Raw genomic sequence first — 72,089 nt, 5'->3', positions numbered from 1 at the left:
TTTACAAAGAAATCATTAAATTCATTTACAATGTCTTTAGTTTTATTAAGCACAATATCTTTATCTTTTTTAAAATAGTCTGGATAGTTCTTATTTTTTGAGCCCTTTTTGATTATACTATTTAATATCCTCCATGTTTCTTGTGTGTTACTTCTATTTTGCTCCAATAATGTTTGGTAATATTCTTTCTTACTTGTTCTTATAATATTTACTAATCTATTTTTATATAACTTGTACTTTATTTCAGCATCTTTTGTCCTCAGTTTTATGAATCTCTTATATAGATTATTTTTCATTTTACATGCATCTTCTATCCCCTTTGTGATCCATGGCTTATTTGATCTGTGATGGTTTCTAGTGATTTTCATTAAAGGACAATGTTTTTCATATAGTGAAATTACAGTTGATAGGAATGCATCATATGCACTACTTGAATCTTCATTTGCAAAAACCTCATTCCAATTGTGTTCCTTTAAGTCCACCTGGAGGGCAGCAATGGCTCTTGTTGTTCTATGTCGTATCATATCAAATGTTTGATTCTTTTTTTTAGTTTTAATCCCAAAATAATTTTGAAAAATTGCAAAAACAGGAAGATGATCGCTAATATCAGTTATAAGAAGTCCACCTACTATTTCATGGTCAATTTTATTTGTGAATATATTATCTATCAATGTAGCTGTATCAATCTTATCTTATATTTTGCTGAAATCCTTTAAAGCTTCTGTGACAGTCTTTGTACCTCAGACTTAGCAAAAATGCAGACACACATATTCTCAGGTTACCCGAATAGTTTGCCAAGCAAAAAGTGCACCATACATTCAGGGCTCTCTGTATGCAAACCTACATAAAGCATCCAGTCGCTCTGTAGCTCAGGTGTAGGTTAGTTCAGTATGCGGCAGTGTTCATGCAGTGCTTCCGTGTTGATCCACAATAAGTTAATTTGGGCTCATTTGCTGCTCAGTGTGGTAGCTAGCATTTACGAGTGGTGCTGCCTCTAATACGTCCTGCTGGTCATTAACGCAGACCTTCTACCATAAGTGTCTCATATGAACAGTGAGCCATAAAACCCCAGGCTCTGTCACTCAGTGTCATTTAAACCAGGGCTGATTGGAACTATCTCTGGCCTTTGCGTTCTCATCCTCCTCCCCGCTTGTGTTCTTTCCTGGTTGGTTCATGAATAATGAATGAGGATATATGCAGGCTGGAGCTCAGATATTAATGGAGCTAAAAAAACAGAAGGAGAACCATCCTTTGTGCTGCCAGCCCTTCCTTCTCTGAGCTGCAGCGAGCTGCCCCTGCCCGGTTGCCCCTTCTCCTTACCTTGCCTTTTCCTTCCTTATTTTTTCTTTCCTTCTGCTGCCGGTGGGCCGAGATGAGACATCACTCAGCCTCTGTTTCTCTCTTGAACAGAGTTATTCCCGTCTTTTTTAGCTGTCACTGTGGGGGCAAAAGGTGGACAGTGACTATGAAATGAGACAGGATAACTTTCAAAATGTAAAAAAAAAAGTAGACAAAACTGTGGGAGATAAATGAAAAGTTGACTTGGCTGGAAAGTGCAAGGTGGCTATTGTCTGTTAGACCATCTCTCATTTGTTCAAGGGCACAGCACTGAGCTTCCTCCTTTGTTTGCCCTCATCCTGTCTTTATTCCAGCCTTTCCATGATCTGTTGACTCTGGCCAGAGAGGCCCCTGGCCAAACTGTGGCATGCAAGGGCTCGAGGTTCAGTGCTGTCATGTGGAGGTCAACTGAGTGAACGCTGGTCTCACTGTTATCACCCTACTTCAAAATTTTACACCTTTTCTTTAAATAGATTGATCGAAATAAAATGTGATGTATTTTCCAACAAATCTAAATTGGTTTGTAAAAAGCAAAAAAGCAAATTTAAAAAAGAACCAGCTTGCTGAAGCAGTCCATGTGGCATGAGTAGGCTGGCAGTCAGCAAAGTCTGGCCCCAGGCTGGCAGAGTCGCTGCCCATCCTTGGATGACTTGCCCAATAAGGCCAGAGGGCACAGATAATGGGCAGAGTCTTCTAACCCTTTATTTGTGCCAGAATGTCTCCACGTTCAACAATGTCAAATCCACACCTTATAAGGTCACACAGAGTCACAATTCTGTGGTCCAGAAAGCTGTGAATTGGCTGTGGATGGAGGGGTGTGGTAGGCAGGCCAGAGCGAGTGTCCTTGACCTCTGCATCGCAGTCAGAACCTGGTTTATTTTAAAAAAATGAACTTTTGGCATCTAAGAGAAACAATCAGACACTTTAAACATGAATGCAGCTCGTTTGGCAGAATCAAAACAGCTTTAAAAGCACAACTTTTTGCACTGGGTGGGATCAGACCTTTAAAAACAGCGGTCAGTGGATTCAATCACTCATCAGTATAATCGCGTTTTCTCACAGCCACTACTTTTTTGCACAGTTTTAACTTTGCACAACTTGTTAATAGGACTTGCAAGTTGGCAGCACTGTTTTTCTGTCCACATACTCCAAAGACTCATATAAAATATATTTCTACCACGCAGCAAGGGTTTGATCTCGGAAGGGAAGCAGAGTGTCAGTGAAATACCGCTAAAAAGAAGTACAGTTCAAAAAGTTTAAAATTTAACTTTCTGTGCTCGCTCGGGTGAGCGTTTCAGCTAATTACGCACAAATCCCTCACGCTCACAGCTCCAATCCACCGGCACCGCTGTCTCGGCAGAGGACAAAGAAAACAAAGGAGACTGACAAACAAACAGTGAGTGAAAAAAATATAAAAGAGAGGAAGCTTTCTTTCCATATAGCAGCTGAGCTGAGGCGACAGTGGCGTTTAATCAGTTGGTATTTGCAGCGCCGTCAGCGCGAGCAGCCTCGGCGGTGCAGCCCTCTGATCAGTGCTGGGAGAGGAGCTCCCCACCGAGCCGCCGCCGCCCCTGAACCACAGGTCAGTCCTTGGTGAGTAGGTTTCATTCGGCTGTCGCCTTCACAGTACCGTCTCCTTCTCTCATTAAGATACAGTGCGTGTCTGTGTGTACATGTGCACATGCATGTATTTATGGGCTGGTGTTTGTTTCTGTGTGGAGTGAATGCACCCCAGGACTAGCCTAAAGGGGATGTGAATTCCTGGCCTCCGCTGAGATACGGCAGCACAACTAGGATTTCTACCAGTGGGGGGGTTGTGTGGGTGTGTGTGTGCGTGCGCGAGTGTAAATGTGTGTTAGAGAGAGATGCAAGACGCATCAAGTGACTCGGTGCCTCGGGGTCAGACACACATACATGCAGAGAAGGAGCTGGTGCTGCGGCGGGGTAAACAAGAGCAGGCTGTTAGATCTCATCAGCCTCATCACACACTTTATTATGCTGATTTGGGAGCATACTGTAAGCTAATCAGGAATCCGGGAGTCACGGGGACGCTCAGCTTAAAGGTTAGGCATATATGGAGAGAGGAAAACTAAACTCCACCTTTATCTGCTTATTTACACCTTTCTTTTTCTTTTTTTTTGAAACTGCAAAACTCGACTTCCGCGGCACAAAAAAAAGTTGGAGCCGAAAGGTTGCAACCTTTCACCCGGGTTTAAAGGTGCGCTTCATGTTTCACAGGTGTGGGCTGATTGGCACCAGAGAGTTGATGTGGACCGGGGATTTCGAATTGAAGTCAGGACTCTGCCTGCCTGTCGCTATATGCTAATATTGGCCTTTAGACAAATTCACAAAACAGCCTTCCAGGCTCATGTTTGTTCACTTGCATAAATGCATATGATTCTTATTCTGCACCGATTTACACCCCAACACGACAGTGCAATGTTACAAAGTTCACACGTCTATTAATTCTGACGCATCTGAAAATATTTCCGCATTTATTAGATTTTAAAAAATTAAAAAAGTGACCTCTGGCTTTGAGGATGTGACTTTTTAATTATTTTCTTTAATGAATTTCTTTGACAAGACATCACTCATTTTAACCTTTTCCAAAAGGTGGATGTGAAAGAAAATACCATTTTAATTTGGCTCTCTCTGGGTGACAGCCCATTAAACAAGCATGGAAGAGGAACACACGCTCACACGGAAATGTGGCAGATTAGCAAGTTAGAAAACAAGCAGCAAATGAGCAGGAATGCTGGTGAGAAGTGGGAGAGCTTCTTCCTCTGGTGACACGTCAGAAACAAGAGTATTAATTAAGAGTTAAATGCAAAGATGGACTGGAACAGGCAAACAGCCCCAGGCAGGCCTGTCACCACCGTCACCCAGTGTGTGCGTTAATATAGGAACATTAAATAATAGAAAAATAGGAAGTGAGAGAGGCACGAGTATTGGATACATCGACATTAAAAAAAGTCTAACTGAACATCAGACATGTAAACAATCACACATCACTGCTGCACAGTGAGGCAGGAACAGTCTCTGCTGCTGAGGGAGAAAATTCATCAGCCCTGAAACTCAAACAGCTACATTCACACTAAATAAAATACATGCTGCATTTTTTCATTACCGTGTCACCCTCTGCCAATTATAAATCCACTGACCTTCAAAAACCTTTTCCCACTGGATCGGAGCTGCTTCACCAAAAAAGGTTCCACTTATATCTGGTTACTGTGCATCCAGGAAGTATCCAGTATTTCATCATACAGCCTTGTTCTTAAATGCTGCATACAATATCCCATAATAACAAATTTAGTAATAAATATACCACGTGCAAAAGTGGCCAGGAGGCCAGTACATGGGAGTGGACCCAAAGCAGACTTGAGGGGCAGGAAGTTGATGATTTTAACAAAGCTTTATTGAACACAGTGATATGAGATGGGAGACATGGAGAACGACGCGAGAGTCTCTGACGTGGAGACACTGAAACAGACGGAGAGGGTGGATAAATCCAGAGCTGAGTAGAGGTTGGCTGAAGGTGAGAATGAGTTCAATAGTCAAGGGATTACTTTTTTTAAGGAGGGTAGCTGAGCGAGGGTCTGGCTGAAGGTGGGGAGGAAAGGTGGGAGTGGTGAGTAGTTACGCTTCCAAGGAATGAGTTTGCAGGCTGACTCTGAGTTTTAACAGGAGCGAGCAGCATCCAGTTCATTGCACTGCAGGTGAGTTGAAGCCGAGTCTTAGCAAGAAAAATGGAGGCACAAAGAGACGAAGGTAAGTAGAAGGAAAAAACACAGAGGGCCCGAGCAGAAAAACACCAGACACCCAATAGGATAATGACAAGTATCCATAGCCTACGCCATGATACTGATGAGCGCACGCCCAACCTGTTTCCACTGATCATGTGTCAGATGTTTCTACAACTTGATTGGAGTCTACCTGTGGTAAGTTCAGTTGATTGGACATGATTTGGAAACGCATACACCTGTCTGACACCTGTCTATATCCACAGCTGACAGTGCATGTCAGAGCACAAACCAAACCATGTCCAAGGAATTGTGTGTAGACCTCTGAGACTGGATTGTGTTGAGGCACAGATCGTGGGAAGGTTACAGACAGATTCCTGGACCACTGAACATGCCAATGACCAATGAGCACAGTGGCCTCCATCATCTACTCTTTGTAGAGCTGGCCGCCTGGCCAGTCTGAGCAATAGGAGTAGAAGGGACTCTGACAGAGCTCCAGCGCTGTTCTTTGAAGAGAGTAAAAGGCAGACGACACCCTGGCTGGAATTTACCAAAGGCACTTAAAGGACTCTCAGACCCTGAAAAACCAAATTCTAGGGTCTAATAAAACAAAAATTTAACTCTTTAAGCTGAATCCAAGTGTCACATCTGGAGGACACCAGGCATCATGTGACGAATACCACCCCTACAGTGAAGCATGCTGGTAGTATCACACTGTGGGAATATTTTTTCTTCAGCAGAGTTTTTGCAGTTTAATTATAACTCAGAAAAAAAAAGACCTGCATCATTACATGTTGAATCAGAATTTTTGGGGGGGAATATTTTATATTTTAGGTAAATCTCTGATTTCCCTCCAGGTGGGCTTCATCCCTGCCTCTGATTCTGCATTTGGTTCCAGGTTAGACAATGATAACAGTTCACACCTGCACACGTTAAGACTTCAGATGCAAAGACCCTCTGACACGCTTTGCTTTAAATAAGCTTTATTATCAAGCTCTAATGTTCAGGTTCAGTAAGTTCATTGAAATGCAGTGAGAAGGTCATTAGTCACTGAATGAAATCTCATATTATAAAAAGGGTAACTTCAGTAAATTAATTGTTTTTTAACAAATTTGATTGCCTCCTGTAGAAAAACTCAACTCAAAAGAACATTTTGAGTTTTCTTTTGTTTTTTTGCAGAAACCTGTAAATCCACCACTTTGGATCAGACGTAGTGAAGCCTGTTATTGTTGCATTAATGCTCAGGTAACTGAATGGAGCCAGCTCTGAACATCTGAAAGGATGAGTGATAAAATCGTATCAGCTGAGTCATCAGCTGTGTAATTAGCCCCCTCAAAACAATGTCACACGATACTTGAATAAGAGAAGTTCATGTTCAGCTCATGGTGTGATAGGTAAGGACATTAAGTTACATTAGCTGTTGCCTTGCTCAGTTTATGATGAATGTGTGTATTTGCTATAATGCTGCAAACAGATGCAATGATTACATATAATTTGATCTGATTTAATATGTACAACAACCTTATGATGATGAGATTATTGCATAAATATTTCTTTCTTTAGAAGTTATTAACCTAACTAAGTAAGTAACATAAATGTTACTGGGAATAAAAAAGGTATGAAAGAAGAAACAGCTGTCCTGTGCGTCCGTTCATATTATCCATGTTCAAGTTTGGGCAGGATCTGAATCGGTCATGTTAAACTTGAGAGTAACAAAGTCACTAAAGCAGCAAGTGGAAACATTACAAATATTAAAAGCACGATTCAAAATGAAACACTGAACAAACTGATTACGAACAACAACCCAACAAACGTCAGGACGCTTTACTGATTCAAACCACAGAACAACAATCAGACATTAAACAACAGCCAGACCACACACTGTGCTCCAAAAAGTATACATATATAAATATGGAATAATATTCAAAACAATTAAACAAAACACTATTAACTAAATAACTAATAAATAACAAAACAATATAAATAAAAACACAAAATCAGTAGGGGGCATCAAAACACAACAGGAACACAATGACAAAAAGAAAATGCAAAAGAAGAAAACAGGACAGCAAAAACCTGAATGTAGGTAATGAAACGACAGGACAGGATAAGAAAGAAAGAGTAGAAACAACACAGAAGAAAATATAAGAAGGTCGTAGAGGAAATAAGATGAAAACTAAAATTAGGACAAAAAAAAGAAAGTGACAAAGAGGAAGAACCAAAAACAGGGAAGACGACTTGTTAGGATAACAAAAATATCTTTGATACAGAAGAAATTCATGAAATACAAAAGACATTACTTAAAGGGCCTTAACACATGTATAAATAAGGGAAAAGATTAAGACAAGCTGAGGAGGAAGAGACGGGATCAGAGAGAGATGGGAGAGAGCAATCATGATGATGGGAAACGACCAGAAAGGAAAAACTGAATTATAACGAAGAAGACAAAAGAGCAACAAAGAGAGGACAAAACAGGTGAAATCCAAAGAGGATTATGGAGACAGACAGCAAAGCAAACCCCAACAGTTAAACACTTTTAATGCAGTGGCCAGAAACTCGTGTGATGACCTGCCAGCTGACAGTGTGACCTCGCTGTGGAGCCTCTCTGCCAATCCTATAAAAGGTACTTTTTTATTTTTGTTCGTGTGCTCATGTATGCGCACAAAACACAAAAGAGAAAGCATTTTGGAAAGCTTGCGCACACACACACACACACACACACACACACACACACACACACACACACACACACACACTGCTCACCTGGAGGTGGTGGGTGGGAGTGGGAGGATGGGGTCTGTGTTTAGCTGTGGGCCCTGCAGACAGGCCGATCAAAGGCTCCTCAGTCTTTGTCTGCTAACGTTGAATAGACAATAGTAAAGAGGGCTCACTTTGATTTCAGCTCACTTTTATTGATCACAGAAGAGCAGGGATTGAAATATGAGAGACAACCCTGAACTGGATTCTTCTTTAGCTATTGATTATATCCAGAACAGACGGCATTTCACGGTGATCCAAGTTTTTATTTTATCCTCTTTTTCTTTCTTTTTTTTGAACTATGAAAACGTGTGTCTGGCTCCTTGCCTGTCTTTCAGGTGCAGCTTGTGATACATTATTTTACCAGACAATGCCTTGTCTTAAGTCTTATTTTCTAACTACTTCTTAAAGTTGACATTCAAAACTTAACTAGGATGTGCTGACAGAGCCTCAGACTCCCTGCGTCCTCTCCCATCCATCCTAACTGCCTTCTTAGCAACCTTTAACCTGCAGTTTTAGGCAGAAGCTTTGTTTCCATAACTTCAGAGGCGGTACAGTCGGTGTACACAGGAGGCAGGGAACCAAGCACAGGGGGTGGAAGAGCTGGCTGCAGCACAGAAAGGACCGTGGGAACATGGAAACACAGCATGGCCAGGTACATCAGCCCCTCCCTTTTACCTTTTAACAGCACACAGTCATGTGGAGCTCTTGTACCTTGCTTATAGGACCTAAACACATCTTAGCTTTGTCAAAAACACTCCTGAGAAGCAGACGGTATGCCCTAAATTTAAGACAACCAATCATTTTACTGTCCCAGCCGTTACTGTTATGAGGCGAGGTACAGAGCTGTCTGTAAGCTCAAGTCCTGTTCAGTTTTACTTTGTTAGTAATAAACAGTAATGAGAGGGGAAGTGCAGTATAATAAAATGTTGCATGACTTATAGGTCTGAACAGTTATAATGTGACAGATGAGTTTACACAGAGCACCTCAAATTTTATGTTCTGTTGAGAAACAGATTTAAGCAACCACCTGTTTTTAAGTAAAGTTCTTAAAGGTCTTATGATAAGATAAGATATTAGTCCTTTATTATTAAGCAGCAAAAGTTTGCTTTTTCAAACGGACTCTTTAACTTTGCACTTTTGCTGTAACAAAACAAATTTCCCACCTGTGGGACTAATAAAGGCCATCTTATCTTATCTTATCTTATCTTATCTTTCAGGGCTGTTTAAGTTGAGCTGACAGATTATTTGGGGACAGCTAATTTTTTGGCTAGAGTAGTTATTTTATCGGGGCTGAGCACATGTGCATGTAGCCACTATTTGGAAGAATGGCATACAATTAAATATTGGAGACAGGAAAACATAAAGCCAGTGAGCTGATCACTGCAGGCCCCGACATGATTCAGACCTACTGGCTAAAGAAGTGAACTGTGACAGTCCCAAGAGGCCAAAGGCCTGTACCAACACTGGACCAAGTGCGACGGTTGAGTTAGCTTCACACAAGCTTTCTTTATTTTTGCACCAAAACATATGAGATAGACGTGAGATTTGTGTTTAAGGAATCTAGCGTGGAGGTCTAAGGCAAGCACAAGGCGAGGCTGGTGACCAGCTCCTCCACATGACATCAAATTGTATTCAAGAAGTGAACTAGACACCGATTCACTGATCCACACCACCAGGACAGCAATGACACTGGACTGTCATTTGGACTGCAGAAGTGTAGTCAGATGGCAAATAAGAGAAGAAACTTAGGCATAACTCAGATCATCACACTGCCAGAGACCAACATTGGAGTCACTGAGGACAGCTACAAGTACCTGGGAATCCCACAGGCAAAAGCAGCAACCACCAAATACCTACAGAGAGTTAGGCAAGTCCAGAGGAGTCACCAAGGGTCTATCAGACCAGACCAGACCCCAGGTGCAGGCTGTGTAAAGATGCCCCTGAGACAATCCAGCACATAACAGCAGGGTGCAAGATGCTAGCAGGCAGGGCATACATGGAATGCCATAACCAAGTAACTGGCATAGTGTACAGAAACATCTGTGCTGAGTATAACCTGGAAGTCCTGAGGTCAAAGTGGGAGACGCCCCCAAGGGTGGTGGAGAGTGACCAAGCTAAGATCCCGTGGGACTCCCAGATTCCAGAAAATGGTGGTGGCTAACCAACTGGACATAGTGGTGGTAGACAAACAGGAGAAGACGGCCGTAGTGATCGATGTAGCGGTTCCGAATGACAGCAACATCAGGAAGAAGGAACACGAGAAGCTGGAGAAATACCAAGGGCTCAGAGAAGAGCTCGAGAGGATGTGGAGGGTGAAGGTAACGGTGGTCCCCGTGGTAATCGGAGCACTAGGTGCGGTGACTCCCAAGCTAGGCGAGTGGCTCCAGCAGATCCCGGGAACAACATCGGAGATCTCTGTCCAGAAGAGCGCAGTCCTGGGAACAGCTAAGATACTGCGCAGGACCCTCAAGCTCCCAGGCCTCTGGTAGAGGACCCGAGCTGGAAGAATGAAGACCGTCTGCAGGGGCGAGAGGGGATTAAAAATAAGGATATCTACTTTAAAAAAATATTTGACATATTCTTGATTTCTCTCATGTTTACATTTGCTATGAGTGTTTAGTGTCTTAGGTCTCATTCTTAGTTCACAGTTGGTTTTGTTTTATTGATCCCTCATTGTTTCTTCCTCCTCCATCAAATTCTCTGCATTTAGTTCATTCGTGTGTTTGTACTATTCCTGTTTAGTTTTTGCACTTCCTGCTTAATTTGTTTGTTTGTTTGTTGTTTGCTTTTAGCTTTGCTTCATCATCTTCACGTCTCCCCTTGTCATTTGTCAGAGTAGCAGTTCATCATCACCATGTGTTGCCCAGCTCCAGTGTGCCCTAGTGTGTGTCTGTCCCCCATGTACATATCAGGCTACATTAGCAGTTCTGTATTTCCTGATTAGGTTCCCTCCTCCACACAAACATACAGAGTGTGATTTCTACTTCCTATTTGACATCAATAAGTAACCATAAAGGAAGTAAGTCTTTAAAAATCAATAGCTTACGTGCGTGTGTGTTAGTGCGCACACACGTGAGTTTGTGTGCATTTTCTACATCTTACACACCCCTTACCACCTATAAATTGTCCCTCTAGTTTCTTTTGACCATGTTGCGACTTTCATCCATAAATAAAGCCGCGGCCGGCTGAGTTGGTTGTGTCCCTGTGACGCGCCTCCAATAATCCATAATGAGTCGTACTTGTAGTTTGCGTATTTATTTTAAGAACAAAACAAAAACAAACGTTTGCGCTTTCAATCAATTTATAACTTGCGCATGGAATAACTGGTGTACCAAAAAATGACGGTCAACAGAAAAGTTTGCCCACAAACCACTCACCCAACACCTGCTGCGAACACCAACATCAGGTAAATAGCCAGTGACCACACCCACATGTCATCAGCTGAGAGGCAGGTAAAACTATACACCTGTGCCACCATAACAAATAAGCAAAATATAAACATTGAGTTTGGCTCTTACAGACCATGTTTAAAATTTTTGAGTCTAAGTTAAGTTAAGCTTCTGAGTTTTGCTCGGTGGTATTTTATAAACCTCCTGTAGAGCAGCTGGATGGGTGATAGAGATGCAATGGATGCCTTTTAGGACCCCCTGTTGAGTTTAGTGGGTCACTTGGCTTATTATTTTGGCTCAGCTAACTCCAGGCTGCCTGGGCCTCCTCTGTGCTGGCTTGATGGATGCATATTTACAGACGTGCACAATGTGTTCTAAATATGAATGAAACCTGTTTAAAGTTACTGAAGTTATCTTTAAAATGAGGAACAGGTCTGTGCTGCTGTTGCTGCCTGTGAGACCATCTTGTGATTTTTCTCTCCTTAAAATCGCCAAACATGCACAAAAAATATTGATAATCCAGACTTTAAAAAACTGTTTGGGCTGAGTTCAGGTGGATCCAAATCAATGTCCCCCAAACAGCAACATATTTCTGTAATCAGGGCTCACCTGCAAACAATGTAAGATTATTATATTTTTTTTTTATCACAGCTTTCTATAATAAACATGATGCATACAAAACTGAATATAAAATAGTCAAAGGAGTTTGCAAAGAAAAGCGTCTGGACTTCTTTAAGTTGCTTGAAGACGTTTCACCTCTCATCCGAGAAGCTTCTTCAGTTCTAAGGTCAAATGGCTGAGAGTCCCAGATTTAAACCCAGTGGGAGTATCCCCCCAAGGAGGGACAAAGGACCCCCTGGTGATCCTCTAATCACATGAGCCAAGGTGTGAAAGTGGGTGTGGGACCTAATCAGCCAGGGTTTCGGGTGAGCTCATTGTGAAACCTGGCCCCACCTTGTCACCTTGTCTACGATGACCTGGATGACTGAGAACCTTCACAGACATACTGAATATAAAATACTGTGAAAACGTGATGTGTTTTATGTTTTAGTTAATGTGAGTAATCCTTCCTGTTTTTCTGAATCTTATAATAAACACGGTTATAATCTGCACGTTCACAGGAACCAAAGCCTTTTAAAGCAGGTCTGACAGCAGTACTTCCTCTATCATCTCTGCAGTAATATTTAATTATAGAAATTCTGAAAAAACAAGTCGTCAGATGAATGTGAAAATGTAAAGGTTTGAATTTTTTTTAAGTGTTTTACTAATTAATGTTTAATAATCTAAAGGTAGATTAAATACATTTCCTGCAGGTGTTATCATTGTGTGCGTTTTCTTGCAGGACTCTTTGATGACTCGTTGGTTTCTCTAAGGCCTTTTGGTCTTTTAGGCCCACTCATATGTTTCTACATGAGTCACTAGTTGAAGTGTAGTAAGAACTTTTCACCACAAGATGGACTTAAGGATGCATGGATTTGGGATGTATGGCAAACAGCTAGGAAACAAACCTGCATTCTTGAATACTTTTCCAGTCACTACACCTGAAATGCAGAGCCACTTTCTATCAATCCATATATTTTGAAGCAAAAGTCTCTTTGAGGCTGGAATCACAGGTGAAAAAGAAATGACCAAATAACTTGCATATTAATTCCATATATTTACTTTTGTGTGTTTTCACTGTGTTCAGGGCTCCATGGGAGAAATCTCTGGAGTTTATTACACAGAGAACACCAGTGCCCATCCCCAGTGCTCCCTGGCTAGTTTTGTACACCCTTCTATCCCACCCACCCAGTTTGATGGGTGGAATAGAGGGAAGGGGTAGCTCAGTAGGTAGAGTGGTCGCCCCATGATCGGAAGGTCGGGGATTAGAATCCACTGAACAGCTAGCCTGAGGTACCCTTGAGCAAGGTACCGTCCCTACACACTGCTCCCCGGGTGCCTGGTTAGTGGCTGCCCACTGCTTCACTGAGTGAATGGGTCAAATGCAGAGAAAAACAAGTAATTTCCCCACGGGGATCAATAAAGTATACATTACTATTATTATCATTATTATTAACCTATGAGGGAGTGGTGGGAGGTAGAAATGGGATGCAAGGAGGAAAGAGACCATAAACACTCTGCTAAGCTAATAAACTCAAACACAGCAAACAGTGGCAGAAAAGAAGAAAGTGGCCTCTGGAACAAGTGACAGAATATTTTACCTGTGAGAAAAAAAGAGAATGTGTAATTTGTAAATGGCGACCAGGCCGTGCTTTGGGAGTTTTTTAAAGCTAAAGTTCGGTGCAAAATATCATGAAATGACACAAAACCTTTGTTAAATGCTACTACTTACTGGCATTTGTTTCAAAGCCAAATATGGCAAAATAGTGGTTTTGTTTTTTCACCCTCCATAGAAAGAGGAAATAAAGCATCTTTGTGGTGTGTGAATAACTTTCAGTGGTTTCCACACATTTGTGCATCAACTGCTGAACATGACAGACCTCTGCAGCCTCAGGACCCTGCTGCTCTGGGCTGGGATCATTGCTTTGGCCAGCTGTAAGTAAATTTTTATTATTTCAAAATCAGACCTGATGCAGACTGTTGTAGAGGAAGAAAAGAGATGCTTTTCATAATGTTTTAACAGTTAAATGTTTAGTAGTTGCCTTGTTCTTCATTCGTCAACATCTGCCATCCTTCCCATTTGCATAGTTTAACTAAAAAAACATTTTACAGTGTAATATGGCTAAACACACACACACAATTATATATAACTCTAATCATCTGCAAGCCTTGGAGAAAACATGAATATCTAAATATTTTATATTTCCAGATTGCACTGGGGTAGAAGAAGAATTATAGAAGCAGCAATTCATCAGAGAACTGTAGATTTTAACAGTTTATCAAATAGTCTGAAACTTGAGAAAGCTTACCTCAGTGAGGGTGGTTTGTGAATGCTGGAGAAAAAGTAACATGTTATCTGCATAAATGGGAAATGGCCTGTATTTGTAAAGCACTTCACATTACATTCAGTCATTCACACACTGGTGATGGTAAGCTACATTGTAGCCACAGCCACCCTGGGGCGCACTGACAGAGGCGAGGCTGCCGGACACTGGCGCCACCGGGCCCTCTGACCATCACCAGTAGGCAACAGGTGAAGCGTCTTGCCCAAGGACACAACGACCGAGACTGTCAGAGCCGGGGCTCGAACCGGCAACCTTTTGATTACAAGACGAACTCCCAACTCTTGAGCCACGATCGTCCCATGAAGACTGATTTCATGTTCCACATTGTTCCATTTTGATCTGGAGAAATTTTCTCAGGGTGGCATGAGGGTGGCAAAGAAATCGAATGGGGTGGCAAAATCAAAGCGTTTTTTTCCAAACACATATAAGATAAGATAAGATAACCTTTATTAGTCCCACACGTGGGAAATTTGTTTTGTCACAGCACGAAGTGGACAGTGCCAAAGTTATGAAGCAAAAATTAGAATAAAATAAAATAAGAATAAATACAGTACACAACTGTACAGAATAGAATAAAATAAAATACTATATACAGTAGAATAAAATAGAATAAAATATACAATAAGATAAAAATAGAATACAAATGCTATACACAACTGAGTAAAAATACAACGATGCCAGAAAAGATTATTGCACATTAGGCTTATTGCACATGTGTGGATGTGTGTGTTTGATCAGCTGCAAAAGTCTTTATTGTGGAGTCTGACAGCAGTGGGGAGGAAAGACCTGCGAAATCTCTCCGTCCCACACCGTGGGTGCCGCAGTCTCCCACTGAAGGAGCTGCTCAGTGCTGTCACAGTCTCATGCATGGGGTGGGAGATGTTGTCCAACAGGGATGCAGGTGGTTACAAATGGTTAACATGATTCAAATGCAGTAAGTATACACGTTTTTCATATAAATATAGTCTATAACTTAATTATTTTCTGTAGCCCACATAGTTAAACACTTTACTTACATAAAACAGTTTTGATCTTATGTACTGTATAGCCTGTATAATAAATAAATATGTAGCCCAATAAGTATAAAATCCAGAAAGCTACACAACATGGGGCGGTTCATTTACAAACACAAGTCTAATTTTAGTTTCACACTTTTTGTTAGAAAATAATCAAATTGTTACAGCTTAAATTACACAAAATATTCAGAAATCTGCACTGTCATGATCAAAAATTTAAACCTAATTTTTGTGACTTGTTGGATTAACCCACAGAGGTCTGAAATATAATTGGCCGTTTTTGACTCCTTTTGATTTTACGTTTGTATTTCACCTTCAAATTGTTTCATTTTATTTTTTTCCGCCTTGCTTGGTATCATTCTTTTCAGCTCAACCTCACGTGTCTGAATTCAGCTGATTTTTCATTGACATACTGTATTAATATTACTGATCTGAACTCACACAAAAAACTTACAATCCTAGTATTTTTTTTTTACTGTAAAAAAAACAGACATGTTGAGTAAATTTTTTTAATAACATGAAATGCAAATGTAATTGTACATTTTGAAAACTTATGCGCACATTTTGTAAACATATACAACTATTTATCTAAAAATGCAGCCAATACACCTGCTGTTTTTTTTAATTTTGTACAACCATTTAAAAATATTATTAAAACTAAAATGAGAGAACAATCAGGTCTCGCAATTAGATGCCCCACAAATTATGTGTGCCAGTAAAAAAAAAAAAGTTTGTTCACCACAACACAGAGGAGAACAGCACAGGGATAAACCTGCAGGCCTGACAACAGGAGGTGTATCACTCTGCTAGTTTTCTACCTGGTGACACTGTTTACACTGCAATGTGCCTCTGTGACATTCATTAGTGCCCTCACTGACACAAAAAACAAAAATCAACAACTACATGACAGACTAACTGTACACTCCACGCTAAACGTCACAAATCTCCCACATCTAAAAACTCGCTCGCTCGCTCTGTCTCGCTGCCGTTACCGTCACTCCCAAAACTTTCCCCTCTTCCTAAACCACCAAATCCCACGTGTTGACTTTTTTTTTTTAATTGGTCGACATGGTACAATATTTAGTAAAAAGCGTGGCTTATATATATTTTTTAATCATAACTCTGGATTTACTGGCCTGTAATTAAAATTTAAAAACTTTGAACTCCGAACTTTCAATATGGGCTGAAATAGAGACTCAGCGTGGCTGCAGCTTGTTGCTGTGTCAGCTTAAATCAGTCATGTGATTTGGAGGTGCAGCGTGTCCGTGGACCCCAGAGGATTAATAACACTCACCTTCATTCCATTTCCAGAGTGCAACAACCAACCACCTGTATGAAATCTGAAATTCCCATGGTGTTGTTCAAAATGTGGTCTGGCACAATCCCCCCCTGCGCCCTTAATCACTATAGCCTGTCTAATTGCCTTCCATGGATGGTCAGGAGCTTCCTTGTCTTGATGTCAGTGGCTTGTATCTCCTACTTTGGACAACTTAATATCCCAGCAGGGTATCTGATAACCAGCAGCAGGTACGTGTTGACTCCTCAGGACTTGCCTTACCCTCTGCAGGTGATTGGTGGTTGCGACTTTCCTAGCGGCCTCTTCGTGATTCCTATTTGCCTGTGGGGTTCCCAGGTACTAGTAGCAGTCCGCAATGCCTACAATGTTGCCTTCTGGTAGCGCAGTCCCCTCAGTTCTGGCTACCTTCCCTCTCTTAATATCTCTATCGCCCCCTGGTGTCTGGCTACAGTAAAGATCATAAACCCCACCTCTTCCTATGTAGGGGCTAGGACTGGGATCAAACTAGTTCTCATCACAGTGATTTGTGTTCACTGGGTCTCCTTTCTTATAAGTTTGATTCTAATTACTACCATAACGCTGTTAAATTGGGGCGTTTCTCCGTGACCGGCAGCTGCAGTCATGGAGACACTTGCGTATGTCTGTTCGGGAATGGCAGAGCGAGTACGCTGACAGGAGCTCCAGCATTTACTTTCCAAATCCACGACTATTTCAAACAGACAGCGTGAGCTGTTTCAGAGTAAAGTGAATGAACTAACAGAAGGACCTGAGGCCCCGCTATACTATTTAGGTAAGGTAAATATTTTGTAAGGTAACCAGAAATTAACGTTCTTAGCTAGCTAGCTAAGACGAGCAGTTGGATGTCAGGAAAAGCCATGTTCGCTAGCTACTCTATGCACATTGATGAATTTACCCAGACTAAAGAAATCACCCTGAGCTTGAATGTAGATTAAAGTCAGTGCTGTAGTTCAGACATTAGCTCTCCTGCTCTGACTGAACTAAACTGAAGAATATTCACACCTTCAACTGAAGATGAGGAACTGAAACGACTTGTAGGAGAAACAGAAAAGTCACCGGGCTGCTCAGTCACTTACTGATGTTACAGTTACTTTTATTTTGAATTTTAAACCGTAAGAGCGACAGGCTGGACTCTCCTTCAGGTCCTGTGCACAACTGATTATGAAATATATGCAAACAGTAGTATGTTTTAATCTTCACATCTGACAGTGGACAGTAACACCAATTTTTTTTAAAAAAAAAAGTTGCATTTCAATATCTCCCCATGACAGATTTAAGCTGATTCACTGAGGATTAAAAATAACTCTCACAGTACTCTTGCTTATGCAGTCACTTTGTTTCTAGCTGATATCTCAGTTTGTTACTAACACAGTTGTCTACAAAATAAAAGAAACAGGGTTAAATTTGCAAAGACTAATATTTATGTACTGGAACCAAGTCAAAATTTATGTTTAATCTTTCTCTGATGTTTATGTATATGCGTTTAATTATTTATTTTTTATTCAATTTAAAAAGCACCAACGACTCAAAGGTAAATATTATACTGGATATTCTGTTAATATATAAGGCTTTGTGTTTTTAAAAAAAAAATAAACAGCTCATTTGTCAGCAGAACTGTAGAACTAAAAAAATGTAAGAGCAAAACTTAAGATCCTGAAGTGTTTAAGGAAAGAAAAAGTTCAGCTTTATTAGAGATTTAAGGGGAAAAGGTCACGCTTCATGGTTTGAGATGATTCTTTTCTCTTTGTGATTACAGGAGCTACCCTCAGATTCAGACGTTAGCACCACTCAGTGACAACAGATAAATCTATCTACTCCTATATGCTCAGTATTTGTAATAACTTCAAAATTGACTGATGAAAAAAGTGAATTGGCTAAAGGACCATATGATGTTCTGTCAGTGAAAGCTGCAGCTGCAGATAAAGTTAAAGACAAAAAGTCAAAGAGATTAGGGATTCATATAACACTACACAAACAGCTTTAGTCAAGGTTACAAATGATCTTCTTATGGCCTCTGACAGTGGACTCATCTCTGCACTTGTCCTCCTAGAAAACAGGGCAGCGTTCGGTACTGTTGACCATAATATTTTATTGGAGCAATAAGAGCATACTATAGGTATCAAAGGTATTAAAGGTACTGCACTGCAGGGTTTTGAAGAATATCTATCTAATAGACTCCAGTTTGTTCATGTAAATGGAGAATCCTCTTCACACACTGAGGTTAATTATGGAGTTCCACAAGGTTCAGTGCTAGGACCAATTCTGTTTACATTATACATGCATACTTGGCCCTATAAAATCTTAGAACTAGGGTGTCTGCTATTCATCAGTGATTGGAGAAGATAAGAACAAGCTGAAGTTTCTCTTCAGCACTGTAGCCAGGCTGACATGGAGTCAGAGCTCTGTTGATCCAAGCATTTCTTTGAACATAACTAGTAATTACTTTTTCTTTTTGTATTTTATAGCATATAACTTCTTTGAAAATATACAACACTATAAATTCTGTAATTAATCCGGAAGGCTATATTTTTTTGCACTCTTCTGCGGTTATGTGCAATAAGTTTCTTAATTATTTTGTGGACAAGGTTGCTAGTTTGAGACCTCCGACTCTACCTATTGCTGACCCAGCCATGCATGGTTCTTGCTCAAGTCTGTTCTCTGCTTTTCTACCAATTGTTTTATCTGACTTAGGGAAACTTGTGTTGAAAGCTAAACCGTGTGGCTCTCCTAATGACGTTGTTCCTCCCCGTTTTCTTAAAAAGGTATTTCCTATCATTGGACCACACATTCTGAACATTATTAATACTAGTCTTTTGTCTGGTCAAGTACATAGGGAATTGAAGCATGCAGTCATACATCCTTTACTTAAGAAACCGGGCTTAGACAGTTCAGTCATATCAAATTTTAGACCCATCTCTAAGCTTCCCTTTCTTAGTAAGATTCTGGAAAGGATTGTTTATACTCAGTTGGACTACTTGAATGAGTCTAAATTGTCAGAAATCTTTCAGTCCAGCTTTAAGCCATTCCACAGTACGGAGACAGCCCTCGTAAAAGTTATGAATGACATCCTGATAGCCACAGACCGTAGTAAATATGCAGTGCTGGTCTTGTTGGACATGACCGCTGCATTTGACACAGTGGATCACGATTTGTTGATCTCCCGCTTACAGCACTGTGTGGGAATTTCTGGTTTGGCTCTTTTGTGGTTAAAGTCCTGTCTCTTAAATAGGACCTTTTGTGTTAAGTTGGGGTCGGCTTCATCCTCTGTGGCCCCTCTGCTTTGGGGTGTGCCACAGGGATCTATTCTTGGGCCGTTGTTTTCACTGTACCTTTTGCCTCTTGGCGCGATTTTCCGGAAACAAAGTGCCATTCCATCTATACGCAGATGACTGCCAGCTCTACTTACCCTTTAGTCTTTCTGATAGTCTCCCAACTCGACCTCTGCTTGACTGCCTTACTGATGTCAAAGCATGGATGGCAAAAAACTTTTTAAATTTTAATGATCAGAAGACAGAAGCAATTTTATTTGGCCCAAATCTCGATCTTGCAGCTTTAACTTCCCAACTAAAGAGTTCGATCACAAATCTCGGAGTTAAAATTGATTCTGCACTTACCTTTGATGACCATGTAAACCGGGGCGGTAAAATCAGCATTTTATCACCTCAGACGTTTATCAAAGGTTAAGCCCTTTCTTTCCAAGCGTGACTTGGAAAGTGTTATTCATGCCTTTATTATCTCACGTTTAGATTATTGTAATTCTCTTTTAATAGGGGTTGGGCAGGGCACTTTGTCACGCTTGCAATTAGTGCAAAATGCTGCGGCACGATTTTTAACTGGCAGAAGAAAATTTGATCACATCACTCTATTGGCCTCTCTACACTGGCTTCCAATTGAATTTAGGATCCGTTTTAAAGTCCTTTTATTGGTTTTTAAATCTCTAAATGGTCTGGCACCTGTTTATTTGGCTGACTTGTTGAAGCCCCACGTCCCCACTTGTTCCCTTCGGTCAGCTGAGCAGTTGCTGCTTTCTGTCCCAAAGTCACGGCTGTTAAGGTTGGCTGTGTGGCAGGCAGGCAAGGAGGAGTGGTGGACCCAAAATGCAGGACTCAGACTCAAGGGATGAACTCAAAATACTCAGCTTTATTTGCTGGCACGGGAAAACGAGCATGCAAAGCAAAGCAAAGCAAACTAAACTAAACTAAACTAAACTAAACTAAACTAAACTAAACTAAACTAAACTAAACTAAACTAAACTAAACTAAACTAAACTAAACTAAACTAAACTAGGAAACAACATAAACTCACGGGAAACACAGGAAGATCCACACAGCATGAGGGACGACGTGACACTGGCTCAAAGAAACACAGGGTTTAAGTACACTGGGAAGTAACGAGGGGAATGAGACACAGAAGGAGGGCACAGCTGGGAGAAATCAGGACTAACGAGACAAGGAAGCAAAGCCAGACACATTAACATAAGACCCAGACCTTCAAAGTAAAACAGGAAACATAACACAGACTGAACTTAAAGACACAGACTCACAGGCAGGCACTGCAACAGAGGGAACAGAGACGTGGGACCAGGGCAGACACAGACACTGACTGGACACGGGGATATAGCAGACAGCAACTAAGGATTACACAGACACATAAACCGTAAGACAGAACTCCAACTAAGAAACCAAAGACTAGAAATGATAAATAACATAACAAACTCAAAGCCCTGGGTCAACGACCCAGGCATCCTAACAACGGCGGAAACTTAGAGGAGACCGAGCGTTCTCTGTTGCAGCGCCGATGCTTTGGAATAACCTTCCTCTCCATATTAGACAGGCTACATCAGTGCCAGTTTTTAAGTCTTTACTAAAAACCTATTTTTATTACTTGGCTTTTAACTCTGTGGATAACTGATTTTTTATTTTTATTTTTATTTTTTATTCTTTTATTTTATTTTTTTATTACAATGTGCATATTAGTATTGTACAGCACTTTGGTCTACCAGGTGTGTTTTTAAAGTGCTATATAAATAAATGATGATGATGATGCTGCAGTAGACATTAATAAACTCCAAAAAAACAGGACTCAATATATGAATATTATCTGTGCAACAACTGACTTTAGTCAGGTGACAAAAATTGCAGTTTTGGAATCTGTGAGATGTCAGCTTTTAGAAAATGTATTGCGTCCAGTTACATGCTGTCGACTGAACAGGAGATTTCATTGTCGCTGTTTTACGGATAAAATTAAAGAAAAAAAGTCAAAGAAATTAACAATTTATGTAACTGGTGTCACTATATATAAGCATAAATAGAAGTCAGTTTAGTGTTTAAGAAAGCTGCTGATCTCAGACCTCTGTTTCAAAGACTGGAATTTTAAAGGTCATAAAATCCCTTAAAATTCAGTTTTTAAAACAGAAGCTGCATGACGAGGGCGTGACATTTTCTAGACCAGTGTTTCTCAAACTGTGGTACACGTACCAGTAGTGGTACTTGGACTCTATCTGCTCGTATGCGAGAAATCGGCAATTTTAAAAAAACATTAAATAATATAGCATTGTGGATGTCACAATGTCACAATGGGTCTGGCAGCAGCAGTGAAACAGTTCAGGTGAGTAGTGCCTTAGCAGCTCCGGTGGGCAACAGTGCAGTATGGCACACGATCCATGATGTGCTGGCCGTGGCCGTGCTGGACATGGACATGGTGGCCGTGCTGGACGGGGTGACCGTGCTGGTCCCTCCGGCTCGCTGACCTCCTGCTTGGGCAGCGTGGGCCTCTCCAGCTGCGCCACAACTGCAGACGGTTGAGCCGGTGGTGACAATGGAGTGGCAGCTGCAGGCGGTGGAGGTGATGATGGTGTGGCAGCTACGTCCGGTAGATTGGGCAGTGATGCAGCAGCAATAGGCAGGTGAAATGACGGTGGTGTGGTTACTGCAGACCCGCTTAGCTACAGGCTGGGCTACAGCAGGCTGTGCTACGGCTACAGGTTGGACCGTTTCCAGGGGCCCAGAGGTGGCGACAGTCACAAGCTCAGCCTCTGGGGAAGCCCTAGGGAGAATCCCAGCCTCCTGACTGCCTGTTGCGGCTGAGTATTGGTCTAACACCAGGTCCTTAAACAAATCAGCAGCCACAAAAACAGGTTCTAAAACTAAGACTCCACACTCAGATGGGGAGCAAGGAAAACGGTCTTCAATACTCCCTACACCAATAAGTGACCCAGAATTAGCTGTTCCCGCAATTGGGCCCGTTGCGGGCCCAGTTTTATTATTAACTGACTGGGCACTGTCCCTAGGTTTAGACGAAGCTGTCTCTATTTTCATAACAAAAACATTTTTGCCAACAACAGAGTCTGTTTCACTCACTGTGGCATCTTGCGCAGCTGGCCGAGAGTAAGCTGGTTCCTCAAAAGCCACAGGAGTGAGTGATGAAAAATTGTCCTTTCTACTCACCACAGCCAGCTGTTGAGAAGTCTGGGATTCCGCCGATGTCGCGAGCGTCTCTTCCTTAATGACGCCGGGGCCGACGTGCCAGGCGGTGAATCCACCAGCGGGCCGGGCCAGTGGGTAGCCTGAGTAGGAGAGTGAAGCTGGAGGGTGGAAAACAGGAAATCCATGACGAGTGGGTTGAGAGAGTCCACTAGCCAGGGAAATTTAAAAAGCGTTTCCTGTGGCCGCCTCTCCACGGTGCGATGCAACCCTTCCCCGGGTTTCTCCCACCACAAATCACATAGTTTGTAAACTTTGTCCATTACCTCCCTCCTCAGTAGTGCTGGGTATCGTCACTGATTTCTACAGGGAGTGCAGAATTATTAGGCAAGTTGTATTTTTGAGGAATAATTTTATTATTGAACAACAACCATGTTCTCAATGAACCCAAAAAACTCATTAATATCAAAGCTGAATGTTTTTGGAAGTAGTTTTTAGTTTGTTTTTAGTTTTAGCTATTTTAGGGGGATATCTGTGTGTGCAGGTGACTATTACTGTGCATAATTATTAGGCAACTTAACAAAAAACAAATATATACCCATTTCAATTTTTTATTTTTACCAGTGAAACCAATATAACATCTCCACATTCACAAATATACATTTCTGACATTCAAAAACAAAACAAAAACAAATCAGCGACCAATATAGCCACCTTTCTTTGCAAGGACACTCAAAAGCCTGCCATCCATGGATTCTGTCAGTGTTTTGATCTGTTCACCATCAACATTGCGTGCAGCAGCAACCACAGCCTCCCAGACACTGTTCAGAGAGGTGTACTGTTTTCCCTCCTTGTAAATCTCACATTTGATGATGGACCACAGGTTCTCAATGGGGTTCAGATCAGGTGAACAAGGAGGCCATGTCATTAGTTTTTCTTCTTTTATACCCTTTCTTGCCAGTCACGCTGTGGAGTACTTGGACGCGTGTGATGGAGCATTGTCCTGCATGAAAATCATGTTTTTCTTGAAGGATGCAGACTTCTTCCTGTACCACTGCTTGAAGAAGGTGTCTTCCAGAAACTGGCAGTAGGACTGGGAGTTGAGCTTGACTCCATCCTCAACCCGAAAAGGCCCCACAAGCTCATCTTTGATGATACCAGCCCAAACCAGTACTCCACCTCCACCTTGCTGGCGTCTGAGGCGGACTGGAGCTCTCTGCCCTTTACCAATCCAGCCACGGGCCCATCCATCTGGCCCATCAAGACTCACTCTCATTTCATCAGTCCATAAAACCTTAGAAAAATCAGTCTTGAGATATTTCTTGGCCCAGTCTTGACGTTTCAGCTTGTGTGTCTTGTTCAGTGGTGGTCTTCTTTCAGCCTTTCTTACCTTGGCCATGTCTCTGAGTATTGCACACCTTGTGCTTTTGGGCACTCCAGTGATGTTGCAGCTCTGAAATATGGCCAAACTGGTGGCAAGTGGCATCTTGGCAGCTGCACGCTTGACTTTTCTCAGTTCATGGGCAGTTATTTTGCGCCTTGGTTTTTCCACACGCTTCTTGCGACCCTGTTGACTATTTTGAATGAAACGCTTGATTGTTCGATGATCACGCTTCAGAAGCTTTGCAATTTTAAGACTGCTGCATCCCTCTGCAAGATATCTCACTATTTTTGACTTTTCTGAGCCTGTCAAGTCCTTCTTTTGACCCATTTTGCCAAAGGAAAGGAAGTTGCCTAATAATTATGCACACCTGATATAGGGTGTTGATGTCATTAGACCACACCCCTTCTCATTACAGAGATGCACATCACCTAATATGCTTAATTGGTAGTAGGCTTTCGAGCCTATACAGCTTGGAGTAAGACAACATGCATGAAGAGGATGATGTGGACAAAATACTCATTTGCCTAATAATTCTGCACTCCCTGTAGAATCGATTCGATTCTGATTCATAAGGTCCGAAATCGATTCGATCCACGATTCGATTCGATTCGATACGAATTGGGGAAATTTTGTCTCAGACAGTCAGAAATATTATAATTCTGATCACGTATCAGTACATTTCCATATTTTTATATCTCATATAAAAAGATGGCTTACACTTGGAAGACTTGAACTGCTGTTTTGTGAGCGCTTGTTCTGCGCTCACAGACGGGACTGACAGCGCGGAGCAACGCGCCTAATGATGTTTAAAAGATTCCAAAGGGCAAGTGCATCTTTTCAGACGAGCTACAAAAGAAATTTCCCTCCTACCAACCATAGCTGGACTGGCCATTGGGCATACCGGGCATTTGCCCAGTGGGCTGATGGTGATTTTTCGTTTTTATGGGGTGTTGTTGTTGTTGTTGTTGTTTTTGTAACACTATAAACAATGAAAGGTGGTGGATTGTCCAGATGCTGGCCGATGTGTAAAAATAACTCAGTTGTTTGGTGGTGGCTGTGGCGGAGCTTCCACAGAGGCCAGCAGGTGGATGAGGGAAAGGGGAGGCAGGAGGAGCAGAGACTCAAGATGGCCGCCGGTCCGCGTGTCAGGTGAACTGAACTTCAGGTAAGAAGTTATGACCTGCAGTTTATCTGGGTCAGATATAAACCAAGTTTAGGTGGCGTTTATGTTCGTTGTGCTGACTTTTTACAGTCAGTTACAATAACTCGTACTGCATGCTAGCTAGCATGACGGAGTTTCTATACAGCTGGGCGGGTGCTGTGATGTTACTGATTGTGATATGACATCAGTTTGGATATGTGGTGAGAGGGAAACATGAAGATTAAACCAGGAGATGTCCTTACTGAATCATCAGAGCTGAACAGCTGATGGAGAAACAGGTTTACCTTTTAGGTCACATGAATGAGTTGAAGGGAAGTTATGAACTGTTTCTGAGAGACAAATAACACCAGGATCTGTTTCTAAGTAGTTGACAGCTGGTAACTGTGCAGGGGCGGGTCTAGCAAAGTTTTGCCAGGGGGCCAGGTAGGGCATTAACAGGGAAAGGGGGGCACAAAGAAATACTTTTCTTTCTTATTCTCATTTAAAATGTCTCACTTTTAATAAATAATTATCCGAATCTTACAACCAAAGTGGTCATCTGATGTAAAATGTATAGAAATCATAACCAACAAGACAGTGTACATCACTGTCACAACAGCTTTTGTTTTCATTCAAAGGCTTTATGGCTTTTCCTATAATACCTGGGGGGCCGGTCTCTAGTCAAAATGCCCGGGCCAATCCTTTGTCCCAGTCAAGCCTTCATACCGTCCCAGTACTGGTAATTTTTCTTATGCAGATGAGGCATTATTTCTGTACCATCATTTAATTCCAGAAGTTTTTAGGGTTTTTTTTTTGCACTTGTTGACTTGTAAAAGCCTATATGACATATTTTATTTCACAATTCATTAACTGCACAGAGAAGGCATCGTTTAAATATGTTAAATATGTTTCTTTAAGCAAGTTCTTCATGACTGAGCTAAGTGTCCTCTTTTTTGGAAATCAAAATATGGTCACCCTACATTAATCAATATATAAACATTACCTGATGCTGCTGAAGTGAGGTTTTATTAGAGACACGGCTAAGCGTTTTACAATTTTGCATAATTTTAAAAAAGTTTACATTTATTCAGTATTGAACATCAGACATGAGGCTTTCTTGTCTGAAGTAAGTAAAAAAAATAAAAAATAAAAAAACAGCGCTGTATGCAAAAGTAAAATGATGGATAATATTGCAGAAAACAGAGATTTTTAGATGGGAAACTTTTCCGAGGAGAGAGAGAGCTGTGCATGAAGTTTGATTTTATCGTGGTGGAAACAAAACAGCAAAAGTAAGAATTTGAAGCATAGTCTGGATCTTTTTTTGCTGCTGGTTCAGTCAGTATTGTTTGGAGAGCGACAAAACTGCAGCTTCAGAATCTAGTGCAAAGGAGACATAAACACAAAGTACGGACCCGCTGGCTTTCAGCCCCGACCGTGTCCGTGCCGTCGGGTGAGAAAGGCGACATCTCACTGATTCTGATGCGTCGGCGGGTCCACACTTGCGTTTATGTCTTTGTGCAGAATCCGTGTATCTGCTCTCATTTACTGTTTTAGCTGTTTGGTGGTTGTCGAAATTTTGTGAGGTTTAACCTGAGATTCTGGCGTTTCTGGCAAAATAAATTTATATTTAAAAATTGATTCAGGATTTTAATGAATCGATATCATGTTATCCAAACTAGAATCGATTTTAATCAATAAATCGATCATCAAAACCCACCCCTACTCCTGAGCCTCTCCCCAGAGTCCGCTGGGCCCATGTTTAGCTGGACCATTCTGTCACGATTAGCGCTGGCCAACTGTGGGGATGTGGGGAAAGGAGGACCCAAATACTGGACTCTTTGATGCAACAGTGCGTTTATTTACAGTGCAAGGAAAATAACAATAAATCCGCAGTGCGTTCCCGACTCCCATGACATGTCCTTTCCCCAGTGTTAGTGTTCTTTGTCTCCGCTCCTCAATGTCTGAGCACCCCGCGCTCGCTGCCCTCTCGTCTCCACACTCCTCCTGGGGAATAACAAAGAGGCAAATGTCAGAAACACCACAATGCAGCAGACTAACCTTACCAACTTGCCAAGAGACTAACGTGAAGTCACACAATGATCCAGCGTTGGAGAGAGCTCCACCTCACTCTTAAGTAGCTCCTCCTACGAGGCTTGATCAGCTGCAGATGTGTGATGGTCTTCACGTGTGGCCAACCACCTGGCAGGGCCGCACCCACCAGGCCTGAAGGTGCCCCAGATACACCTGCATCCACACGCGCGCACACACACACACACACACACACACACACACACACACACATACCTGCAAGCAGGGAGAACGAGGGACAGCAACACCAAAAATAAACATTTCCATAATTGCTCAGGGACCCTGGGTTGCTCAGACCAGGGACCCTGACAGTGGAGGTATGCAAAGACAACACGAGAGTTCCCGAGACTCTTCTGGGAGCCGGAGTCACCCAGAAAACGTCTCCTCGAGCGTGAGTCCTCTGTGAAAAGCAGCCTTTCCTTGTCGCCAGCAGTCGCGGTGGCTACAGAGCGCTGGCGGGCTCATTTCCCTGGGCCTTAAAAACTGCAAAGGCGGCACGGCGTTGTCACGCTGATGGTAAAAGCACAGCCCTCTTCCACAGTGCCGCAATCCCAGCCACCATGGATAAATCAGAGGCCCCCGGGAGAATCGGTGGGGGCACGGGAGATGCCGTCGGTGAGTCAGGAACTATCGCCTGGATGCTGAAGCTCCTGGTAGCCAGCAGAATGCGATCGATTTGTATTTGCATCTTTTTGTGGAATCAGTTTACCAGCTCTTTAATCATTTGCTGTTTGGTTTTGGTTGAATCGGGGAAATCGATTTCGATTTTTTAAACCCACCCTAGTAATGTCAGTCTCTCACTGGATGTGCTCCTGTGATGGCCAGCACATGATGGCGTGAGTAGGAGCTATCTTCCAGCATCATCCTTGTCCATTGTCTTTGACATCTGCCTATCCAACCCCACCTTAAGGGACTTCAGCTCCATTCCCACAGCGTTATTGACCTTGTGGATCAGTTTATTGAGTCTGTTGGCATCTGCGACCCTGATCCTCATAGAGTGCAGTGGTGTTTTTAACCCAGTCCAGTTCATTATCAATGTGTACTCTGTGGTATTTTTAGTCCTCCACCATGTCCACATAGACCCCCTGGATTCAAACAGGGGTCTCTGGTTTCCTGGTCCTCCTAAAGTCTGCAATCAATTCTTTGATCTTTGTCACACTGACAAAGGAGTCGACCACAGCCCGGTACTCATCACCCTCAGTGATGCATCCAACCACCGCAGAGTCATCAGAAAACTTCTGAACATGGCAGGTCTCTGTGCAGTGGCTGAAGTCTGTGGTGTAGAGGGTGAAGAGGAAGGGGGAGAGGATGGTCCCTTGTGGTGCACCTGTGTTGCTGATCACCTTGTCAGACACACAATGTTGAAGGCACACGTATTGTGATCTTCCTGTCAAGAATCATCAAATCAACAATCCAGTATACGAGAGACGCCTGCATCGCTGTCAGCTTATCACCCAGGAGGGTCGGCCTTAAGGTTTTAAATGTACTGGGAAAACAAAGTCTAAAAACATGACCCTCACCCGGTCTGGTCCAGGAGATTTACCTGAGTGGAGTCTTATCATTTGTCTTTTAACCTGCTCATGAGTGAAAGTGATTGTGGGGGGGGGGTTGTCATGACTTTTACAGGAAGCTAAGGTGCAATGTGGAGAGGGAGGGAGAGAGACATCAATGACGTCGTACCTGTCCCAAAGAAAACTAATGTCAGCTGCCTAAATGACTATCGCCCAGCAGCACTCACCTCCATTGCCATGAAGTGCTTTGAGCGCATAGTCAAAGCTCACATCACATCTTCACTCTCTGCTTCACTTGATCTGCTCCAGTTTGCCTACAGGCAAAACAGATCTACAGACGATGAAATAGCAGTTGCACTTCACACTGCCCTCTCTCACCTGGACCAGAAAAACACATATGTGCGGATGCTGTTCATAGACTACAGCTCCGCCTTCAACACCATCATACCATCCAGACTTGTCATGAAACTCTGTGACCTGAACATCAGCTCCTCCCTGTGCAGCTGGATCCTGGACTTCCTGACAGACAGACCTCAGGTGGTTCGGATTGGCAGCATCACCTCATCAACACTCACACTCACCACAGGTGCCCCCCATGGATGTGTGCTCAGCCCCCTGCTGTACACCCTGTTCACCCACGACTGTACAGCAACACACAGCTCCAACACCATCATCAAATTTGCAGACGACACCACCATCATCGGCTGCAATTATGATTGAGATGAGACGGCGTACAGGGCAGAGGTGAGAGCCCTGACATCATGGTCAGATTTCAAATTTGCTCTTGGTGAAGGCGGTCGCACTTTTTTTTCCTCCTCCTCTCCTCTCCTTTAGCTTCCCTGCTTAGCCTCTTATATCCTTGTCTAGTCTCGTGTTTTTTGTATTACTTTCCCTGGAACACTCTCTCACAGTCTGTTCTCTAAAACCTAAAAGAGGAATTATGGATTTGATCAACTGGTCTCTGAATGCGATTGACACCCCTTTCTCAACGAGAAGTCTGGGCTCGGGTGAGCCTGAGTGGTGAAGATATCTACCTATTCGGAACCATGGTAACAGGGTTCTGGCTGATCGGAGCTGGCTTGGCCCTGACTTATCGAAGAATTAAGGAAGCGGAACCGGCTGTTCAAACCCCCACAAGGCTGCCCGCTGGGATTGGAACGATGGGACAAGGCGTGAGTTTCTCGAAATGGGCTCATTGAGTGCAGCACGGATGAGATCTTGGAGAACCGCACGGCTGCCGTGAATACTCAGAACAAGACCTCTGAGTGCAAACTGATTACATCTGGAGGGGCTCGCTTGGAATAACACCTCTGGGCGCAAATTGATCACATCTTGGGAAGCGCACCGGGGTCGTGAGTTCTCAGAATCGGCTCTTTGAGCACAAGAATGACAACACCACGGAACGTAAGTTTGGATAACATCACAGAAAGCTCACGGCTCTCCAACGGGAGATTGAGAGACCAGTGTCGGAGTGTTAAAGAACAGCTTGAAATTCTCATGAGTTGTTTGCAAAAAGAAAAATCACCATCATAATGCGGATACCCCTTCGGCGCCAGCTGCGGTCTCAAGGCTGGAGCTGAACAACAACACCCTGATAACGACTGTGTTTAGACTGTTCTTCCCTTTCTATGCAAGGCCACCTGGGTTGGCTGGAAGACTGTTTACTTAGCCTGGCAGGGCGAAGGACACTGTCTCAGCTGAACTCTGGACACACACACACGCGCGCGCACAGACATATATACGCATGCAGATATACACTCATCACCCCTCCAAACGCCTTCGACGCTTATTCCCTTCCGATGCTGACGGTGGATCATGGAGACCAGCGCATTGGCTGCAGGCCCAGATGTACTGTCTACATCGGCTGTCTCTCACCCTTCACCCACCCCTGTTGCTTGTCATGTGTTTCTTTAGTGTATTAAGAGTTTTTTTCATGTGCTATGTGCAGAGGTGTTTTTTTCTGTTCTCAAACTGATCTCCCTGTTGGAGCTCAGTCTGGGGGGAGTTATTTTTTTCTCCTTATCTTTCCTCATGTTGTGCTTTTCCATGTTATACCCCTCTGACCTGTCTTCCCCATGTGATGTTTGTGTAATGTATGTATGGTTGGATGGGTGAGATGGCGCTGGCACGGCTGGCAGCCTTAACCCAATTTCCCTTGGGATGAATAAAGTACAATCAATCAATCAATCAATCAATCAATCAATCAATGGTGCCGCAACAACAACCGGCTGCTTAACATCAGCAAAACCAAGGAGCTCATTGTGGATTACAGGAGACTGCAGAGAGGAGGCCACACCCCCATCCACATCGAAGGAGCAGAGGTGGAGAGAGTCAGCTGCTTCAGATTCCTGGGCATCAACATCTATGAGGATCTGAGTTGGTCACACCATGTTGGTGTGATCACAAAAGCAGCAAGATAGCGACTCTTCTTCCTGCGGTGCCTGAGAAGATTTGGCATGAACCCCAGAATACTTAGAAACTTCTACTGATGCACCATTGAAAGTATTCTGACTGGCTGCATCACCACCTGGTACGGCAGCTGTAATGCTCTGGACCGCAAAGCTCTGCAGAGGGTGGTGACACCAGGACTGAACTGCCAGCCATGCAGGATCTCTATAGACAGCGCTGCATGAGGAAGATGCAGCGGATCCTCTGATCCCAGCCACAGACTTTTCACACTCCCTCCGTCCGGTAGGCGGTTCAGGGTCATTCAGACCCGCACTACCAGACACAGAGACAGTTTTTACCCACAAGCCATCAGACTTTTGAACTGCTGACATTCCATACACACCACTACACACTCACTACAATTGCAGGACTCTGCACACTGTCACTTCAACAAATGCTACTTAAATGCTCATTGCACAACTTTGCACAAACTTGTAAATACCAACTCGTCTTAAATTCTCTAATATTTAATACTTTTTTTCCTCTCCCTTTCTCCTTTTCATTGTTATCATTATTATTATTATTGTTATCACTGCTAATTTCTGTTACTTTCTTCTCAATATGACTGCACACTCTCTATATGCTCATGTAAAGCTGAGGAGCACGAGCCAAAGAATTTCATTATGGATAAATGTGGCTACACTGTTTATCTGTACATGACAATAAAAACTTGAAACTTGAAGTGGCGTGGCTGTAGATTGCAGGGCGACTACAGGTAAGTCAGTAGGGTGGTGAGCACTCACTGCAGTGTCAAATCTGTTGAAAACAAAACAATTCAACTCATTGACTCTGTCCTCACCACCCCCAGCTCTGTGGAATTGGATGGCATGATTGTCTTCATGCCACTCCACACCTCTCATGCTGTTTCCATTCCAGTTTTCTCCTGTAGTTTCCTTAGTCTCTCTGGTCTTGCCCTTTCATAATGCCTGGTGCATCCATGATTTGGTGAAGCACATCAAGCTACACTCTCGATAGTCCCTCTGATTCCATGCTAGCACTGTTAGCTTCTCCATTGCTGTGCTTTTCTCCAGATTTCAGCCAGTAGGTCCGTGGGTTTGGCCGATAAGCTGGCTGACATCAGGCAATCAGCTGATCTCTCAAGTAATCAATGCATGTGGTGTGTAGCTCCTGCGCCACCATCCCATTCCTCAATGAAAGTAACAGCTCTGTGTCAACAATGAAAACCAAAACTCTCTCGATCCACATGTTTGAAAAGAAAGAATTATGTTTTTGCAAAATGTGTAAAATTTCTTGTTGCTTGTGTTCATTTCATCATAACATGAAATCCTTATTTTCATATAGTGGCTCTTTTGCACAGCTGATTTTCCACCAGGAAGGTGTAATCACATATTATATGTGATCAAGCAGTTATTTCTGTGAAGCTGATTTAAAGCAGATTAACATGCTGTATAACTTTAAGTATAATTAGAGTGGTGCACCTTATTCATTAATCTCGTCTTATACAATAAACTGTCAAACTTTATCCTCACATAGATGTTTTTAAGCTGCGGTTTGCTTTCTGATGTAGCATCTGTGGCTCTTTGTCACAGTGTCATAGCAACCAGGTTACACAGCAGCGATACCTCATCCACAGTGTTGGGTAACAAAGTTCACCCTGTTGTGTTCAACAGATGGATGTGTAAAAATATTTAGTAATCACTGGTTGTTTGTGTTTTGTTTTCCTGCATATACAATAAATGATTTCATAACAATCAAAGTGATTTACACTTTTTTCTCTTTTAATTACAGCTCAAGTCACCAAAAGTGAGTGTGATTATACTTTATCATGTTATTGAATCTCTACAGTTGTTCACATCACGTAGTCATCACTACAAATATTTGGGAATCACTCATTGTTTGTGTTTTTGTTTGTTTGTGTGTTCCTGCATCCACAGTGAATGTTTTCATGACCAAAACACTAATTCTGACATTCTTGTCTTGTAGTTCCAGATGGCACCAAACGTGAGTTCCAATATATTTATGATGTTATTCAGTTTATATAATTTACTTCTTATTATGTCGTTTTCAGACTTGGTTAATTCCAGCTGTCCCCCTGCTGTGCTTCATGATGTAGCATGCCTCTCTCGCAGCCTCATACTCTTTACATGATCTCGTCTCTTTATAGTAAATGTACACAGTCCTCAAACACTTACTATGAAATGACAGAAATATGTCTTCTTACTTAAACTGATGAACAGAGGCTGGGTTATCTGTCTCAGCCAAAATTTAAATGCAAACACCAAAAACAAAAACTAGTTATGTTTTTGCAAAATCTGTAAAATTTCTTGTTATTTGTGTTCATTTACTTGTAAGTTTGCTGTGAAAAAGATGAAATCCTTGTTTTCATATAGTGGCTGTTTTGCACAGCTGATTTTCCATCAGGAAGGTGTAATCACATTTTATATGTGATGAAGTATTTTCCAAATCATTTTTTACCCTCTGTGAAGCTGATTGAAAGCAAATTAACATGCTGTATAACTCTAATAATATGCCATCATGTGTAGGGTTTATTGTGTCTCATAGAGTCCAGAGTACTGATGAGATTTAGGTCAGTGTTCCAAGGGTTAGAGTCATGCACATGCATGCACATTTCCCATCATTGTAACTTGTAAGTCAATGATTGTCCAATCTGTACAACAGAAGATAGTACTATATTTATCTAAAGCATTAAGTTATTGATAGGATAACATTAACACAACAGTGACATTAAATCCACCTTTAGCCAAACTTGAAAAAATATGTAGCTGTAAATGAGGGGAAAGATATAAAAGTAGCATATTTATACTGAGAGGAGGGAAAACTGTACATGAAGCACGTTTCACAGCTGATGAAAATACCATTATGATGTCATACTTATTTTTTTTTCTGGGATTGAAAATGTTTCAGCCACCTCACCTCCAAGCACGACCACAAGTCCTGTAACAGACACGTCGGTCGCCACCTCACCTCCAAGCACGACCACAAGTCCTGTAACAGACACGTCGGTCGCCACCTCACCTCCAAGCACGGGTGCAGATCCCGTAATAAACCAGTCAGTCTCCTCCTCACCTCCACTCACTGTGAATCCTCCCACGGTCACAGCACCTAATTCCACAGCACCTAATTCCACAGCACCTACTTCCACAATCAAAGTCACCCCAACCAACTCCAGCTCTGCAGTTAGTTTGCCAAATAACACCTCCTCTCAATCAAATTCTTCATTTCAAGAATCCAATTCAACTACTAAATCTGGTAATGTATTCAGCCTCAGCTTGAGTTTTGCATTAGTTATTATTTTTACAAGTCAAAGTCCTAAAATGTTAAACACCATATAAGGTAAGACTGCTGGCAGTTAGGTTTTTCTGCCTAAAGCTGACTCCAAGCATGCTCTCCAACAGCAATCACTGCTCCTCCAATCACCTCGAAAGAGACCTCACCCACATCCAATACATCCAGCATCCAACCAGCCTCTCAGGCAAACAGCTCTCACACCCAGACCTCACCTCCAGTCACTCCGCCCAGCACCACAGTGACAGCTACGACCAAAGGTTGGACGTTTCTGTTTTTATCATACAGGACTGTGATAAGATTGTTGAATTCACATATAGTGTACAGACAGAGATCACCAACACCTCTGAGGTACCAGTAGCTGTAAGGTGCTTTGAGGTATTCTGATACTTTCATTGCATAATTATAATCATATACTAATGATTTGTTTTCTTCTTTTCTGATCTCATTGAAATGTGTCCTCTCAGCCTCTCAGCCTCAAAACTGTGAGTATCAATTTAAAAGATCATTTTTATTGAATGTTTTCAAACACTGTTGGTGCTCAGCATTTCTCTCTAAATTTACTCTGAACTACAATGAAAGTATTTTTTACACTGATTATAGAAAATGTATTTTCATCTTCATCATACACTGGATCACAGTCAACATCTGCATGAAGAAACTATCTGAGATAAAAAGTGTAACTGACTGATTCTTACTGACAAACATATTTTGTTGACTTTGCAGGTTCTTACACCGTCACAAACAAGAACAAGTTGGGCTTGCAGATTGAAATAACCCCCTCTCGTAACTACAAAATTTCTCTTACTGAAGAAGGACGACCACAGACTGGAAAGGAAATCCAAGCTGATCACTTAAATCAAACCTCAGTATGGATATTTGGACACCTGAAGCCGTGCACTAATTACAGTCTTAGTGTTTCATTTATTAATGATACTGGAAATGAAATATTCTGTCACTCTGCGGAAAATAACTTTAGAACAGATCCAATGAGTGAGTACAATTAATTCCTATATTTGTGTTTTACATCCATCTTCTTTTAACTTAATAAATTATATTTTTATAAACTGACACATTTGTTTAATTTAGGTGAAGGAGATGTTAAAGAAGAAACCAGCTGCATCCCTGGATATGTTTGTTATGGAAGTGACTGGGACATCAGCTCTTCAATATCAACACCAAATAACCTCTCTGTTGTACAGTGTACAAATGACAAGAAGACTTTCTGTGTCAGACCTGCTAACGAGGACATTTGCTCAGATTTGACTGTAACCTTTACTTCAGGAGAGTGCAGAGCTTCTTCCTTTAGCTTCACCGAAAGCATCAGTGTTGGTACGTACGAACGAGTCCACGTCTGCTCTGAGATTCAAACATTTACACCTGATTTAATCATGTAGCTGTTTTTGTTTTTTCGTTTTTTCGTTTTTTCCACAGATTTCTTAAATACCAGTGAAATAAAGCAGAGTAAACCCACTGGACTTCCTGCAGAAATAACCACAACATTACCAGATTTACCAAAGTGTAAAAACCTCTCAGTTAGTAACTACACCTGTTCAGGTAAGTGGAAACTTCACGAGTGTCAGAGACGAGCGCTTTGTGCTCTCTGTGAATCTGTTCAGATATATTTCTTTAAACATTTGAATCTAAACCCAAAGGATGAATGTTCACACACTGAGGAACAACAATGATGTCATCTTTGTGTCTCCTCAGAAAAACACAACCCTAATGTTACGATGAAACTGTCTGAGCTGGAGCCGTTCACAGACTACAACTGTACTGGTCTGATCTTACAGAACAACACCAGCATAAATAAGACGACTCCATCTGTCCACGTCAGGGTTGATTGTGGTAAGTTTATATTTCCTTTAGCTCATCAAAATAAAAGCTTTTATTCTCACACAGTTTAGAGTGAAGCAAAGGAAACTTCATTCACTGTTACTGATCTTTACTTTGTTCCAACAGATCTTACAATAACCTACACAAAGAATGATTTAACCAGTACTTCCACTGAGTTCAGCTGGACAACAACCAGTAAGAACTGTCAACAGGAACTTCCCAACCTTCATAAGCTTTCTTATGACTGCATTTGTGATGGTCAGAAACCAGGTAAAGGTAAGTGAGACGGCTTAGAGTGACTCTACTTATGTGTTTATGTTCATGATGCTTTGACTGTAAATGTAAGATCTGCTAACTCTACTTCAAATACAAACTTACATTATGGTGTACACTGTTAAAATAAATTAAAATAAATAGAAAATATAAAACTGAATAAACACTGAAACATCAAAATCTAGTTACTTTCCCCCCCAGAAGAAATGAGAAACTGCTCTGTTTGAAGTTAAAAATCTGTTATTTTTGAGTCAATGACTTAAAACAGTTTCCTTCAAAAAGAGAAACATAAACTGTTTCTCAGTCTAACTTTATAAGTTTGCAGAATGAGAATCAGTACTTTATGGCAGCAGTAAAACAGACTGTAAGATATTATTGTGCATAAATTTTTTCCAGTTTATGGAACTTGACAGACAGAACTACCAGGTGATGTATGTTTGTGAAACTTTAACATGATGATGTTGATTTAAATTACACAATAAAAACAGCTAATGGGGAATTATGTTACAATTACAGGCATGAAACCAACACGACCGGATGGAGGAAAATGTAGCTTTAATAACTTAAAGCCATTCACTGATTATACCTGTCGAGTCCAGTTCAAATACAAGACTTACATGTCCAATTCATCTGATGTTAAACTGAAAACTAATCCTGGAAGTAAGTAACCAAACATTTTAAAATTTTAATTTCCCAGTTACTCCCAGAATAAAATGTCTGCTTTTCATATGTCACCATAACACAATGTTCAGCTGATTGCTTTTAATCATGTTGTTAAGATAAGTTTAAAGATGCAAATGTTTGGATCTTTCTAAGACACAATACTGAACCTGTGCCTTCATTTTGGTGGCAAACTGATGTCATGAATTATGAACCATATGGTAACTAACCAAGTTTAACAGATGTATAATCATGAATGCTACGTTAACATGTTTTGTTAGCTTGAGTTTTGCAGAAATGAATGATATAAATTACAAGATTCTTTCTCGTGTTTTATGAGAAAATGTGCTTTATAAATAAATCTCCAATAAGTAGTGACTGTTAAAACAAATCTGTCATCACGAGAGAAGAAAGGCAATACTTAAAACATATTAGAATCACAGAAATTAAGCATCAGTGATTATTGTCAGTGTTACTCTTTGCGACTTGTCACAAATTAGAGTCATAAAACTCGTGCTTGAAGTAATTCTTACTACTTATCAAATAATTCATTAATTGAAATTGTGTTGACTGAAACGTAATATAGTAATATAAGAATTACTTTAGCAAGATCAATTTAACGGTAAGCGTTTTATTTTTTTTAAATATACTTTTTTTGATTCTTTTACAGTACCTGATCCTGTCAATGGACTTCAATTGCATGTTCAGGAGCATAATATGATCAAAGTAGTCTGGCAAAAATCCAATGATTTCAAGGGAGAGCAGAAGAAATACAAAGTACGCATAAATAAAGCTGGTGAAAAACAACAGAAAACAGAAATCTTGGTTTCAAACCATGAGTTTGTCTTCAAAGACCTGAGCTATTCTACGACCTACGAAGTGGAGGTTTGTATAATCCTGCTTTTGGTTTTATAAATAAATTATTATAGATATATATTTTATATATTTATTTTTTTAAAAACTCCTTTTTCTGAATGTTGTAATTCCCTCTTTAAAGGTGACGGCCTACAACGGAGAACATGAGAGCATACCCAAAACAGGAAACATCAGCACTTTCTGTACGTCCTGTTTTCATTCATCATACAGTTTACTGACATAAATGCTTCGTCTCATTTTAAGCACACATATTTCTAAAAATTTATCTTTCACATAAATGTAATTTTTGATATTATTTCACAGACAACGACAAAGCTGTGATTGGGTTTCGTGTCTTCCTCATCATCCTCACGTCTGTGGCTCTGCTTTTTGTCACCTACAAGTTCTACATTCAGAAGCTCAGAAAGTCCACAAAGTAAAGTCCACGAGTGTTTTTTTCTACACATTTCTGACTTTCACTTTGTTCCACTTTATTTTTTATTACCAGTAAAGGGATATTCCATTAATTTATATTTACTGTAGAGCAGAGGCATAGTGATGCATTATGTTCTTTACATAATCAAAATGTTGATTTCTCTCTATTATAAACATAATCCTTTATTATCTTTCTTCCACAGTGATGTGAATGACGACATGGAACTTGAAGCCAGTGAGTAAACCAAACATTTAGTGGCTGTTACCATCCAGTTAGAGTTTTATTCAACTTTATTCATAAAGCGCTAACTGAGAACAGTTGCCTCCAGGGCCTTTATATTGTGAGGAGAGGAAGACAGGACAAAGACACTGTGGAAGAGAGCCAGAGGTTAATAATGACTAATGATTACATGCAGAGTGATATTTAGTGAGTGAAAAAAAGTGTGTGAGTGAAAAAGAATCACTCGGTATAAACATATTGCAGCATAACTAAGGGAGGATTCAGGGTCACTTGGTCCAGCCCTAACTATATGCTTTAGCAAAAAGGAAAGTTTGAATCTTGAAAGCAGAGATAGTGTCTGTCTCCTGAATCCAAACTGGAAGCTGGTTCCACAGAAGAGGGGCCTGAAAACTGAAGGCTCTGCCTCCCATTCTACTTTTAAATACTCTAAAACAACAAGTAAAGGGAAAACAGCACCGTGAGGCCTTTAAGATAAAATGGGGCCTGATTAGTCCTTACACCTTATAAGAAGGATTTTAAATTTAATTGTGGATTTCACAGGGAGCCAATGAAGAGAAGCCAATTTGGGGAAAAAATGCTCTCTTTTTCTCGTCCCTGTCAGTATTTTATTGTTATTTCCTGTTTCTTGTCATAGTTTATGAGAACAGACAATCTCCTGGATTACGTCATAAAGAAGCTCACTGATCAAGAAAGACATTATGGAGCAGCAAAGTCAGTCACCATTAACTCTGTACTGTATGGTAGTGTGTTTTGTTTTCATTTCAGTAGTAAAAGAAAAAAAGTATTTTGCTGCATTAACATAAGAGCTCCAATTTAATCTTACTGTTAATTTTCCTAATTGTTCCTATAGCATGGCACTCTGAAAAATATATTAAAAAAAATAACGTTCCCAGTTACAGCTGATCGATGTGTATCCATCAGCAGGTGAATTGATGCTTTTAGTTTTTACTCATGTGTCTTTCACACATTTGTATGTCTGCAGAAAATTTGATTTAAACTGTTACATGTATCAAGAATATTAACAAAAACATCAAAGAAAAGTGTGGTTTACATAGTAGCAGGTCTCCTGTTGCCAGCAGCACAGTGGAAATGAAGCTCAAAGATTTTGCTTGTGAAAATTAGCAAACCTCTTCTTTTTTTAGCCAATACAAAAATTCATGCTTACATTTAAAAAAAAACATCTGTTTAAAAAACAGGACATGGCTGTGCATGATTTAATGTTATCATCGCCAACATGTTTAGATTTACTGTTGTCCCACACCCAGCTAACTAATCCACAGTCTGGATCCACTTTTCTATGATTTTAATATGTGAAGTTTGCATGTTCTCCACTGTGGGTTCCTGCTAACAACATGCAGTGAGTGGGGTTGATGATTGTCTCTCTGTGTTGTGCTATGACAAACTCTCTCCTACATAACTTTATAAGATAAAAGCATAGGTATCACACAGCACTGCTATTTGGGTCCCTCCATTGATTTTTTTACTATGTGAATTCCACCTTCCTCTGTCTCTTCCTCACTTCCCCACAGCTGGTGCTAGCAGCAGCAGCAGCAGCAGCAGCTTCCTGTGACTGTGAGGCCTGGTTACTAGTTGTTGCTTTTGTTACTGTTTACAGTGCAGCAGCCCGGCAGTTATGTCGGTTAACTTGACTAATTATTAGTTTCTTTTTATTGTTTTCTTTTAGCTTTCTGGCGCCACCTTTTCACTCCTTCTTCCACAATAAACTTTTTCTACAAACTGCGTGAGCGCACAGCAAAGATAGTGGAGGGGCCGGCGGCGTTAAGAAATTTGATTGGGCAATCTAGTGGCTCAAAAGTGTGTCCGCCAACTGGGAAAACACCCATTATGCCAGATTACCGGTCCAAACCTGATCCCACCTCAGTCTGCAAAGATGTTAATGACCAGAAAGTTGTAAATGGTTTCCACAACAATTACCCCTAACCCCTTTCTGCAAATTTAATTAATTAACCTGCTAAGCAGATAGCATATGATATGAATACCACTGTACTTTCAAAATAAAGAAAGTGATTTGTAGAGGGAAAAGCAGATTTTGTTCTTAAAGTCTGCCAAATTAAAAAAAAAAGTCTTTTGTTTAAAGTACAAGCTTACTGGTCAGAGCCAAAGTCCTACACAAAACTTTTTGTTTGGTCTTAATTTGAGGCTAAAAGCTGATTATCTGAGCACCAAAGATTTGTTTTAAAACCTCAAAGTAGATATAACATGTTGTCAAGGTTAAAGAGTTTTAGGAAAAAGAACTATTAGAACCACAACTCAGAGTGACTCTCCATTTATTAAGTGGTTTTCTTTTTTTAAACACTCACATTAAGAGGAAATGCAGCTTCTGTTGCGATGTGTGAACATCTTTCTGTGCATGCCTGTGCAGTTTAACCACTCCACTAGTGCAGACCTGTGCAGTCTTACAGCCCTGCTCTTGTGGGCACGAATCCTTGTTTCTGCGAGCTGTGAGTGCAGTTTTTATTATTTTTTTCACGCTAATATCAGATCAGATGCAGAATGGTGCAATAATAAAAGAGATGAATTTGATAATATTTTAAGGTGTTTAGTATTTTCATTATTTTGAATTTGTTTGCATATTTAGATTTATGGTATGTTATGAGTTAATGTACATTTTATTTCTTTAAGTTTTTGTTGCAAATTAATTCTTTTAATAAAATGCAATCATTTGAAACAAATTGATGTTTGAATGTTTGAAGGTAAAAATATTAGACAACTTTTTTTTGAAACACCTAATTTATTTTTTTTAAAGTAAATAAAAAAATTGACTCACTTTCTGTATGGATTGTGAGAAACTTTTGTTCCTGCATAAACCTCAGATATGAACCACAAAAGCAGTGAGTTTTACTATCCTTTAATAAAACAAAATCATAATAGTTCTTTTCTTAAATATTGTTCATGGTCAAAGTTGGGAAGCTGAAGTTAATTTCTCTTCTTCTGAGACATCAGATGAAGCTGTCCTAGATTGAAAACACATTACATAATTACATGAGTTTTCTCATGTTTCTGGCTCTGCTGATTTTTAAATTTGCAGCTGTTGCATTATTGAGCCGTTCATCTCTGAGAGGATGCAGGTTTAGCCCAGGATGGCTGGCTTTAAGGTTAAAGCTTTACCTTCAGTCACCTTAGCCTGAGTTTGATGACCCCATGGTGGAGAGAGTTTTACATTAGTTCCTGTATCTCCTTCTACCCAACAAATCACTTCTTATCTCCCACGTAGTTGTCTGTGGTTTCTCTCTAGCAGTCTTCTTCAGCTCATCACATTTTTAATTTTAAAATTTTTATACCTTATAAGCACAAAAGAGCACCTTTTTAATTTGAATTGTTTTATTTTGTCTTGTGAATTCCTGCTTTGTGCTTTTTCGTTTTTATGATCTTCTGTTTGTTAAAAGTTTAGTGTTGACCATAGAAACAGGCTTACTGTGACAGTATCATCATTTGTGGAAAACCTCTGTGTGCAAATGGGGTTAAAATAAATATTTCAATTAATTATGATTTTTTTGTATTCAAAGTAGAAAACAAATATTGAATGGTTGAGTTGAATGAATATACCAGTGTAATTTTAGGCACTACATGGTTGCAAATAACATTTCTTTGATGATTAAGGACACTACAGGGTTCAGTAGCAAGGACCGACTCCATCAACTGCATCAAAGGATGTGAATATTCTGTAACCGACTCCAACTTGTTCTGTTTCCTTTTAAAAACCCGTTGAAGGGTGACCACATGTTTGTTGTAGAATGTCCAAGTTACGGGGCTTCCCCTTTTTCCTTCTAATCTAGATTTCACCTCACGTAGCGCCTGCCCACCTAAATGGACCAGGAAGTCTTTTAACCACATCATTTCTTGTTCAGTCTCCTCTGACATTTTTTCAATAATAAAAAACAGAAAAAGAAAAACCATTACAAACAAATCTGCAGAATCCTCAGACTCAACCGATCTAGTGCAGAATGATGATGGCCTCCCTTTTTTTAACTTTCATTTTTATTAGTTTTAGTTAGTGTTGAAAACGATACAGTAAAGAAAATTACAAACAGACAAACAAACAGTCTGGAGTTTACATTTCTTTTTCCACCTTCTATCACATGCAAATCTCTTTTTACGTCATGTTTTTGGTGCCACTTAAAAATGCTTTCCACTTCCTTGTCTATCATATTTACATCCCATCAGTCTAATATTGAATGTTATTTTTTCCATCTCTGAGATACCTTCTACAATCCTAATCCAATCTTGTTGAGTGGGAGGGTCTGGGTGTAACCACTTCTTTGTGATTGCTTTGTTGTTGCGGCTAGAATTATTTTTACTAGATATAAGTCCTCCTTTTGTATCTGTTCCTTTATGTTTCCAAGGTACATCACTTGGCAGGTGTTTGGGAGTGCATAACCCAGAATATTTATATTTATAAATAATAATAATAATAACTTTTTTATTTTTACACTGTAAAATGTAATTCTAGCTGTTTGTTGTTTCAACATATTATTCTATATCAGTTTGACGATAGATGACTGAAGTTGTTGTTATAACATAGAATTACAAGTTAAAAACGTCCCAATTACACCAAAAAAAGCTAACTTGAAAACTCATGTCCAGCTAAATCAGCAACTTATGTGAACTTGACAATGTGGGTAAGTTGAGCACAGCAGGATTCAAAACTGCCTCACGTGACTGCTACCGAGGTGCATCATGGGGAATTGGCGGTTAACGACATGCTCACTTTACTTGGACGTTTTCTAATCGTCTTCTTTGGAATATGCTTTCAAGGTGAGTAACATTGGTTATAACTATAAGGAAAGAGAGCTACAAAAGTTGGAACATGTTTTGAATCTATGGCATGATGTGTGTTTTTCTCTTTTACCGAAATGTTTGCTTTAGCTAATGTAACTTTAGCCGACAAGGTCCAGCTTGTATGTCATGACCAGACTTGACCTAATAAACTGACATATGGCCTTTTTTATGGGTTTAATGTGGCACTGACCAAATCACAAGTATTGTGCCGCTAACTTTAAGGTTGTGCACTCACCCTGTTGCGATATTAGCAAGCTAACTCAGCTAATTAATAAAGCTTATTTCATATTGTCTCTGTACTTGTAAATTTCTTTCAAGTTCACAGGCTGTTGTATTTTGGTGGAAGTTCATTTTGGCAATATTTCCAATAACTGACTGGATTCAAAAAGAACTTTTTGGCAGGACTCCGATGCTTGTTGTCATCTGTTTACCCCTATGTAATCACTGAAGTTGTTATTAACTGCTGCATGCTAAGCTGCAAGAGTGCACTGAGGACTGAGACAAAATATGGTCTACAAACCAGCATTATATTAGTTTTTATCAGATAGTCCTCCAGTGTGTTTATTTTTTGCTTTAATTCTATTGTGCAGTTATTTGTTACCCTGAAATGCTTTATGCTTAACAACAGCTCACTATTTTGACTTATTTTTGAACTCTTGTGATCAGTATGACTAGATTGTGTGAGTTTCCATACTAAAAGAGCTGTAGTGATAAAATAATTGGCATCAGAGACACTGATTTTTGGCATGATATACTGCAGAAGTTTTTTTTTTTTTTTTGCATAATTTACCTTTTAATTAAACTGCATTCTCTGTATTGTAACAAAACTAACATTGTTTATATGTCAGAAAATTAGCAAACATGAATAAATGGCGAAAACAATATAATTATAACATATATTTTTATTTTACTTATTTTAGGTCTGTGAAGCCAAACTTGATGCTGGGGATTTATTTTTGTCAGTGGAGTCAAATGGTAAGTTGCAATTTGTGCATTTTGTCATACTGGAAACACCACAGATTATATTGTAACTTAATAGCTCTGTAGAACAAATGATATAAAGATTGTAGTGTCAGGGTACTTCTTAAGAAGTAATATGGCACTATTGATGATCACATGCAGGTGGCATAAACTAAATATTCAGACGTGTTACCAACAAATGATTCATTAACAAAAGCAATGGAGCAGACTGTTTAGGTTCTTGTGGTTGTAATAACATCCATAACTCCAGGTTTGTCATTAATTTATTTTCACAGGTCTAGATGATCACATCTGACTTTGTCATTTAAATGAGGTGGACTTGCAAACTTTGCACTCTTTTGGGTAAATTGCTGTCCACTACATATACACAGAATCTGCACAGTATTTCAGATCTAAAAAGGGAGTATGTAATGGACTTGCTGGCTTTAATGTAAAAAGCCTGTTGTGTAACTTTAATGAGGCAGTTGGACTAAAACAGTATTGCTCATCAAGGTAAACATCTGAGGAATAAGGAAACTGTTACTTGTCCTTTTACTCAGTGTTCTTTTAATCGCACGTTTACTAAAGTTTTACATCACATAAGTCATTTTCACAATCATTCTACTTTAAAAGATTTCAAGACAGAGCTTATTGTTCTCTGAACTTCCTTGTTTGCTGAACGGCAGGTAAAGTGCATCTTTTTGTTTGTTTACTTTTGTGTGTTTGTGTTTTCTCTAATGGGCCTCAGATGACTGTTTGCTTAAATTTGGGTCTCAAAGAATCTTTTTTTTATTCTGTCTGTACTCTCCACCCCTCTTCTTCTATTGCTCAGTGTAGCTGCCGTCAAAGGCAACTCTCGCATTTAAGTTCATTTTATTGGATTTAATGTTGAAACAATTAGTAGTTGAAATAGTAAGAAATAATAAATAAATAGTAATTCATGTTCTGTTCATTAGATTTATATGTTTAAATGTGTATTTGTGCTAACTGTGCAATTAGATAGGAACCTTTTCTATCGTTCCGTCTGTTGTTGCTGAGAGGGCATTTTTCTTGGTGGGCACACTCAGCAAGCTAATTAAGAGACGAGCCACGAGGTTTGCACGTCTACAGAAAGTTGTGAAGAGTGTTTTTGGACTACCCCACGACGTGAGGATTAAAGTTTTTATTCCCTTTGAGTGAGGCCAATGAGGTAAATGTTTTCTTTTGTTTATTATCGCTGTATGTAAATACGCTAGTATTGCGTGATATTCTAGTGCAATTACCGCAGTGTGAAGTGTAATGTGTATTTTATTGATCGTTTTGTTGGAATGTTTTGTTTTATATAATGCTTAAGGGCTTTGTTAAGAATATTCATTTAAGTTGTATTTCTTTTTAGTTCTGACGGCATTGTATCGGCTGTGGTTGGACATCATTACATGTTAAGGCATGTCGAAGAATCCTCCTGTCCGAAATAAATGTCAGTTTAAAAGCAAAGAACAAGTTGAGCTTTATTAAGACTCGAGGGGAGTAACAGTCAGAACTCAGCCTGCTTCGTGCGGGAGGAGAGAGAAGGAGAAAGAGGTCTGCCGCAGCGGAGCCGGGCCGACAGCCGAGCGAACGGGGCCGAGTGGCAGCGGAGCCGAGCCGACAGCCGAGCGAGCGTGGCCGAGAGGGAGCGGAGCTGAGCCGACAGCGCGCTGGGTCACGTGGTTAAGCTCGCGTCACTCTCAAGCATCAAAGACACCCAAACACACACACAGACATCCCATAAGGCAACCAGAGTCCAGTGGTGCAGCTTGCTTAAGCTACAAATAAGTAACACGTTTATACAAGTTAAATGTGGAGAGTAGATTTCCTTAGCTCATCTTAAAGGGACTCTGTCAAGCAATGAAAGGGGAAGTGTGGTGGTTTTGGAGTAAAAGTTTAAGTTCATGTTATTAGTTGTTTATGCTAAGTAACTGCAATTAAGGTACGTTTAAGTTGATTATAAGGGTTTTGCTTATTTTTAAGACTGCATTAGATATTTAAAGGTCACATTATAGTATTTTGTTTGACATTGAAGGTTATTTTCTGTTTAACTACAAGTGAAGAACAATTTATTATTTTGGTTTAAGTGATGGTGACCTATATTTAAGTTGACTCTTTAAAGTAAAGCAATTTAAGTTCCTAGGTGCTTCATAAGGTGACCATTCACGTATTTAAGTGAACCTAGGTGACTTGAGTGTAGTATAACACCTTTGACTGTCTGTGACATGGAGCAAGAAGGCTGTGACACTGAAGCTGTGGAGCAGCAAGAAGCTTTTGAAGAGCAAGAAAGTTTGCAAGAACCATGCACAAGTAAAGCTACTAAAGAAGGAAGTTTGAGGAAAAGTCAAAGAGTTAAGAAGTTCACTGAAAAGGGCCAAGCACTACATGATGAAAAGGTGAACAAGCTTCAAGCTCGCTTTAAAGTCAGTTATGAAAGGTGGAAAGTTGTTGCAAAACAAGGCAAAAAGGCACTTGAAGAACCTGTTAGTGCAAAACTTAAAGAGCTTATTGACCAAGTTGAACATACTTCGGCAGAAGTGAAACAAGTTTATGATGAACTGCGCAATCATGAAACTCCTGATGCAGACACTCGCCGCAGAGTGGACACCTGTGATGCTGTTTCTCAGAAGATGATAAGGCTAACTCAAGAAAAATTAGCAGCAGAAGAAGACGAAGAACTTTCTGGGAGATTAGTTCACTGGAGTGATGTAGGATCAGCATTCAATTCTGCAACCTCGCAAAGATCTAAGAGTTCAAATAGCAGGCAATCAAGATGCTCAAGTAAGTTGTCTGTAAAGAGGCAAGAAGCAGCTGCAGAGCTTGCGGCTACTGAAGCAACTCTGAAGATTATGGAGGAAATGGAAAGTGAAAGAAAGGCACTTGAAATCCTTGAAGCAGAGAATGCTGAGAAACAGAAGGCCTTAGAGCAAAAGCGAAGAGAGCTTGAAAGGCTAGAAACAGTAAAGAGAATGAATGCTGCTAAAGCACGTCTGAAAGTGTATAATGAAGAAGGAAACTCAGATGAAGAAATATCAGATCTTCTGCACGAAAGGAGTAAATGGAGAAATGCCACATCTAAACCGATGAATCAGTTTGCACATTCGCAACTTAATGCAAATGCAATGCCGTTTGATATGCCACAAGCCATCACAAGGTCACAACCAAGAGAAAGCAAACATGAAGATAGTACCACAACATTGGCCCAAGCTCTAGCTGAGTCCATTCACATAAGTCGCCTACCAGTACCAGAACCTACAGTCTTCAACGGAGATCCTCTCAAGTACAAGGATTGGAAATTGTCGTTTCAAATGCTGATAGACAGAAAGAACATCCCAGTGAATGAAAAGATTTACTATCTTCGCAAGTATGTTGGAGGACCGGCGAGAAAGGCTGTTGAGAGTTATTTTCTCTTGGGAACAGAGCGTGCTTATTACTCAGCATGGAACACTTTGGAGGAAAGATACGGAAGTTCATTTGTAATCACCAAGGCTTTCAGAGATAAGTTGACATCATGGCCAAGGATTGGTAACAAGGATAGCGTTGAACTTCGAGAATTTTCAGATTTTCTCAGAGGATGTGAAGCAGCCATGCTTCAGGTTAAAGGTCTTGAAGTTTTGAACGACTGCAATGAGAATCAGAGAATGCTAAGCAAGCTACCTGATTGGTTGTCAGCAAGATGGAATCGAAAGGTCATTGAAATTGAAGAGCAAGATGGTTCTTTCCCAACATTTAGCCACTTTGTTGACTTCATTGCGAGAGAGGCCAAGATTGCGTGCAATCCAGTAACATCGCTTCATGCACTCAAAGCAGGTGACTCAGAGAAAACGAAATCATCCAAGACAAGAAGTGTTGGAGCAAAGGTGCTAGTGAGTGCAGCAGAAGAGACGTCCAACACAAAAAAATGTGTGTTTTGTGAAAACTCAAATCATAGCATTCACACATGTAGGAAGTTTATGGACAAGGTCTTGAGTGAAAGAGTCAAGTTTGTGCAAACCAAGGGATTGTGCTTTGGATGTCTAGGCTTTGGACACCAATCAAAGAAATGTGAAAAGAGAAAGATGTGTGACACATGTAAAGGGAAACACCCGACATGTTTGCATGAAGAACGAGACAAATCCTCAAGGACAAGGAAAGAGAAAGAAAGTGTCAAGGAACCACAAATAAAAGAGATGGAAGACAGTAAAGAGAGTAGAGAAACCAAACCCAAGGAAGCACCAAGTGAAGCAATATCAAACCGTGTGATTCAAAGTGACAGAAGTAATCTCACATCTACGATCATTCCAGTTTGGTTATCCACAACAAGCAATCCTGAACATGAGATTCTTCTCTATGCTCTTCTTGACAGCCAAAGTGACACGACATTCGTCTTGAAAGAAAAGGCAGATGCTCTGGATGCAGAGAAGAAATGTGTGCAGTTAAAGCTCTCGACAATGTCTTCTAAAGATACTTTAGTACCAAGTCAAAGGTTGTCTGGATTACAGGTCAGAGGTTTCTATTCTTCAAGGAGAATTCCTCTTCCTGTGACATACACAAGAGAGTTTATTCCTGCGAATTTGAGTCATATTCCCACACAAAGGACAGCAAGAGCGTGGCCACACTTAGAGCACCTGGCTGAAGAAATTGCTCCACTGATTGAATGTGAAGTAGGCCTGCTCATTGGTTACAATTGCTCACAAGTGTTAGTACCCAGAGAAGTTGTGGCAGGAAAAGATAATGAACCTTTTGCCCAAAGAACAGACCTTGGCTGGACAATAGTTGGAGGAACTAATCCATGTGTTGACTATGGGGATGCCATAGGATGTAGCCACAAAATCATTGTCAAGGAAGTGACACCCAGTCAGTCAGCTGAACAGTTGGTCAAAGAAGTGCAATACATCTGTCGCACACAAGTCAAAGAGGTGGTCACATCTGCAGATGTTATTAAAGTGCTTGAGTCCGACTTCAATGAAAGAAAGGTGGAAGACTCACACTTCTCACAAGAAGATTTAAGGTTCATCTCCATAATGGAAGAAGGAGTGAAGATGAAAGCAGATGGACACTGTGAGTTACCTTTGCCATTTAAGGAAGACAGACCAAGTCTGGCAAACAACCGGAGCTGTGCAGAACACAGACTCAAATCTTTGAAGAGGAGATTTGAGAAGGACAACCAATACCACAAAGACTACACAGAGTTCATGAAAGAGACTATAGAGCGTGGTGATGCAGAAGGAGTTCCCTCTGTAGACCTGGACAAAAGCCCTGCCTGGTACATTCCACACCATGGAGTGTATCATCCACAAAAGCCTGGCAAAATAAGAGTGGTGTTTGATTGTTCAGCGAAGTACGAAGGAGTGTCCTTGAACGACTACCTGCTTACAGGGCCAGAGTTAACCAACTCTCTGGTGGGGGTCCTGTGTCGATTTCGGAAAGGTCCAGTTGCAGTGATGTGCGACATTGAGCGCATGTTTCATCAATTCAGAGTCAGAGAAGAAGATCAAGATTACTTTCGCTTCTTGTGGTGGGACAATGGAGACTTCAACTCTACTCCATCTGTCTATCGCATGCGCGTACACCTGTTTGGAGCTGCTTCTTCCCCTGCCTGTGCGAACTTTGGTCTCAAGTATATTGCTGCACAAGGTCAAGGCAAGTTCAGTGAAGCTACCATAAGGTTCATTGAGCGAAATTTTTATGTGGACGATGGTCTTATCAGTTTCCACTCAGAAGAAGAGGCAATTCGTTTGGTGAAGGAAGCCAAGGAGCTTTGCAGAACAGGAGGCTTGCGACTTCACAAGTTCATTTCAAACAGTAAGCAAGTGCTTAATTCGCTGCCGGAAGAAGATTGTGCAGAAACAGTAAGGAAAGACTTGTCACTGGGCGAGCAACAAATTGAAAGAGCCCTAGGTGTCAAATGGTGCATCGACTCGGATCATTTCCAGTTTCGAGTAGTTGTGAACGAGCAGCCACTTTCCAGAAGAGGAGTGTTGTCCACGGTAGCCTCTATTTACGATCCACTTGGCTTTGTGGCACCTTTTGTTCTACTTGGGAAGCAGATACTACAGCAGATGTGTCGTGAGAAAGCAGATTGGGACGAACCACTCACAAGCGACCTGAAGTCACGGTGGGAGTCCTGGTTGTTGGATCTAAAAAATCTAGCAGATGTCAAAATTGACAGATGTTACGTGCCAAGAGATTTTCAAACAGTTCAGAAGTACGAGCTTCACCATTTCTCAGACGCAAGTGTTTCAGGGTATGGTGTTTGTACGTACCTGAGAGCTGTCAGTGAAGCAGGACAAGTCCACTGCTCTCTTGTCTTTGCTAAGTCCAGAGTAGCACCCACAAAGGTTACTACGGTGCCAAGATTGGAGCTGTCTGCAGCAGTTGTAGCAGTGCGGATTAGTGACATGCTCAAAGCAGAGTTGGAGCTAGAAGATGCTCAAGAATTCTTCTGGACAGATTCTCAAGTTGTCTTGGGATATATCAACAACGATGCAAGACGTTTCCATGTTTTCGTTGCAAATCGCATTCAGCGTATTAAGGAAAGCACTCAACCGATGCAATGGAAGTTTGTGGCATCAGATCTCAATCCAGCTGACCATGCGTCACGCGGACTGAAGGCCAAAGACCTTATTACCTCCAACTGGTTTAGCGGTCCAAGTTTTCTTTGGCAAGAGAAACTTCCCCACGGAGAAGTCGAGGTGGGAAAACCTGATGCAGAGGATCCCGAAGTACGCAAAGCTGGTGTACTCCATACAACTACGGAAACATTCTTTGGCAGAACGTTTTCTGAAACTCTCCAGTTGGCTAAAGTTGTCGCCATACACCCGAGTGAAGATGGATGTATACGCAAGGTACAACTGTTAATGAGTGACTCATTGTTAGATGACCAGGGAAAGAGACTGAGTAAACCAGTTCTACTTGACAGACCTATACACAAGACTGTGACACTATTAGAAGCAGATTAGTTTACATTTCATAAGTTCATGGGTGAAAATCACAAGTGATTTGGTGGGAGTGTAGCTGCCGTCAAAGGCAACTCTCGCATTTAAGTTCATTTTATTGGATTTAATGTTGAAACAATTAGTAGTTGAAATAGTAAGAAATAATAAATAAATAGTAATTCATGTTCTGTTCATTAGATTTATATGTTTAAATGTGTATTTGTGCTAACTGTGCAATTAGATAGGAACCTTTTCTATCGTTCCGTCTGTTGTTGCTGAGAGGGCATTTTTCTTGGTGGGCACACTCAGCAAGCTAATTAAGAGACGAGCCACGAGGTTTGCACGTCTACAGAAAGTTGTGAAGAGTGTTTTTGGACTACCCCACGACGTGAGGATTAAAGTTTTTATTCCCTTTGAGTGAGGCCAATGAGGTAAATGTTTTCTTTTGTTTATTATCGCTGTATGTAAATACGCTAGTATTGCGTGATATTCTAGTGCAATTACCGCAGTGTGAAGTGTAATGTGTATTTTATTGATCGTTTTGTTGGAATGTTTTGTTTTATATAATGCTTAAGGGCTTTGTTAAGAATATTCATTTAAGTTGTATTTCTTTTTAGTTCTGACGGCATTGTATCGGCTGTGGTTGGACATCATTACATGTTAAGGCATGTCGAAGAATCCTCCTGTCCGAAATAAATGTCAGTTTAAAAGCAAAGAACAAGTTGAGCTTTATTAAGACTCGAGGGGAGTAACACTCAGGTTGAAGCAGAATTTGCCCGTCTTACATCTGTTGACCTGAAAGGGTTCCTTTTTGCTGTGCTTGACCATTATGGAGAGGTTCGTGGAGCTGTACAAAATCAAGAGCGGCATAGGAGGGCTAACTAGGCTCATAAGATGCTTCGGAGATGATGTAAGTGTTCAACTGCGAAATCTAATCCTTTGTTTAAGTTTTAGGTTATCCAGTTCAACTGATGAACTCATTGAAAGAAAGCTGATAAGTAAAGTCTGTCATCATATTTCACAACTGGACATTTAGTGTGGTAACTTTTACAGAATCTATGTATATTGGTGGTAGGTTGGATATCATATTCTACTTGAATATCCTGATAAGCCTGATTCAAAATCTCCAATGATAATCATATATTGATGGAATTATGTATCAAAAAGCTGTGAATTTGGAGCTGTCTACATGCTTCATAAACACTGTTTAAAAAGTGTTTTTGTTTTCTTTTTGACTTCTTTGACCAGAGCCCTACACAAAGGAAGAGGACAGAGGACCTCATTTTCTAAAGGAAGATCCCTCACACACTTTCAAGCCTGTGAAGGTTAGCATTGTTTCTTTTAGTAAATTTAATAATGACAGCACCACAGTGGATTTTAAATTAAAAAGTACATGTGTACTTTTTCCTCACCAAATGTATTATTACAAGATTTTTGACACTGGATTTGGTCTGGGTTTCAGAGAAACTAACTGGCAAGCTAGCATTGATATTATTAGTGTCTTGTGTTTATTCATGTCTTCACCAGGGTCTTTGACATTTCGCTGCTGTACTGTTCACTTCAGCTTTACGTTTGATTTCTCACATTGTATATTGTAATGGCAGAGATATTAGGATATTTAAGGGGCTGCAGTGGCTGCTACAGCTGTGGGGGGCAATACTTTGGTGAAATGTCCTGGACCCTGGAAAATAGACTGTGTAGACTGGGTAAGCAATTAAAGGTTACTGGCCGAGAGTCATTGGGCAGCTGGGTAAAGGTGGATGTTGATATTCAGTGCCAATTATGCAACCTGTTCAGCCATGTCTATATGCTCTTTTTTCATGCTGTTAATATAGGGGGAAAAATAAACTTTAATCAATAAACTGATTAAAGAAGCATTGTCTATGGAGCCACAATCTGATCCTGTAGTGTAGCTGCAGTTTGCACATTTCATGTATTCTCAGCCAGATTTGGTTTAGAGCACAGCCAATATTTAGCATAAGTAGATTTAAATTCACACACTGGTGATGGCAAGCTACATTGTAGCCACAGCCGCCCTGGGGCGCACTGGCAGAGGCGAGGCTGCCGGACACTGGCACCACCGGGCCCTCTGACCACCACCAGTAGGCAACAGGTGAAGTGTCTTGCCCAAGGACACAACGACTGAAACTGTCGGAGCCGGGGCTCGAACCGGCAACCTTCCAATTATAAGACGAACTGTCAACTCTTCAGCCACGATTCAGTCATCCACCCATGTGTGTGAATGACTGAATGTGTAAAGCGCTTTGGAGTCCTTAGGGGACTAGTAAAGCGCTATACAAATACAGGCCATTTACCATTTAAATTGAAAATTTTGTTTGAATTCTGCAATTGAAGACATGCTCAGTTATTTATGAACATGGTCTTTGTTTAAAGCAAGAAATGGATTTGTAACATGGGGGTGCATATCTCATTCTGAAAAAACTTTAACAACTAATAAGTGTTACCCAAAGCCAATCACCATCATCCAAAGCATCAGTATGGCTCTTCTTTGGAAAGACATGAATTGTTAAGCACAAGGGATATTGTGTAATTGTAATTGTGTAATTTTTTTTCTTCTTTTTTTGTCTTTGAACCCTTTTATAGCCGACAGGTATTGAAGACACGTTTTCTAAGAGGATGAAAGTTGGCATTGCGATGGTGAAAGAAGAAGACATCATCGATGTGTTGGTTGTCCTTGAGGCGGCAGTAATCCTGTCTAATCTGAGGGATGTCTCAAGTGCCATTTCCATGCTGATGGGCCTTCTTTTTGCCCTCAACATAGACTATCCAACGGAACTTAAGGACATCTTTGAAGTCATTCAGAACGTCCTAATGAACATTGGTGGAAGGCAGTGCGTCTCACTAGTGCATGGTCTAAGAAACAGACTCTTGCAGAAAGCCATGCAGAACTGTAATTGTATGCTCCTTAGTGTTAAGGACAGTTTTTATTTTACTGTTTGTTTTTTTATTCTTGCAAGTTCTCATTCTCACTTTTGTATGTCACTAAATGACTACACTTTACATTCCATATTAGACAATTACTCATTTGTTCATGGTTTAAGAAACTTATGTGAACAACAATATGCTGGACTTTGCAGATGCTTATCTCATGCAAGTCAGTAGTTTTTCCTTTGTTTTGCAATTGAGCAGACTCAAACTGATGTTTCTGAAATATTCATATTATCAAATGTTTCAGAAGCATGCACTCATTTTCAGAGATATTGGTTCTGTGGAATTTGTTGCAATTGTAAACGAAGACAAATACAAGAGTTTGATGTCTTACTTGTTATAAACTGATCTTTACTGTCACTTATCAAAGGTTTTGTACTATTTTAATATTTCAAGTTTTATGCTAACAGGTGTGACTGAGCACAATGAAGTTTAAAAATTTTGCAAATGTAAAGAATAACTTTTCTAAAATAGCAAGTGTCCCGTTGATACATTACATTAATGCAGACTTTATGTTGTTACTTCACAAGAATCACTACTGCTCCTAGAGTATTGGTCAGAATTTAATCTTCACCCAAACTGGGCTCAAGACCAAGTTCAAATTTATTGTTTCACAGGGAGCAGCCTTTGAGTTTTGATGGATTGTGAGAAAGATGAGCTACGTCACTGATTTTTCTGTTTCTCAGATGACTAAGATGGCACAATAAATGGTGAATGTTGGGTGCTCATGAGTAATTGTCTTGTCATGTTCTTAAAACAAACTTTCTGTATGAAATGATCAGATAGACTTTAATGGAATCTGTGGGGTTTTATTTTTTTTTCTGTAAACAACAGAAAATTAATTTAAAGGAATGTAGATATTTAAACCTGAGCTCTAAGATAAACCTAACAGGTAGTTTTGCTGAAATGGATGTTAGAAAGCTAAAAAAACAAAACAAAACTTAAGATGTTTAATACACATTTTTCTTTACATCCAGTCAATCAACTCTGATAATTAAAATGAAACTGATTTACAAGTTCACTCAGCTACCTTAAGGAGCTCAGGTAATTAATAAACTTAAATCAACTTAGCTAACAGATTATGTTAGTTAAGCTAAAATAGATTCCTAAGTTAAAAGAACTACTAAAGTATTTGAATTAACTAAAAAACCCAAGTCAACTGAACTAGGACAAGAGTTTAAACAATAGATTATTTTAATTTAGCTGAAAGGGTTTTCCCAAGTAAAAATGACAATTAAAGGAGTTGAACTGACTAACAAATCTCAGTCAACTAAACTAAGATGAAAGTTTAGACAACATGTGATTTTTCATTAAGATAACAATTGGTTGTGTTATAAGAACAAACTCTATTTCTTGACTTAACTTAAAATTTTAAGGCAGCCCTTTACCTCATATTTTTAAGTTGAAACAACAAGTTATATTTTACAGTGTATGCACTTCCAGAACACATGTGTTCAGCTTCTGTTTCTCACACAGTCTCCAACATTTCTGTGGACTTGAGATCTGTTTACTGTTAACTTTGGGTGTGATGAAAAAACGTGTCAAATTTTTCCAGCAAAATTCCCTCCACAACGGCAAATTCGTTGTGCTGTGTTGTATTTCACACATTCCTTCTCTGTTATATTTATGGTCAGTTCACCTTCCCATTTCTTTTTAAGGTAAAAGGTTGTATCCTGTCTATCTCCTTCTATTGATCTGTAGAAGGTGGAAATTGCTTTGAATTGTTTTTGTTCATAGCAATTATTTACTAGTCCAATAACACCCAATGGTTTTTCAAGCCAGTCAGTCTTTATTTGCTTTGCACAATAGTCCCTTACTTGCAGATATCTAAAAAAAATCTCTATTTTCCAATTTGTATTTATTTTTTAGTTGTTGGAAACTCATCAGTGTTCCATTTTTCATTAGAGTACAAACTGCTGTAATCCCTTTTAACTCCCATTGTTTCAATGTTTGGTCCAATTGTCCTGGCTTAAATTTTTTTATCATGTCTAAACCATCTCAGCAAAAATAATTGTTCTTTTAACTGACATCTTTCTATTACTGTGTGCCATTTGTTTAATGTAAATTTCACAATTTGATTCATTCTACTTTTGTGAGAGGTCATTAGTTGTATGTCAGAGATAAAAATTTGAATTTTGTTTCCCTCAATTTCTTTCTCAATTTCCTTCCACCGTGCCTCATAGTCTGGTCTACACCAACAAACAAGAGATCTAAATTGAGCTGCGTAAAAGTATTCCCTTAGGTTGGGCAAAGCCATCCCTCCCTTACACTTCGGGAGTTGCAGTGTTGTTAACCTTCTTCTTGGCTTCTTCCTATCCCATATAAACCTTGAGATCATTTTGTCCCATATTTCAAATGTACTTTGAAGTATAGGAAGTGGGAGTGATTGAAACATGTATAGCAATCTTGGGAGAACGTTCATTTTTATTATTTGGATTCTAGAGTAAAAATTTGTAGGTACTGTTGACCACCGTTCTAAGTCTTTTTTTTTGTTACCCTCCACCTGATTGTAGTTTGTGTCAAACATAGCGGATAATGATTTTGTCAAGGTTACGCCCAAATATTTCATGGTGTTCAAGTGCCACTTTAGTTTATATTCATCTCTAATCTTTTGAGAAGGTGTATAGTTGAATGATAGAATCTGTGTTTTGGATACATTAATTTTGTAGCCTGGTAAGTGTTCGAAGGTAGAATTGGAAAACACTTATCAGGATGTCATAAGAAAACAATGACATCATCAGCAAAAAATCCAATAAGATGTTTTTGTCCAGCTAGAGGAACCCCCTTCAAATTTGGATGTTGCTGCACTGCTTGCACTAGTGGCTCGGCGTATAAAGCAAAAAGAATTGGTGACAAGACACAGCCCTGTTTTGTACGTCTGTGTAGCTAAATTCTGTCCGTCAGGCTACCATTCACCTTGTTTCTGGCTGTAGGTTGATTATAGATTGTTCTTATACATTGTATTGAACTATCCTTAAAACCAAATTTTTTCAATACTTCAAATAGGAAGAGCCAACTAACACTATCAAATGCCTTTTCTTGATCTAAACTTATTAACACAGTACTGATATTAGTCTTTTCGGCATTGTCGATGATGTGGAGGACTCTCCTTATATTGTCCTGTGCCTGACGTTCCTTAATGAATCCGGTTTGGTCCACTTCTATCAAGTCCGGTATAAAGGTTTAAAGTCTTTTACTAATAATCAAGGCGTACAGTTTGTAATCGTTATTAAGGAGGGAAATGGGTCTATAGTTTCTGCAATACTCTTTGTTCTTGCCTTCTTTAGGTAAAATTGTGATAATGGCTTCTCCCCATGATGGTGGGGCTATTCCCTGTTTCAGAGTCCAGTTAAAGCAGGATAGAAGAAGTGGCTTGAGTTCTTCTTTAAACACTTTATCAAATTCAGACTGAAAGCCGTCACTCCCTGATGCTTTGTTTGTTTTCTGCTTGCCAATGGCTGCATCTAATTCCTTATCAGGAATTTGTGAGATCAATAATTTGTTTTGATTCTCCCTTATAGAAGGCAGGTCAAGTGGATCAAGGAAATTTTTAATTGTTTCATGACCTGCAGCAGCCGGTTGTGAGTACAGTCTCGTGTAGTATTTTTTAAACTCATTTTCTATCTCATTATGCATATAATGTAGTTTGTTACTGTCCAGGTTTCTAACTTTATTATAGTCATCGATGCTTTTTACGCAGTCTTCTTGCAAGCATTTTAGTTGTTTTGGACCCTGATTCGTAATAAGTTTGCTGTGTAAACCTAGCTTTTTTTTCTACTTCTTCTTTTAATAATTCATCAATTTGGTTTCTAATATCTGATATTTCTTCTAGAATTAGTGAATTTTTAGATTGTTTGTGCTCCATCTCAAGACGTTTACGTTTTTCTGTTAAGTTTTTATATAAAGCCAATCGCGCCTTTTTTGTGCTGCTGTTAGAGTTATTTATTTTCCCCATAAAACTGCTTTTAGTGCATCCCAAAGTATGATTGGGCTCATATCCCCAGTATCATTGTCTTCTATATACATTTCAATGTCCTCTTTGATTTTCTTAACATTTTCATTCCTATTTAGAATACCCTAATTAAGTCTCCATGCTGTACATATTTTCCTATTGTTAAGGCTGAGTCTAGACTAACCAAACTGATCTGAGACATCGGCCACCCCAATTTTGCATTCTGTAACGTTATGAATTTCTTCAGTATTAATTAGGAAATAATCAGTTCTCGAATATGTAGCGTGAGGGACAGAATAATGAGTATAGTCAGATGATGACCTCCCTTAATGCACTGATCATTATCCACTATTAAAAAACTTCCGTTTATACAACTTAAACTGGAAAATACTGCTTGTTTAAAGGCCGACAGCGTCGCTTGTGGCCAGGGCTGGACTGGGACAAAAAATCGGCCCGGGCATTTTGACTAGAGACCGGCCCACCAGGATAGGGCTTTGGAGCGTGATGTCACGGGAGGTGGGCCACGCCCCCTTCCGCCATGACAGTAGGCCAGACACAGGATACAGCTTCAGCTATGGTTCGTACGTGTTGTGTTGTCATGTGCAACGTTAGATCACACGAGCGTGAAGGCAAGAAGCTGGCTAATGGGCTCTCTTTTCATCATTTTCCATCCTGGAGGCAACGTGAGGGATGCCATGTATCCGATATTACTAAACAAAGACGTCAGGCTTGCATTGCAGCGGTGAGACGAGCGGATATCGAGTTCTGTGCAATCCCCAGATTTTTGTTGGTTTGCTCTCCGCATTTTCTTTCCGGTGAGTTTTAAATTAATTCATATCACTCTTAAAAGGCTTTTAGTGTTATTTTTAATGTGCTGAGGTCATAGATAATGAGATAAAACATGCTAATGTGTGATGCTGCAGAACCACGTCATGTCGACTGAGTAGCTTATGATTTAGCATTATTGCAGGCAAACCAGTATATGAAATGGATGTAACAAATCCAGACTGGGCACCAACACTGCACATGGGCCTCTAAAAACATACTAAATTGCTCTCATTGTACACTAATCCGCACATAACTTCCAGATGAATCACACACCTGTCATGTGCACTAATTTTATCTTACAGGCTTTTGTTATGCAGCTGCAGAGTCTGAAGGTGTGCCCCGTGCAGAAGTGATCGATGAAGATCTGACAGAAGACCAACAACAAAATCACCATGTCATGGAGGCAGTGGACAGCAGTTGTGTTGGGGTGAGTGAGGTTGAGGTACCAGCTCCAAATGTGGACAGTGGCGATCGGACAGACAGCATCACGGAAGCTAAAGGGCAGACGAAGTATTGTGTGTGCAATGAACAGGGCAGAGCAGAAATAAACACAACACTGCTTGATAAGATTGTTAAGGTTTGCTGTGTTTTGGTGAATATGTGCCCCAGTGTGGTTGTCAAACCAGCGCCAAATGAAACTTGCTCTTGTTGAGTATTCATAAAGCTGTTGTGTTGCATGTGTAGTTCATTTTAAATAATTGTACTTTGTGTGAAGTAGTTTCAATAAAACAGAAAAGAATAGTATCTTTGTTTGTTTTTTTATTCTTGATCTGTTCACATGTACTTAGCAAGTACATGAAAATGAAATGCAAACTATTTACATGGCAACACACAGCTGGCATCAATCTTGAACCATAAAATGAAACATTACAGGCTATTTAGAGCAGCACATTGTTTGGAGAAGTATTTCCCAACAAGTTCAGGAAGACACACTTTAAGAAAGAAGTCTTGTGCTTGCTTTAAACGTGGTTCCCAGAAATCCACATCAGGGAAGATGCGTATCACAGCAAGGTCTCTCTGTGTCCACACAACGAGGTCACAGTGGTTGGCGCCGGTAACAAAGATATGTATTTGTACCTGACAGTAGTGTATCCAATAATGGTGACAAATCCTCCAGCGTTGCAATAGGAATCTGCCTTTTTTGCGATCGCCTCCTTTTGCCTTTGATGTGTTTATGTTTTCATCAAGCTCACGTTTTTGGGCAGCTGCTGAGGTGAAGTCAATGTTATGTGCAACCTCGGGCTGTATCTTGGTCATATTTCCGGGCAATCCCCTATATGCTGGCTCGTCTGTTACAGTTCTGGTGCCACTGATACGCACTGTAGCCTCGACTTTAAACAAAAGAGCAGCGACATGGGTGCAGGTCTCTGCAACTCCGGCCATGCATGTGCAGTCTCAACCCTCCCATTGGTGCTCACAATGACCCATGGCTGTAATGCAGTTTCATTCAGTCGTTGTGAGTGCTGTACCTGAAACACACAAAAACCACTTTTAATAAAAGGTCTGTAATGAACCAAGGCTAATATAGATGGGTTGGCTGTACATCCAAATCAAAAACTGTAACAAGGAAGTTGTTTAGAAAGTTATCAAGTTCAAACCGACTTACCTTTGTCCTAACGACAACGTACTCGCAGCGTGGAGGCTTAAAAACGGACAAATCTTGCACCCAGCCGTTCGTGAATTGGATGTGGGCCTCCAGGGATTTATAATTCTTAAACTGGTTCGCTGTGTATGCGCTGACTCCACAGACAAGGTATGCAAAGATCGGGATAGGACAAAGGCGGTAGGTCGTGTGGGTTTCCATTCCACTTCCTTATTTCATACGGGTCCACATTACCGATGCACGCAATTTTTTCAAAGTACCGTCTCTTGGCGTCTGGGCGCAATTGGTCGCGATACAGCCCTTTGTCTTTTGCGCTGATTTTGAGCATGGTTCTGGCAGTCCCGATTCCAACACTCCAACACTGTGCGCTTGTTTTGCTTTCTAGCCTACTGACATGGTGCCGCGATCCCACAATGCACTGCGGCGTGACGTCAACTCCAAAGCCCTATAGAGATTGAAAATGTGACGTCATTTAGGGGTAAAACCGCAAAGGATCCTGGGAATTTGTGGCAAGAGGTACTAGCGCACGCAGGCTTTCAATTGAACTCAGTTACACAGCGATAAAAAGAAACCCCAAAAATGGCAAGAAGCTGTTGTATTATTAACTGCAATAGCCGGTCGCATGACAGCCACGGGAAGCCGATGAGTGAAGAGATCGTTTTTTTTATCGGATTACGTCGTTGAAGAGAAATTTTTTTAAGCCATGTTTCCGAAGTAAGAGCCCAGGATGGTCTGGATTGCAGCCATTCGAAGACCAAATATAACGTCTCAGAACACTCCAGCTCACGTTAGTCTGCTCCAAGCATTCCCACAAAGGTCAGTGTTTTGTAGTAGTTAATACGTCATTTTTCTTAACATAATTGTTGATATAGGTTATGTTAGGGTTCAATGTTGAGAGAAGAATCCATAAATAACCACAGATCCAGGCGTGTGCAATTTAGACGGCATTTTAATGAACACATGTGTGAGTTCAACAACCCAATCAGTGTTGAACTGTCTTTATCATATTCAGACAACTGTCTTATAGGGTTAAGATAGTACAGCCCCCTTTTCTGTTGCTAGGCAGATTTAAACAAAGCATACGTCAGCCTAAACCACAAATGTTCTGTCAACAACCTTTAACATAGTTTTAAAAGAACATAGTCTTCGGGTCGGTGCTTCCCCTCAGCTCGTCTTCGCTGTCGCTTATCTCCTAGGACATCTGTTGCACTTCCTCTAAGTACATCGGCACACTTCTGCATTTGCAGCAAAAATACATCTTCACTTCTGCCCTACCAAAATAGATCTACCATGGTGTGTATGTGTGTGTGCGTGCACGTGCGGGGGCGCGTGCATGCTGTGTACTGCGTACGTGTCATGACCTCTCACTATTTGTGTCTGTATGTATATGTCTCGCCCTTAAATGCTCTCACATCTCACCCGTTACACTTCTGACCTTCACGTGACCAGGAGCCACAGCTCTTTAATAAGCTCAAATGCAATCATGTATAAAAGATTAAAATCATTTTCATAACACAGGTTTTCCTTCTCAGATCTGCCAATATGTTTGCTCCTCCTAATATAGTCTAAAAGTAACCCCAAGCAAAGCAATTTGAACTTTCCCCTATCAGTGATCCCTCTAACTAAGCGTATGTGTGTCTCGTCTATCTGTGGGTGCACAAAGTGTGCATCTGCTCTCTGAACAGTTTCACTTCTGCAAAAGCATGGCTTGCAGACGCATTTCCTGTCTCATTTTGGCACAGAGTGTATTTTCCTGTCTCTGTCCTCTATACAGAAACACTGAGATCATAGAAGCATTAAAAACATTTAAATTATAGATTCAACTCAACCGTTTAAAGTGGTTCTTACTGGACCTGTAATAAAGACTAATATGATACCAATATGTTTGAACATCTGAATGCATCTAGGAAAGCAACATCACTATTAACACTGAAATGTTAATGATGATTATAAAAATAGCAGCAAATAATAGCAGGAAAATATTTCTATTCCCCACAGTTACAAGCAAGTCTGGCGCTGAACAGAAATTGTGGCGCTGTGCTCCTTTGTTTATTGTGCATAAATAGTGAATTGTCCTGACACAATATTGTGTTTCGCTTCTGTTATTACCATGGTACACTGACAAAAACATATACTTTTATTCACAGGATAAAACAGTTGTTTTGTATCACTAATTGTCCAGTGCAATTACAACATACAATATTATTGTCACTGCTACATTTCTGTAATGCGTACCAGAAATTATTTCCACTACTAATTAATTACCGTTGAGCTCAAAGGTTATATTAATAAACGGTTAACGATTGTGTATTTATGAAGACGATTTGTGAGACTGGTAAACTTACCTTTGTTTGTACGATGGTCTTTCGTTCTACACGGTGCATTTCAAGGTCCTGTACCCATCCGTCGGTAAACTGTACCTGGGCTTGTTGCAGTGACCTCAAGTTACTAAACTTCATGAGTGCATGCACTCACTCCAAGAACCGTATAATTATAAATGTGAGCGTGGTGAAAGTTGGGCAGCACGCTAACGTCTTTTGTCCACTCTGTGTACTCCTAAGGGTCTGACCCTTTCACTCCTTTGATTTTTTCCTCGTATCTTTTCTTTGCCTTTTCGTCGAGTCTGTCTTTGTACGGTCTGGCATTATTCTCCTTAGTTTTGTACATTCCTTTTTTGTGCGGTAAAGAAAAAAAAAGAAGGTATTGGAACCGGAGAATGAACATTTTGCGGTGCTGCAAATGCTTGCATTTGATGCGGTACTTGTTTTGCCACGAGTTCCCAGAATGCAATGCGCGAAAATCAGGTGATCTGTCAATCGCTATAGGAAAAACCATAAAGCCTTTGCATGAAAACAACTGCTTTGATGTACACTGCCTTGTTGGTATATATGTATCAATCTAATAAACTTACACCTACACCATCCTCCCTATTCTGGATTTTAAACAGTACATAGCAGAAACAAAAAGACTGCTTGGCCGAGTTAACCTCCTGAACTATCTACAACACATGGTAGAAACCTTAAATTAAGACCAAGAACACTAGAGGTGAGACATGATCATTAATTAATATTAAAATTAATAAATGACAGATTTAGTGATATTTCCATAAACACCTCCTTTCCTTTTTTTGTTCTCCATTTTCTTTAGTTCGTCTTTAAGATTGCTAAACAAGGGGGAGGGTGCATCCGACCTCCTCGGCTGTAATTGGTCCAGCCCAGAGTCGATCATGACCAGTTGGCCAATCCAACACCTTTCATTATATATACCCTTCCTAACAAAAAAAAAATTTAAAAAAATCCATCGGCCCATAAAAACAAAAAATCACCAGCGGCCCACCGGGCAAACAGTGTTGCCAACTTAGCGACTTTGTCGCTATATTTAGCGAGTTTTCAGACCCCCTTAGCGACTTTTTTCCTAAAAAGTGACTAGCGACAAATCTGGCGACTTTTTCTGGTGTTATTGGAGACTTATTTATGACGACTTTTGACGTGAAAGCCCGTATCGCTTTTACTCTCAACAAGCAGCGGGTGCTGCCGCGGGCACCTCGCCCGTTCCAAAGCGCTCACAGGCGGAGGATAGTCCTCCCCACCTGCTATCAGGGCAGGAGATGTTCACACCTATGCGTCCAAACTGCAAATGAACCGCGCATGAGCGAAGCCGCTGCTCCCGCACTGACTATAACGCAGTCAATTATTCTTTTACTGTTATGTTGTTTTGTGGATCACAGGTTTAAAACTACTTATAAACACACACACAGAAAGTAACTCTACCAGAGTGCTTATTTCGGGTCACTTTTGCCGGTCGAAGCCTGGATAAAGGCTCAGGATTGGAATTGTGACATTAAAAAACAATAATTGCTAAAATAAATTTAATTTGTACTTCTAAATAAACTCTAAATGCATTTAGGACGTTGTTTTACTCACTTTATGTCTCTTCCACGATGTTATTTCTCTCTCCAACAAGTAGGTTATAATTACATTAGAATAACCAATTATGCAAATTAGGCGATGACGTCATTTAGCGACTTCTAGCGACTTTTAGGACAACCAATAGCGATTTTCCTTACTGAGGAGTTGGCAACACTGCGGGCAAATGCCAGGTGGGCTGCTGGCCAGTCCAGCTATGCTTGTGGCCCTGCAGCGAGGTGGCCACTCTTTTAAAATTAAGACAAACACTGCAGTTGGAAATCTCCAATGCAAGATCTGTTACAAGTTTATCGACTATACCACTATCGTGGCGCTGTCACTTGGTGTTCGCTCGCTCTGTGGTAGAGTATCACTTCCTGTTCCTGCTCAAACACAGTGGTGTTTCTGAGTAGCTTTTCTGCTTAGCAATTTAATTTAAATCTTTTGATACATCCCTTTTTCATAGTATAATCTTAACGTGCTTCATCTGAATCACCCTTTCTGTGTACTCACTACCTAATTTATAGCCAAAGTATTCACTCACTGTCTCTTTACTGTTTCGCTAGCTTAGCTTAGCTCGTAGCCGACTCGTTAGCACCATGGCTACTTCACCTGTCCCTCCTGCACTTTCCTGCTCATTGTGTCAGATGTTTAGTTACTCCTCGGCCTCCTTTAGCAGTAATGATATCTGTAACAAATGTAGCATATTTGCAGCTCTGGAGGCCAGGATTACTGAATTGGAGACTCGGCTTCGCACCCTTCATTCACCCGTAGCTAGCCAGGCCCCTGTAGCTGGTGCAGCCGAAGATAGCGCAGACCCCGCTAGCTGTTCCCCGGCAGACCCCAAGCAGCTGGGGGAAGAGGGCGGCTAGGTGACGGTGAGGAGGAAGCATACTCCTAAACAGAAGCCCCAGGTACACCACCAACCTGTTCATGTGTCTAACCGTTTTTCCCCACTCGGCGACACACCCGCCGGGGGTCAAACTCTGGTAATTGGTGATTCTGTTCTCAGACATGTGAAGCTAGAGACACCGGCAACCATAGTCAATTGTCTTCCAGGGGCCAGAGCAGGCGACATTGAAGGAAATTTAAAACTGCTGGCTAAGGGTAAACGTAAATATAGTAAGATCATAATTCATGTCGGCAGTAATGACACCCGGTTACGCCAATCGGAGGTCACTAAAATCAATATTGAATCGGTGTGTAACTTTGCCAAAACAATGTGGGACTCTGTAGTTTTCTCTGGTCCCCTCCCCAATCAGACCAGGAGTGACATGTTTAGCCACATGTTCTCCTTAAATTGCTGGCTGTCTGAGTGGTGTCCCAGAAACGATGTGAGCTTCATAGATAATTGGCAAACCTTCTGGAGGAAACCTGGTCTTGTTAGGAGAGACGGCATCCATCCCACTTTGGATGGAGCAGCTCTCATTTCTAGAAATATGGACCAATTTATTAAACTCCCCAAAATATGACTATCCAGAGTTGGGACCAGGAAGCAGAGTTGCAGTCTTACACGCCTCTCTGCAGCTTCTCTCCTCCTGCTACCCCCCCAAAAACCCATCTCCATTGAGACTGTGTCAGCTCCCAAAATGACAAAAAACAAACTAAAACCAGCAATAAACAACTTAAAGACAAAGAAAGAACAATACAGTATCCACATCTGAACCAAAGAGTAAAACAGTGAAATGTGGATTATTAAATATTAGGTCTCTCTCCTCCAAGTCTCTGTTAGTACATGACTTAATAATTGATCAACAAATCGATTTACTCTGCCTTACAGAAACCTGGTTGCAGCAGGATGATTATGTTAGTTTAAATGAATCAACACCCCCGAGTCATTCTAACTACCAGAAATCTCGAAGCACAGGCCGAGGGGGCGGTGTGGCAGCAATTTTTCACACCAGTCTATTAATTAACGAAAGACCCAGACAGACTTTTAATTCATTTGAAAGCCTGATGCTTAGCCTCGTCCACCCCAGCTGTAAAACTCAGAAACCAGTCTTACTTGTTATCATCTATCGTCCACCTGGGCCTTACACAGAGTTTCTCTCTGATTTCTCAGACTTTTTATCTGACTTAGTGCTCAGCTCAGATAAAATAATTATTGTGGGTGATTTTAACATCCATGTAGATGCTAAAAATGACAGCCTCAACATGGCATTTAATCTGTTATTAGACTCAATTGGCTTCTCTCAAAATGTAAAAGAACCCACCCACCACTTTAATCACACTCTAGATCTTGTTTTAACATATGGCATAGAAACTGAACATTTAACAGTGTTTCCTGAAAACCCTCTGCTGTCTGATCATTTCCTGATAACATTTACATTTACAATAATTGATTACTCAGCAGTGGAGAGTAGACTTTATCACAGTAGATGTCTTTCTGAAAGTGCTGTAACTAAGTTTAAGAATATAATCCACCCACTGTTATCATCTTCAATGCCCTGTACCAACATAGAGCAGAGCAGCTATCTGAACGCTATTCCAACAGAGGTCGATTATCTTGTTAATAATTTTACCTCCTCACTACGTACGACTCTGGATACTGTAGCTCCTGTGAAAACTAAGGCCTCAAATCAGAAGTACCTGACTCCGTGGTATAATTCTCAAACACGTAGCCTAAAGCAGATAACTCGTAAGCTGGAGAGGAAATGGCATGTCACAAATTTAGAGGATCATCATTTAGCCTGGAGAAATAGTTTGCTGCTTTATAAGAAAGCCCTCCGCAAAGCCAGAACATCTTACTATTCATCACTGATTGAAGAAAATAAGAACAACCCCAGGTTTCTCTTCAGCACTGTAGCCAGGCTGACAAACAGTCAGAGCTCTACTGAGCCAACAATCCCTTTAACGTTAACTAGTAATGACTTCATGAACTTCTTCACAAATAAAATTTTTATCATTAGAGAAAAAATTACCAATAATCATCCCACAGATGTAATATTATCTACAGCTACTTTTAGTACCATTGATGTTAAGTTAGACTCTTTTTCTCCAATTGATCTTTCTGAGTTAACTTCAATAATTACTTCCTCCAAACCATCAACGTGTCTTTTAGACCCCATTCCTACAAAACTGCTCAAAGAAGTCCTGCCATTAATTAATGCTTCGATCTTAAATATGATCAACCTATCTCTAATAATCAGCTATGTACCACAGGCCTTCAAGCTGGCTGTAGTTAAACCTTTACTTAAAAGCATCTCTAGACCCAGCTGTCTTAGCTAATTACAGGCCAATCTCCAACCTTCCTTTCATATCAAACATCCTTGAAAGAGTAGTTGTCAAACAGCTAACAGATCATCTGCAGAGGAATGGCTTATTTGAAGAGTTTCAGTCAGGTTTCAGAGCTCATCACAGCACAGAAACAGCTTTAGTGAAGGTTACAAATGATCTTCTTATGGCCTCTGACAGTGGACTCATCTCTGTGCTTGTCCTGCTAGACCTCAGTGCTGCGTTTGATACTGTTCTCATACTCATAATATCCTATTAGAGCGATTAGAACATGCTGTAGGTATTACAGGTACTGCACTGCAGTGGTTTGTATCATATCTATCTAATAGACTCCAGTTTGTACATGTAAATGGAGAGTCCTCTTCACCCACTAAGGTCAATTATGGTGTTCCACAGGGTTCAGTGCTAGGACCAATTCTATTTACATTATACATGCTTCCCCTAGGCAGCATCATTAGAAGACATAGCATAAATTTTCACTGCTATGCAGATGACACGCAGCTCTATCTATCCATGAAGCCAGGTAACACACACCAATTAGTTAAACTGCAGGAATGTCTTAAAGACATAAAGACCTGGATGGCCGCTAACTTTCTGCTTCATAATTCAGATCAAACTGAGGTTATTGTACTCGGCCCTGAAAATCTTAGAAATATGGTATCTAAGCAGATTCTTACTCTGGATGGCATTACCTTGGCCTCCAGTAACACTGTGAGGAACCTTGGAGTCATTTTTGACCAGGACATGTCCTTTAACGCACATATTAAACAAATATGTAAGACTGCTTTCTTCCATTTGCGCAACATCTCTAAAATTAGAAATATCCTGTCTCAGAGTGATGCTGAAAAACTAGTTCATGCCTTCATTACTTCCAGGCTGGACTACTGTAATTCTTTATTATCAGGATGTCCTAAAAACTCCCTGAAAAGCCTTCAGTTAATCCAAAATGCTGCAGCAAGAGTCCTGACAGGGACTAGAAAGAGAGAACATATTTCTCCTGTTTTGGCTTCCCTTCATTGGCTTCCTGTTAAATCCAGAATTGAATTCAAAATCCTGCTCCTCACATACAAGGTCTTAAATAATCAGGCCCCATCTTATCTTAATGACCTTGTAGTACCATATCACCCTATTAGAGCACTTCGCTCTCGCTCTGCAGGCCTACTTGTTGTTCCTAGAGTATTTAAAAGTAGAATGGGAGGGAGAGCCTTCAGTTTTCAGGCCCCTCTTCTGTGGAACCAGCTTCCAGTTTGGATTCGGGAGACAGACACTATCTCTACTTTCAAGATTAGGCTTAAAACTTTCCTTTTTTCTAAAGCATATAGTTAGGGCTGGACCAGGTGACCCTGAATCCTCCCTTAGTTATGCTGCAATAGACGTAGGCTGCCGGGGATTCCCATGATGCATTGAGTTTTTCCTTTCCAGCCACTCACTATGTGTTAATAGACCTCTCTGCATCGAATCATATCTGTTATTAATCTCTGTCTCTCTTCCACAGCATGTCTTTCATCCTGTTTTCCTTCTTCACCCCAACCGGTCGCAGCAGATGGCCCCGCCCCTCCCAGAGCCTGGTTCTGCCGGAGGTTTCTTCCTGTTAAAAGGGAGTTTTTCCTTCCCACTGTCGCCAAAGTGCTTGCTCATAGGGGGTCATATGATATGATTGTTGGGGTTTTCTCTGTATTTATTATTGTGCGATCTATTGTACAATATAAAGCGCCTTGAGGCGACTTTTGTTGTGATTTGGCGCTATATAAATAAAATTGAATTGAATTGAATTGAATTTCTGTTCCATATGAAATAGGATATTAAGGAGTCTAATTTATTAAAAAAGGCTTTATTAATCACAATAGGGATACACTGAAATAAAAATAAGAATTTGGGAAGAATATTCATTCTAACAATGTTTATCCTCCCTGCTAGTGAAATTGGTAGATTTAGCCATTTCTCTATGTTATTTTTGGTTTCATCATATAATTTAGAGAGATTATGTTTGAATAAACCATAATAATCCTGAGTGTCTTTATTCCAAGATATTGGAACTGATTAGAAACCCGAAACGGTAAGGTATTGAAACTACTTGGGTTACCTATTGCTTTAGAGTTGACTGGGAACAGCACACTTTTAGATAAATTCAATTTGTATCCTGACACTTCTCCAAAATTCTGCAAAATCTCCATGATGACTGGGACTGATTTTGCAGGGTTAGAGATATACAATAGTAAATCATCTGCATAAAGCGAGACTTTATGTTCTGCTTTTCCGCTTCTGATCCCTGTATATTCATCTGTTGAGCGTAGTAGAAGAGCTAAAGGTTCAATTGCTAATGCAAAAAGCAGAGGTGAAAGAGGACAGCCTTGTCTTGTTGAGTGATTCAGATCAAGTAGTCGGAGTGGACATTGTTTGTACCAACACTTTTGGTTGGATGTATAGTAGTTTAACCAGAGAAATAAATTTAGGGCCAAATCCGAACCTCGACAGGGTTGAGAAGAGATAATCCCACTCGACCCTGTCGAAGGCCTTCTCCGCGTCTAAAGAAAGCAAAATTTCAGGATCAGGATTATGCTTGTCTTGCGTATAGATAATGTTTAAAAGTCTTCTAATATTAAAAAACAGCTGCCTGTCTTTAATGAATCCTGTTTGGTCCTGAGATATAATCGTTGGCAGAACCGTTTCCAGGCGTGTTGCCAAAATCTTTGCAAGTATCTTATTATCTACATTAATTAAACTGATCGGTCTGTATGAAGCCGGGTCCAAAGGATCTTTTTCTTTTTTATAGATCAAAGAGATGCTTGCCTGATATAGAGTCGGCGGTAGGGCTTTTTTGTCCAGCGCCTCATTATATACTTCTAGTAACAGTGGTGAGATATGGTCTTTAAAGGCCTTGTAAAATTCCGAAGTATAACCGTCTGGACCCGGAGACTTGGAGTTCTGTAAATTATTTATTGCTTGCTGTATCTCTTGTATAGTTATGGATTTTTCGAGTTGTTCTACTTTGTCTGGGTTGATCACAGGTATACTAAACTTGTTGAAGAACATCTCAAATAGTGCGGGGTTCTTTTTTGATTCTGAGGTGTATAAGTCTGCATAGAAACTTTTGAATATACCATTTATCGCCTTTGAGTCCCTCGTTATTTGTCCTGTATTGGTGCGAATTCCTGTGATCAATCTTGTTGCTGCTTGTCTCTTGATTTGTTGTGCTAGAACTTTACCCATCCTTTCCCCCTGTTCATAATATTTATATTTTGCCCTGGTTAGAAGCTTGACTGTTCTTGTAGTATACATCAATTCTAAATCAGCTTGCAGGGACAGTTTCTTCTTGTGCAAGACTGTTGAGGGCCGTGCCGTGTGTTGTCTGTCTACTTCCTGTATCCTGTCTTTTATACGACTTTCTTCTTCTCTTTGTTGTTTGTTCATTAGACTCTTCCGCGAAATTAATTGCCCCCGAATGTACGCTTTTAGCGCTTCTCACAAGGTAGACTTGGTAATATCCGGAGTGTTGTTAATTGACAGGTAGAAATCAATTTGGTTCTTAATATCTTCTATCCCCTGTTTATTTGATAATAAACTATTATCAAATCTCCATATCTTTGTTGTGTGATTGAACCCGAGGGCTAGTTGCAAAAGGAGGGGGCTGTGATCCGACAACATTATTGTGCCATATTCACAGTGCTTTACTGACGGTAGAAATTTGGAATCGATAAAAAAAAAGTCTATCCTGGTATATGTCTGGTGGACTGGAGAATAGAATGAATATTGTTGCACATTAGGATTCTGAACTCTCCACGGATCAATTATTCCATAATTTCCCATAAATTCCTGGATGGGCTTTGCCGATTTAGATATTTTGGCTGGTCTACTTGACGATCTATCGAGG

The 72,089-nt window shown here is 40.5% G+C and overlaps 2 protein-coding genes and 1 long non-coding RNA gene across 7 annotated transcripts; all 3 read left to right on the top strand.

Moving 5' to 3' along the window:
* Window positions 1–2,130: 2,130 nt before the first annotated feature.
* Window positions 2,131–6,292, top strand: LOC106098236 (uncharacterized). 5 transcript variants are annotated; one of them, XR_003214382.1, is made up of 3 exons: window positions 2,131–2,734; window positions 2,828–2,920; window positions 6,258–6,292. It is a non-coding gene; the product is annotated as an uncharacterized LOC106098236 (long non-coding RNA). The 5 variants fall into 5 exon arrangements; XR_002056762.2 differs by having other exon boundaries at window positions 2,828–2,931; XR_002056761.2 differs by lacking the exon at window positions 6,258–6,292 and adding an exon at window positions 3,577–3,865.
* A 7,407-nt stretch (window positions 6,293–13,699) lies between these two features.
* On the top strand, window positions 13,700–39,792 carry LOC102078539 (receptor-type tyrosine-protein phosphatase C). The gene is made up of 17 exons (XM_005451889.4): window positions 13,700–13,762; window positions 33,247–33,261; window positions 33,442–33,459; window positions 34,384–34,728; window positions 34,875–35,024; window positions 35,232–35,249; window positions 35,491–35,757; window positions 35,854–36,096; window positions 36,199–36,321; window positions 36,475–36,612; window positions 36,727–36,876; window positions 37,390–37,533; window positions 38,204–38,418; window positions 38,531–38,591; window positions 38,713–38,824; window positions 39,027–39,058; window positions 39,699–39,792. The coding sequence occupies exons 7-17, from the start codon at window positions 35,754–35,756 to the stop codon at window positions 39,746–39,748; spliced, it is 1,272 nt and encodes a 423-aa protein (XP_005451946.2). The 5' UTR covers window positions 13,700–13,762; window positions 33,247–33,261; window positions 33,442–33,459; window positions 34,384–34,728; window positions 34,875–35,024; window positions 35,232–35,249; window positions 35,491–35,753; the 3' UTR covers window positions 39,749–39,792.
* Window positions 39,793–45,639: 5,847 nt separating this feature from the next.
* LOC109195288 (uncharacterized) lies at window positions 45,640–52,462 on the top strand. The gene is made up of 3 exons (XM_025899835.1): window positions 45,640–46,013; window positions 46,200–52,178; window positions 52,365–52,462. The coding sequence occupies exon 2, from the start codon at window positions 47,056–47,058 to the stop codon at window positions 51,769–51,771; it is 4,716 nt and encodes a 1,571-aa protein (XP_025755620.1). The 5' UTR covers window positions 45,640–46,013; window positions 46,200–47,055; the 3' UTR covers window positions 51,772–52,178; window positions 52,365–52,462.
* The last annotated feature ends 19,627 nt before the right edge of the window (window positions 52,463–72,089 follow it).

The sequence above is a fragment of the Oreochromis niloticus genome, linkage group LG17 (assembly GCF_001858045.2).
Source record: "Oreochromis niloticus isolate F11D_XX linkage group LG17, O_niloticus_UMD_NMBU, whole genome shotgun sequence".
Classification (NCBI taxonomy): Eukaryota; Metazoa; Chordata; class Actinopteri; order Cichliformes; family Cichlidae; genus Oreochromis; species Oreochromis niloticus.
The sequence above is the reverse complement of the archived record's forward strand: the minus strand, read 5'-3'. Positions and strand labels throughout refer to the sequence as shown.

Excerpts from the sequence above, each read along its gene's own strand:
- LOC102078539 (XM_005451889.4), top strand. Across the intron at positions 38,419-38,530 it reads CTACGACCTACGAAGTGGAG|GTGACGGCCTACAACGGAGA; the intron begins GTTTGTATAATC and ends CCCTCTTTAAAG. Across the intron at positions 38,825-39,026 it reads AAGCTCAGAAAGTCCACAAA|TGATGTGAATGACGACATGG; the intron begins GTAAAGTCCACG and ends TTTCTTCCACAG.
- LOC109195288 (XM_025899835.1), top strand. The coding sequence starts at position 47,056 with ATGGAGCAAGAAGGCTGTGACACTGAAGCTGTGGAGCAGCAAGAAGCT.